We start from the raw sequence: 70,856 nt of genomic DNA, 5'->3' as shown, positions 1-70,856 counted from the left end.
TTATTCTTTTGCCAACTTCATGGGTGTGAATTGGCATCTTGTTGCAGCTTTAATTTATATTAACTTGTTTCTAGTGAGGTTGAGCATCTTTACCAGACACTGATGATTCCTGTTCCATAAATTATCTTGTCATATCTCTTGTCCACATCTCTACTCTCTGATACTTACTTGGTGAAGTTCTTTATATATTCTGATTTTCAAACTTAAATTTACTATATGCATTACAAATCTTTCTTCCAGTCTTCAAGATGTCTTATAATCAGTTGTGACTTTTAATACATAAAATTTTCACTTGGATGTAGTCTGATTTAAATTTCTTTCCTAATAACTTGTGCTTCTGGAGTGAGTTTTGCTTACAAAGTTCTGCCTTATTCCCAACTTCATCAAGATATTCTACCGCATTTTCTTATAAATCTTCTAAAGTTTCATTTCCTACATTTAGGTCTTTAAACATTTGGGATGGGTTTTAGGCTGTGGTAAAATAAGATTTCTTCAGTTTTCATGAGGTTAAGGGTTTAATTTCACCATCGCCATGACCAATTACTCCAGACCACTTTAAGAATAATTGTTTAAATTTTGTTTATTTATTTTTGGTTGCACTGGGTCTTTGTCACTGCGCAGACTCTTCTCTAGTTGTGGAGAACAAGGGCTACTCTCTAGCTGTGGTTCACAGGCTTCTCCTTGCCGTGGTTTCGCTTATTACGGAGCGCGAGCTCTAGAGCACACAGGTTTCAGTAATTGTGGCACTTTGGTTTCAGTTAGTTGCGCTCCTGGACTCTAGAGCACAGGCTCAGTAGTTGTGATGCACAGGCTTATTTGCCCAGCAGCAAGTGGGATCCTCCCCAAACAGGGATCGAACCTGTGTCTCATGCATTGGCAGTGGATTCTTAACCACTGAGCCACAAGAGAAGCCCCAGCACCATTTTTCATTTATTTGTTTCCAATTTTTGGCTGCACTGGGTCTTCATTGCTGGGACTTTCTCTGGTTGTGGCAAGTGGGTGCTACTCTTTGCTTCACTTGTGGAGCACAGGCTATACGAGCACAGGCTTCAGTACTCGTGGTGCCTGGGCTTAGTTGCTCGGCAGCATGTGCGATCTTCCTAGACCAGGAATCAAACCCATGTCTCCTACATCAGCAGGCAGATTCTTAACCATTGGACCACCAGGGACATCCCGGCAGCACCATTGATGAGCATAGCTGCCTGTCTTGTCACCAGTGAGCTGCGGCCGAGCTGTCCACAGCAAGTGTGTGAGTCTGCTCCTAGCTTCTCCATCTATTGGCCTATGTGTCCACCTTGGAGCCCGCATCACGCTGCTTTAATTACCGAAATTCTGTGTTAGGTCATTATATTCAGAAGTGCTAAGTCTCCTCCCAAACTTTTTCAAAGTTGTTACAGTTGTCACTAACCATTTGCTCTTTCGCAGACATTTTAGAATCAGCTTGTCAAGTTTCAAGAAAAACTATGACAGCATTTTGATTAGAATTCTGTTCAATTTATAGAAGAATTTGGAGAGAATTGACATCTTGGTAACATCCTTCAATCTTCCTACCATTAACATGTCATATTTCTTCTTTATAGCTTTCAATAAAATTTTATAATTTCTCCCAAGAAACGTCATGCACTTTTAAAGTAAGATTTATCCCTTGATACCTTATTACTTTCAGTGTCATTATAGCTAACACTTTTTAAAATGTCATTTTCTGTTTGTTACTTATACATAGAAAAATGTCAAACATTGTAGATTGCACTTATATATATGGCAACCTGGATGGAAATTCTTATTATAATTTATGGAGAGTTTGTTACTAATGAGTCTGTTTTTATAGACAGTCTTATCTGTGAAAAATGACAGTTTTATTTCTTCCTTCCTAATTTTTATAACATAACTCCTTGGGTTGAATAGAATCAGTGATGGCAGGCATCTTTGCTTATTTCTGATTTTAAAAAGAATGCTTCTAGTATTTCACCACTGAATGTGATGCAGGCTCTTCTTGGCAGATAATATTATCATATATTATTATCAGTTAAAGAAACTTCCTTGCTATTCTTAGTAATAACAGCTTTATCTTGATCATAAGTGTTTAGTTTTGAGTGCTTTTTTTTTTTCTTATGTATCTATGGAGATACTGCGAATAATATTAATACATTCCCTGATGTTCACTTGGGGCTTCCCTGGCGGCTCAGCAGTAAAGGATCTGCCTGCAGTGTAGAAGACATGGGTCCGATCCCTGGGGTAAGAAGATCCCTTGGAGAAGGAAATGGCAACCCACTCCAGTATTCTTGCCTGGGAAATCCTGTGGACAAAGGAGCCTTGCAGGCTACAGCCCATGGGGTTGCAAAAGAGTCAGACATAACATAACAACTAAACAAAAAAAAACAAATGTTCACTTACCAGTGAAATAGGGAAGTCAGGTTTATTCCTGCATAAACCTAATTTAGTCTATCTGGGAAATGCTGCTGACTATCCCCCAGTAGCCATTCTCCATTTCTTTTTAAGAACAGAGCTCCAAGATATGTAGCCAACCCCACGTATACCCAGCTGAAGTCCTCATCTCTCAGTGTCCCCGGCAACAAGATGTGGTCCTGTAATTACATTTGGAGGAAAAGGGTATGAATGGAGTGCAGTGTGTATTACCATCTCCTTGAAGGCTATGCCATGTGTCCTGTACATGTTTTTTTCCTCTCCACTGGACAGGAAGTATTGATAGAAATACTGCTGCAATCCTAGATGTGTGGGAGATGGTAGATTTGAACCATTCACATCTGGATGTGAGAGAGAAATATACCTCGTCTTCTTTAAGCCACTGTGTTTGGAGGTTTTTTTGGTTACAGCAGCTTAAACTGTACCCTAAGAAATGCAGTCATGATGATTGTCTTTTATATATTGCTGGCTTCAAACTGCCAGTATTGGTGGGGGACCCCAAGTTCATCAGTGAGATTTGCCAGTAATTTTCCTTTTTCACGTTGTCTTTTTTTTTTTTTTTGAGGGGAAGGTGTCAAAGTTATACTAGTTTCATGAAATGAGTTGGCAGTAATTATCTTTTTTTCCATTTGTAGAGAAGTTTGAGTAATGTTGTATTGTCTGTTCATTGAATATTTTGTAATATTTGTAAAGTCATCTGTGCCTAGTTTGGGATGATGTAGGAGGAGGGTGTGGTAGGTTTTAAACTACTAATTCAATTTCTTTAATAGATACAGAGCTATTTGAAATTTCAATTACTTCTGGAGTCAATTTTTGTCTATTTTTCTAGAAATAGTTAATACATTTTTCTATTTTGCTTAGGTTTTAAAATTCACTGATATAAAGCTATTCATAGTATTGCTTTGTATCTTTTTGATCTCTACTTATTAATTTTTGTTACATCCCTTCTTTTCATTCTACACTGATTATTTTTGTCTCCAAACTTTTTTCTTAATTGTTTCCCAAATTTGTTCATTTTATTAGTCTTTTCAAAGAACCAACTTTTGGCCTTGCATATCCTTTCTACTATACAATTTTTTCCACTTAATTTCTGGTCTTTGAGTTTATTCTATTGTTCTTATTTTTGTTCTCAGTTTTGAATGCTTAGGTCATGAGTTTTCAGCCTTGTTTTGTTCCTCATATAAGCTCTTGAGGCTATAAGCTTTTCTCAAATACTACTTTAGCTACAGCTTATAGCTTTTTAAAAATTGTGGCACAATTTTGATGTGTAATATTTTATTGTGTTTTAGTTCTAAGTATCTTAAGGTTTTCATTATTATTTTTTGACTGTGTCATTTGAAAATGTGTTAATTAATCTTCAAATGTTGGGGAAAGGGGTTTTTTGTTTTGTCTTCCTAATGTGGTATTGTGGTCAGAAAACATGAACTGTATTTCACGGATTCATTTAAATATGTTGAGACTTGCTTCATGTATGACTTAGTATGAGGTTTGTTTTTTCATAAATGTATAGGTTCTTCATACAAATGAATTTACTTACAAAACAGAAAGAGACACACAGGCTTAGAGAACGAACATATGATTGCCCAGTGGGGAGAGATAGTTAAGGAGTTTTGAATGCGTACTGCTGTATTTCAAATGGATAATAAACAAGGACCTACTGTATAGCACATGGAACTCAGCTCAATGTTATGTGGCAGCCTGGATGGGAGGGGAGTTTGAGGGGAAATGGATACATGTATGGCTATGGATATGTATGGCTGAGTCCCTTTGCTGTTCAACTGAAACTATCACAACATTGTTAATCGATTATATCCCAAAGCAAAATAAAAAGCTTAAAAATAAATGTGTAGATCTTCAGTGTTCCATGTGTGTCTCATGAGTCAAAGATGTTAACTATCTGCTTAAATCTTTTATATCATTACAGATTGCTTTAATTTGTCTCTTGATCTATCAGCTCCTGAGAAGGGTATTGATATGCTGACTCTCGCACTATAAAGGCGAATTTCTCAGTTCTTGTAATTCTGTCACTTTTTACTTTTGCTTTATAAATTTTGGGGCTGTATCCAAAATCACTACAGATGGTGACTGCAGCCATGAAATTAAAAGACGCTTACTCCTTGGAAGGAAAGTTATGACCAACCTAGATAGCATATTCAAAAGCAGAGACATTACTTTGCCAACAAAGGTTCATCTAGTCAGGGCTATGGTTTTTCCTGTGGTCATGTATGGATGTGAGAGTTGGACTGTGAAGAAGGCTGAGTGCCGAAGAATTGATGCTTTTGAACTGTGGTGTTGGAGAAGACTCTTGAGAGTCCCTTGGACTGCAAGGAGATCCAACCAGTCCATTCTGAAGGAGATCAGCCCTGGGATTTCTTTGGAAGGAATGATGCTAAAGCTGAAACTCCAGTCCTTTGGCCACCTCATGCGAAGAGTTGACTCATTGGAAAAGACTCTGATGCTGGGAGGGATTGGGGGCAGGAGGAGAAGGGGACGACAGAGGATGAGATGGCTGGATGGCATCACTGACTCGAAGGACGTGAGTCTGAGTGAACTCCGGGAGTTGGTGATGGACAGGGAGGCCTGGCGTGCTGCGATTCATGGGGTTGCAAAGAGTCGGACACGACTGAGTGACTGATCTGATCTGATCTGATCATCAAATGCATTCAACTTTAAAATTGTTAAATCTTCATAAAAATGTTAACCTTTTACTAGAATAGCAGCCAACATTTTCCAAGTCTTCCTTGTATTCTAATATCTGGCACTGATATGGAACTTAGTAAATTTTTAACAGAAATAAGAATTTTTAAGTTTAAAAAACAAAACAAAGCAATGGGATGAAGTTGCCCTGGGCGTCTCTGGCAGGCCCCCTAGAGGCAGCAGTAGGAACTGATTTGAGTGGAGCCTCCCTCTGCCCTGGTCAGCCCCAGGCTCAGCATCACAATCAAGAAATGTCAGAAAGGGGTGTCCAAGGAAGTCCCTGGCTGTCTAGTATATAAGATTCTGCACTTCCACTGCAGGGGGCATGGGTTCAAATCCTGGTCGAGGCACCAAGATCCCACACGCCACGCTGCTGCTGCTGCTAAGTCGCTTCAGTTGTGTCCGACTCTGTGCGACCCCACAGACAGCAGCCCACCAGGCTCCCCCGTCCCTGGGATTCTCCAGGCAAGAACACTGGAGTGGGCACGGTGTGGCCAAAAAAAATTTTTTAATTTAAAAATTAAAAAAAAGAAAAACGAAGAGGAGGGGTGACTAGCTCCAGGCAGTCCACATTGATGGAATCTGACCCCCCGCCTGGCATGGTCCTCCCAGAATGACTGGGCTCTGGAGTCAAATTTCTTGAGTTTTGGTTCAAACAGCCACTGAGGGCTGTTTGCTACCCTGGGCCCCAACCCAGCTGCCTCTGCCGATTGCTTCAGGCCACTTTCCACTTCCAGTCATCTCCCTCCTTCCTGCTAGAGGAGCCTAGAACAGGCTCAGCAGCCTCTAGGGGGCAAGTCCAGGGCACAGGGATTTTTGCTTGGGAGTTTCCCCACAAAGCCCTGGATGCAGAGCGCGGACCCCTTTCTTCATCAAGTACTCTCCTTCTGCCCCTGGATCAGGTTTTGTATCCCAGACACATCCAGGACCAAGCACAGCCAGGCCACTCTTGCTCCCCAGCCCTCAGACCCCAGAGCCCTCCCCACATACCCTGAGACCACCCTTCGATTGATGGATCACTGAGAACTGCCCCTCCAGTCCTGGTTCCCCGGCCAGGTCACCCTCCTCCTCCTCTCGTTCACACATCTGCTCCTGGGGTGCTGTCTTGACCTTTCTCTTACACCCCCTGGAGTCATCTCAGCCCTCTCTGGGTTCTATCACTGTCCCCAAAATACGACTAATGGATCTCGCTCCCCTGCCCACTGGAGGGGCTACCCCTACCCCCCACAGACGGCCCACTGGTCCCTGAAACTCCACAGCTTTCCGCATCTCCCATCCCATTACAACACAACTATCCTAAACTGGAGCCTAGACAGCATCATGGTTAAGCTTTTAAAATGTTTTGTAATTTTAATATTTTGACATTATCTCTGAATGAGTAATACATTCACATGGTCTAAAACTTAAAAGGCACACAAGAACTGACCATGACAAGTTACAAATAAGCCTATCTTCTAGCCCAGCCACTCAGTCTCCTCCTAGAAAACCACCTTAATTGCTAATTTCCTTTGTGTCCTTCCGGAAGTACCCCAACAGAAAAAGGTGTTCGTTATTTCCTTTATGTCAACCGCAAAGGGAGCACACGATGCCTGGTGTCTCACACGTAGCTGGTTTCCATTTATTATTTACCTTCGAGTTTGTTCCATATTTGCCGATAAAGAGCTTCCTCATTCACTTTTGCCGCTGAACAGAAGTCCATTGTTTCACATGCTGGAATTGATCTGATTACTTCCTACTGAAGGATGGCTTGCTTTTCCTCAGCGCTTTTCTCCTCCAGCTGTGCTGCCGTGTATTACAGCACACACACACCGTTTGGTCAGGTGTGAGTGTCTGAAGACTGCTGGGCGCTAGAACTGTCGTTTGTCTCAAATCCCCTCCTGGGCTGTGTCAGCTATCCTCCCACCAGCGGGGCATGAAAGCTCTTTTCTCCTCATTCTCATCAACAGTCTTCTAGGTGACTTTCTTACGTTTGATATTCCAAGAAGCCAAAAAAAGAGGAAGCAACGGCATCTTAATTTGCATTTCTTTTAACATGAGCGAGCGGGCATTTTTTCATAGTGTTGAAAGCCATCTGCATTTCCCTTTTCTGGGCACTGTGTTTTCATGCCCTTTGCCCATTTTCTTATTCTGGCTTGGTCTTTTTCATTGATTTTCATTTTAGGAAAATTAATTCTTTGTCACATGGGTTATAACCACATTTACCCAGATTGTCACCATGTTATTAATAGTGGCTTGAACCAAGCAGACTTCTTCAGAAGCATGTCATTCATCTCTCTGTCTTTTCTTGTCTGGCTTCTAGTTTCTTTGTAATTCTTAGAAAGGCCTCAGCCATCCTGAAATTGCATTTCTAGAGCCTTCTATGATTTCTCCTTGCTGTCATGATCTCGGTTTTATGTTTGGCTAGTTGACACATCTGATACTATCACACTGTACCATATAAGGTACCACTCCTACCTTATTCTTTCCAAATGGCTACCCCCCTTTTTTCTTTTTCTTTTTCTTTTTTTTGGCTGTGCTGGGTCTTCACTGTGGCATGCAGGCTTCTCTTTGCAGAACACAAGCTCCAGAGCACGCAGGCTCAATAGTTGTGGCTCACAGGCTTAGTTGTCCCAGCATGTGGGATCTTAGTTCCCCGACCAGGGATTGAACCCATGTCCCCTGCATTGGAAGGCAGATTCTTAACCACTGAACCACCAGGAAAGTCCTAGATGGCTGCCCCTTGACCAACTCCATCTACCCCAAGAGTGTACCTTCTCCTCGCTGCCTGAAGCGACCTTCATCTCATGCTACCTTCATACATGGGTTTAGCTAGCGTTGTACTGAGCAGCATTCCTGGGCTTTCCCTCCTCTCTGTCCAGCATCCAGGGCCTTGAGGGTTCTCCCTCCTGAATAGTTCCACCTCCTTCTCTCACAGTCCATCTCACAGCCTGGCTTAGAACTCACCATTTCTCTCCAGAGGTGTTCCGATGTGTCAGTATCAGTGCTGGGGGAGGTTTCCAACATGTCAGTGGGATCCTGTTTTCCCAGAGAAGGCCCACTCCCATCTGGTTAGGGCAGGAGGGTCTCGATGCTGGTCCCCACCCACCTTCACCCTCTATCACCACCAGGCCAGACCCCAGAGGCCCTCCACTGCCCACTCAGAGTGGTCTTGCACCTGCCATTCTTCCTCCCAGAAATCTGTGCTCCTCCTCCTGCCAGGCCAGATGTTACTTCTCCCCAAGACTCCGTATTGGGTGTACCACCCCCAGCTCCCACCACTCACCTCTCCACTCCTCAGCACAGCCCCTACCTTCACCCTGAGCAGATAGGAGCAGAGACCACCCCCATCCTCCAGTCAGCCTTCCTGTCAGCCTTCAGGCCCCACATGAACCACACAGGACAAACCAAGGCACAGAGACTCCTTGGCTCCAGCGGCCAGAGGCCAGGAGTCTTGGGGCAGCTTCTACTCCATCCACTCTCAGTGTGCCCTCCTTCCACACGGACCCCCAGCCATTTAACCCCGTCACTCTCACCTTTTCCCTTGTGTCCTTGCTACGGTCAGTTATCCAGCTCTACCTGCTCTCATGTGGGTGAGCTGGAGCCCTAACCCTAAGCAGGGAGAGGGAGGGAAGACCCCTTCAACAGGACCTGGCCTGAGGGGTGGGAGGACACTCCCGGACTACAGGTCACCTGTGCCACTCCAGGCTGACATGCGCTACTCAGTGCATACTCAACGACTTGTCCTGGGCACCAGGCCCTGGGGATCTGGCAGTGGAAAAGGCCAAGACTCTGCCCAGGAGAGCTCAGAGCCGGCAGGGACACGGACTATAAAGAATATAATAAATAGAATGAAATACAGGTGGTGAAAGTGCCCTGAAAAAATAACAAAGGAGGCTAGGGAGAAGAGAATGACACAGAAGGGCAGAGGCAGACTTAGTGTGACTAGAAACCAGGCTGAGTTCTCAAACATCGAAGGCTGAGCACTGCAGGAGGGACCTGCCAAGGGCAAAGGTGGGGAGGAGCTCGAAGTGTTCTCAGGCGCAGCAAAAAGGCCCGTGGAGCTTGAATGAAGTGCACTAGGCCAAGTGGCCAGCAGGCCTACAGGCGCCAGGCACCACTGTGCACTCAATCTGTGAACAGGGAAGCCATTGGAGCCACATCAATATGGCACCCTCTGGTGGCCATGTGAGGAATAGACCATTGTGGAACAAGGGCAGAAGCTGGGAGACCCTGTCATCACAGAAATGTCCAGGAGAGAGGGGACTGAGGCTAGGACCACCAAAGTGGTGGTGGAGGAGGTACAAAGTGGCTGGACCCAAAATATGCTGTGCAGTCTACAGACTGATGGAGTCAAGGATGGTGCCAGTTTCATTCTTAGCAACTTGGCAGGTAGCCGTGCCATTTAACCAGGAGAGGGTGATGGTGGGAGGAGAGGGTTTGCAGGATGGGAATTCAGGCTTCCGTTCTGGAAATTTCGGTTGAGAAGACTGTTGGACATGAGAGTGTCAAGTATGGAGTTGGATGATGTGTCTGGAGACAGGGAAGGAGCCAGACTAGAAATATAAGCATGGAAAATCTGTCTTACCATATACTTGTCACTGAGTATGAAATATCTTGGGAGGGGGAGAGATATTTGTCCCCTTTCCAGGCTTTTCCAGACCCACCCTCACCCAGCTTCGGCCTCCTGCCCTGGCCCCCTTCTCGTCCTCCCCTCCACACCCCAGACAGCAGCTCATTCTCAGATTGCTCTTCCTGCCCAAGTTACCCAAAGCACCCTTAATTTCTCCCTACTTTGTTCTTCCAATCACAAACTGGCTGCCTGCCTACCTCCCTACCCTCCACCCCCTACCTAGCCCATTCATGGGCTGTACACAGTGGTTGGAGAAAGCCCATTGGGGCAAACTCCAGCTTCAGTCTTGGCAAGGCACTGAGGTCTCAGCCATCCCCTTACTGAGCCCTTGAGGGCGCTCTTTCACACACGCCCCAGGCCCTCTGACCATCACCTATTCAGGAACCACAAACCTTCTCCTTCAGTAGACCTCAACTCCCATCTCACTCTAACCCAGCCAGAGATGGGTCCTCCTCCAACTTTCTTCTCCCCCGACTCACGGACCTGGAGTCAGCTGTGTGGTCACGCCCACCCCCTTCACTTGCTGGAGAGCCGTGAGCACATGGCCAGTGATGTGCGAGCCAAAAACACTCCTAAGTGTCTGGAAGGCTGAGGCCACTGGTCCAGGTTTCCCGTTCATCATCTGTCCCTCTCCTCTCCTCTAGGATGCTGCTCTGTTCTTTCTGCAACATCTTCAACTGCTTTTCCACATTCACCCCTTCCCATACCGAGCCGCCCATCTTACAGAGGAACAGTCCTGGGGCTTTGCCTGTGTTCCCCCAAGCTTCTACCCACCTATCCAAGCCATCTCTTGGCTTTACCTCTTAGGAAACCCCTCACCCACTGCAATCTGGTTTTTCTGTAGCACAACTGTAGCAGGATCAGACCCAGACGTCAATACACAAAGATGAGGGGTCCAGGGACTAGGCCTAGAAGGGCTGGAGACAAGGGACCCCAGTGGAGATTGGCCTGTATCTATGTATTAGGCCATGTTCTTCGAAGGTACCAATGGAGCTCCAAAACAGATTGCCCCTCACCACCCCTCCATTGAAAACACTCTCTTAAAGGTCATTTGGGACTTCCAGATTCCTAGACCCAAAGGCCACTTCTTGATCCTGAATCAGTCATATTTTCATGCAAGAACTAAAACCACCCTAGTTATCTTCAGTAGAGAGGGATTTAAGGTGGAGAACTGGGTGCTTTAAAAATCACAGGAAGTACTCTGTGAGTAGGTGGGCCTCCAGGAACGACTCCTAGAACACCGCAGAACTGACCAAGAGGAGCTGCAGCCAAGGCCACGAGCAGGACAGAAAAGCACAATGAGGGGAGGGTAAGAGAAGGCAAGTGAGCTCACCCAGGGCTCCATCACAGGCTCTGTTCTCCCAGCCTGTCTGCATCACTCGGCTGCACTCCCTGCGCTTTTAAGTATACTTGCTTTGCATTTGCTTGGCTTCCTTTGCCCGAGCTCCAGGTGTCTACAGACTCCACTCCGCTGCAGGTAACAGAAACCCAGCAGCAGGGGCTTGATCAGATCAGTCAGTCAGTCAGTTCAGTCGCTCAGTCGTGTCTGACTCTTTGCGGCCCCATGGACCGCAGCACGGGCCTCCCTGTCAATCACCAACTCCCGGAGTTTACTCAAACTCATGTCCATTGAGTCGGTGATGCCATCCAACCATCTCATCCTCTGTCATCCCCTTCTCCAGCCTTCAGTCTTTCCCAGCATCAGGGTCTTTTCAAATGTGTTAGTTCGATCAGGCAGGGGGACTTATAGCCTATTCAGCAAAACAGGAGGAGGCCGCCCAGGCCTGAAGCAACAGTCTTGTGATGCCTCGGCTCTGCCGGTGTCTTGATACCATCATCCTTGGCACTTGTCCTGCATCTCCGGCTTGTTGCTGTGTATCTGCCAGATGGTGGCCACACACTCACCCCCCTGCCCCAGCCTCACAGTCACAGTCCAAGCAGCAAGAAGGCGGAAGGGCAAAGGACCCCAAATTGCATTCTCTTAATAAGAATTTCCTTTTACTCAGGAAGGAGCACCCTTCCCTAGGGACTTCCTTATTGGTCATAAAGTGTCACATGGCCACCTTTAGCTGTAAGGGAGGCTCGGAAATAATAATTTAGCTTTCCAGACTTTGTCGCAGAGGAAGGAAAGGAGAAGATGGATTGGGAATAGTGTTGAGTGAGACAATTTTTAACGTTTGCCATAGCCAAAAAGGGAATTATTAATGGTTGTCCAGGCTTCAGGCAAGGATGGATCCAGAAGCTCATATCATGTTGTTCGTGGGGCCGTGCTCAGTTGTGCCTGACTCTTTTTGACCATTTGGACTGTAGCCTGTCAGTTTCCTCTCTCCTTGGGATTTTCCAGGCAAGAATACTGGAGTGAGCTTTTCTGCCTCCAGGGGATCCTCCTGACCCAGGGATTGAACCCACATCTTCTGTGTCTCCTGCATTGGCAGGTGGGTTCTTTACCACTGCATCACCTGGGAGCCCTTACAAGATGTCATCCAGACTCAGTCTCTCTTGCTCTGCATCTCCCACTCACCATCCTCTGCTTTGGCTTAATTCTCAGGCTCCTTCTGGTGGTACAGGAGGCTCCAGATCTGTATCATTTACCCAGCTAGAAATCACACCTGAAAGTTTTGTTTTCCTCCTTGTTCTGGCAGAAGTCCCAGGATTGAATCTCACTGGCCCTACTTCAGTCATGGGACTCCTGCTGAACCAGTCACCACAGCCAGGGGATGGAATATTATTAGCTGCACCTGGGTCATGCCTTCTCCACCTGCTTCCTGGAGCTATGGATGAGGTCAGCCTCATAAATCACCTGGACTGAAAGTAGAGGTGTGCTGGTCCCAAAAGAAAGCTAAGACCCTCTCTGGCTAAGGAAGAGCAGATGCCAGGTAAACACGAACAGCTGATGTCTCTAAGTCCTGCCCTCGCCTTCCTTGACCTCTCTCCTGCAGGCCTTCTGCCTGTCTAACCTCATTCTCATCTCTGGGGCCCTCATCCAGCTTGGAACCTTTAGCACAGTGCTCCACGGGGATCTGAGCTCAGTCCTGTTCTCACTCCAAAGCCACCGTGACCTCATGCAGTTCCGTGACCCTGTGGTCATCTACATGGTGATGATGCCCAGACACATACAGCAAGCTAGATCTCGCTGTGGAGTTCCAGATGTGTCAACCCACGATACTATGTCATGTATAAACACATATAATATACACGTACATTTGTAATATGTAAATACATACCACAAATACACATAACATAAAAATCACCATCTTAACCGTCTTGAAGTGTACAGTTTCGTGGTATTAAATGCACTCATAATGTGCATCCAGCAACCACCCATAGCTCTTTTCACCTTGTAAAACTGAAACTCTGTCCCCATTAAACAGTGACTCCCCACTCCCTCCCCCAACCCCTAGCAACTGCTGTCCTACTTTCTGTCTCTATGATCTTTACTACTCAAAGGACCTCATATAAGTGGAATCATATAGTATTTGTCCCTTTGGAACTTTCTTCACTTAGCATAATGTCCTCAAGTTCCGTGTTGCGTGGATGGAGCTTGCAGACATTCTTCATTTTGCAGAATTACTTCAAAAAATTCTTCATTTTGCAGAATTTCCTCTTCTTGAAGGCTGAATCATATTCCATCACATGTATAGACCACATTTTGCTTATCCATGCAACCATCAATGGCTACTTGGGTTGCTTCCACATTTCAGCTATTGTGAATAATGCTGCCACAAATGTGGGTACATTTGAGGCTCTGTTTTCAATCCTTTGGGGTCTATATGCAGAAGTGGAATTTCTGGATCAAATGGTAATTCCATTTTTAATTTCTTGAGGAACCACCCTGTCGTTTTCTACAGCAATTGTACCATTTTACGTTCCCACCAACAGTGCACAAGGGATCCAATTTCTCTACATCCTTACCATCCTTACCTTACTTGTTTCCAGTTTGTCTGCTTTTGTAAAACAATAGTCATCCTAATGGATATAAGATTGTATCTCACTGTAGTTCTACATTTCTCTGATGATCAGTGATGTTGAGCATCTTTTTATGTGTTTATTGACCATTTGTATATCTTCTTTGGAAAAAATGTGTGTTCAAGTCATTTGCCCATTTTTTAACTGGGCTGTATGTTTATCTGTTGTTGAGTTTTAGAAGTTCTGTATATATTCTGTATACTAATCCCTTATCCTAAAGGAAATCAACCCTGAATATTCATTGGAAGGACTGATGCCGAAGCTGAAGTTCCAATACTTTGGCCACCTGATGCAAAGAGACAGCTCATTGGAAAAGACCCTGATGCTGGAAAAGATTGAAGGCAGGAGGAGAAGGGGACAACAGAGGATAAAATGGTTGGATGGCATCACTGATTCAATGGACATGAGTTTGAGCAAACTCCAGGAGATGGTGAAGGACAGGGAAGCCTGGTGCGATGCAGTATATGGGGTCACAGAATCGGACTTGACTTAGCAACTGAACAACAATAATCCTTTATCAGATATGTGATTTGTAAATATTTTCTCCCATTCCCTGGGTTGCATTTTTACTCTGTTGATAGTGTGTTTTTGCACTCAGATCAGATCAGTCGCTCAGTCGTGTCCGACTCTTTGCGACCCCATAAATCGCAGCACGCCAGGCCTCCCTGTCCATCACCAATTCCCGGAGTTCACTCAGACTCACGTCCATTGAGTCAGTGATGCCATCCAGCCATCTCATCCTCTGTCGTCCCCTTCTCCTCCTGCCCCTAATCCGTCCCAGCATCAGAGTCTTTGCCAATGAGTCAACTCTTCGCATGAGGTGGCCAAAGGACTGGAGTTTCAGCTTTAGCATCATTCCTTCCAAAGAAATCCCAGGGCTGATCTCCTTCAGAATGGACTGGTTGGATCTCCTTGCAGTCCAAGGGACTCTCAAGAGTCTTCTCCAACACCACAGTTCCAAAGCATCAATTCTTTGGTGCTCAGCCTTCTTCACAGTCCAACTCTCACATCCATACATGACCACAGGAAAAACCATAGCCTTGACTAGATGAACCTTTGTTGGCAAAGTAATTTCTCTGCTTTTGAATATGCTATCTAGGTTGATGATAACTTTCCTTCCAAGGAGTAAGCGTCTTTTAATTTCATGGCTGCGGTCACCATCTGTAGTGATTTTGGAGCCCAGAAAAATAAAGTCTGACACTGGTTCCACTGTTTCCCCATCTATTTCCCATGAAGTGGTGGGACCGGATGCCATGATCTTCGTTTTCTGAATGTTGAGCTTTAAGCCAACTTTTTCACTCTCCACTTTCACTTTCATCAGAGGCTTTTTAGTTCCTCTTCACTTTCTGCCATAAGGGTGGTGTCATCTGCATATCTGAGGTTATTGATACTTCTCCCGACAATCTTGATTCCAGCTTGTGTTTCTTCCAGTCCAGCGTTTCTCATGATGTACTCTGCATGTAAGTTAAATAAATAGGGTGACAATATACAGCCTTGACGAACTCCTTTTCCTATTTGGAACCAGTCTGTTGTTCCATGTCCAGTTCTAACTGTTGCTTCCTGACCTGCATACAAATTTCTCAAGAGGCAGATCAGGTGGTCTGGTATTCCCATCTCTTGAAGAATTTTCCACAGTTTCTTGTGATCCACACAGTCAAAGGCTTTGGCATAGTCAATAAAGCAGAAATAGATGTTTTTCTGGAACTCTCTTGCTTTTTCTATGATCCAGCGGATGTTGGCAATTTGATCTCTGGTTCCTCTGCCTTTTCTAAAACCAGCTTGAGCATCAGGAAGTTCACGGTTCACATATTGCTTAAGCCTGGCTTGGAGACTTTTGAGCATTACTTTACTATCGTGTGAGATGAGTGCAATTGTGCGGTAGTTTGAACATTCTTTGGCATTGCCTTTCTTTGGGATTGGAATGAAAACTGACCTTTTCCAGTCCTGTGGCCACTGCTGAGTTTTCCAAATTTGCTGGCATATTGAGTGCAGCACTTTCACAGCATCATCTTTTAGGATTTGGAATAGCTCAACTGGAATTCCATCACCTCCACTAGCTTTGTTCGTAGTGATTCTTTCTAAGGCCCACTTGACTTCACATTCCAGGATGTCTGGCTCTAGGTCAGTGATCACACCATCGTGATTATCTGGGTCGTGAAGATCTTTTTTGTACAGTTCTTCTGTGTATTCTTGCCATCTCTTCTTAATATCTTCTGTTTCTGTTAGGTCCATACCATTTCTGTGCTTTATTGAGCTCATCTTTGCATGAAATGTTCCTTTGGTATCTCTGATTTCCTTCATGAACTCCAATTTATGTATGTTTTTCTTTTGTCACCTGTGCTTTTGATGTCTTATCCAAGAAATCATTGCCAAATCCAATGCCATGAAAATTCTGTTCTATGTTTTCTTTAAAGAAGTTTCTTGTTTTACGTCTTACATTTAGGCCTTTGATCCATTTTGAGTTAATGTTTGTAGATAGTATTAGGTAAGGGACCAGCTTCATTCTCTTGCATGTGGATATCCAGTTTTCCCAGCACCTGTTGTTGAAAATACTTTTCTCTATTGAACGGTCTTGGCCTCTTTGTTGAAAATCATTTCTGTCTGTCTACTTTTAATCTGTTTTATCAAGTCCTTTTTTTAAAAAAAAATATAACTGTCAGAACAACCTTTCTAAACTGTAAATTAGCGGTAGGCTTGGCTCCCATCTCTTCACATCTGGTTGTGTGATCCACGGGAGACTCAGCCTCACTCATCTATGAAACAAGATCACAATGGCTGTCTCAAAGGGATGTGGTGAGGAGCTCTGGAGACAAAAGACATGAACACCCTCTACGGTGTCTGGCACAAGAGAGATTTCCTACCAAGGGTGGTTCCTTCCTGATCTATTATCAGTCTGGTAAGATAAGAAATATATGCTGTGTTCTGGCATGCAAAACCTCCCACAGTCTAGTGACCATTTTTCTTTGAAAACTCATCTCCCCGGCCCCTACTAAAGCCACAAGCACAGATTCTTTCACCTAACAGCATGCGTTCCGACCCACAGATGCGCCTAGAGGTCAACTGCTCGGCCTCACCTCTGTGGTCCGCATATGCGGTTCCCATCACTCGATCCCCCTCCTTCTTCTGCCTTCTCTCCTCCAAGCCAGTTCACATAACCTCCCCTCTGGTCCCTTCACTGGTTATCCCCACCCAGAATCCATAATGACCTGCATACCTGTTCCAAGAACTCATCACATGCCCATAGAACCATCAGGGGATGGACTGCCCCATCTGACACTGTCCAGGGCACGGCTGGACCTCACTCTGTCTTGAGCAGAGGCAGTGACATGAAAAGACAGATATGGTCGTTGTGGGATCTCACATCCCTACCACTCACAGACCCTGGGACCCTGGACAATACACTTCACCCTGGGGACCTCAGTTTCTCCTCTGTAAAATGAGGATAATCATAACTATTTCACTGAACGTTTGTGAACATCGGAGATCAATGGATTGTTTAACGATGTATTCAAATATTACTGGAATGATTTTTAAATGTAAAACTCTATCAAATGGGACCTGTAGATGTTGAATGGACACCTAGGTCACCCAGGATGGGAAGCCAGGATGCAAATGCAGGCCATCTAAATGCAGAATGCAAGTTCTCAACCACCCTGGCAGATGGACAGGTGGTGAAGGGATGGAGGAAGGAATGGATGGTGGATGATGGACGGAGGCCGGGAGGGTGGGCCAGTCACTGGATGGAGTCAAGAGGCCGCCTGTGAGGCTTTTCCAGCTGAAGTCCAGCCTCCCCCCACTTACCCCCACTACCCCCCAAAAGGGGCTGGACTAGAGTGAGACACTTTGAGGCAGTCATCTCTGGTGCAGAGTCTAAAGGGAAGCCAAAGTCACTAATCAAGATAAATTAACCTTTAGGTGATAGCTTTGGAAATCAAGTGCCAAAAAGTCATGGTGAACAAAATATCAAAGTAATGTTAATTTTTTACTATTGAAATAAGGATCATATCTCACCCAGCAGTTGTATGACCTTGTCTGCCTCCCTTGGTCCTGGCCTTACCTACCACCCCAGCACCTCCTTACCCCTCACCCATCCCCCCCAAGACATCATTTCACTACCACCCCCATCCCCACCCTGAGCCAGCATGGAGAGTCAGGGAGGGAAGTGATGGAGAATGAAAGAGAAGGCAGGTTGGGGGTGCCGCTGCCACACTATTCCCAGCGCCCAGCCCGGACCCCCAACACAGACCCCTCAGAGGAGCTCCAGGCCAATGGCTTCTCTGAGTGGTATCCCTTCAGCCACCACAGGGTGGAGCCCGTGGGCCAGTTTTGGTCTCAGAGGAACCCGAGGAAGAGGGAAGGGAAGAGGGTGGTCAGAACATTCTGGGTCCCCCATGGCTGGGTGTTGGCTGCTTTTTGTGGATTCTTTCATGAAATTCCTCACACCTTCCCTCGAGGGAGGTGCTGACATGATCCTAGGCTTTAGAGAGAAGGAAAAAGAGGCCCAGGAAGGGAAAGTGGGCCACAGCTGGTGGGGATCTGGCCATGTCTGCCAGGCTCCAACCACTTACTGGGAGCCCAGAGCCCTTGAGCCTTGAAGAGTGCACTCTGGGTTGGTCTTGGGAGGGCAAACGGGCCCATTCTATAGAGTTGGAGACTGAGGCTGATGTGACTAAGGCCTTTAGCTCCTGTCACACAGCCAAGGGGGATAGAGGAAGCAGGGGAAGCTTGACTGCCTGGCATCATCCCATGCCTTCCACCCCCTGTCCAGAGTGACCCCCCGCTGTGAGGCCCCCTGTCCTGGCCTGCAGACCCAGGCCCAGAGAGAAAGTTCTAGCAAGTGGGGGTCAGAAGTCTTTGTCCGTCCCTACTCAGTGACGACTTTAGCCAATTCACATGCCCCATCGGTCCCAGGACCATCTCAGGGCCCTGTGGGCCTGGGGTCATGTGAAGAAACTAAACGGGGCCTCCTCACAGCACTCCCAACAGCCTGGTGACCCGAAGAGCAGGGTCTGAGGGGCAACCAAGGCAATCGGACAGGAGATAAAGAATAAAAAGCCCCGCCACCATTTTTTCCTCTATAACCATAAGGAGCCTTTGCGCAGAACATTCTGGGATTTCAGGATTGCAGGCCCATTGCCATCACAAACTGATCTATATCACCATCCCTGGACATGAGTCCTATGGCCCAGCCTGGCCTAGGGGCCTGGCTTCCTGATGACCAAAGGTTCTGGTTACCAGAGCTGCCATGATCATATGGGGATGACCAACCTCAGAGAGAAATAATGGCTCTCATTTCATCCCAGGGCCCCACTGGGAACATTACCATCTCTGAAACCACGGTTAGCAGATGGAGAAGAGTTGCTGGCTGGCCACCTGCCTTTTGGTTAGAAGGGACTTTACAGTTGTAAAAAGTAGAAGGTCGGGGATCAAAAAGTCCTGAGAACAGATTTGGTCAAACCCTGACATCCACCCCAGGCTTTTATTCATTCAACAAATTCTTAACATCACCATGTTCCTCAGGCTAATGAGTTAGAACCAGCCTCTTAGAGTTTATGATCCAGCAATGAAAACAAATATTACTGTCCTGAAGGCAAAAGGGAGCCAACTAAAGGTTCTTAGGCAGAAGAGTGACGTGACCAGATTTATGTCTTAGAAAAATCAGTCTGAGTACTATGAGGGCAAAGGGTCAGGGTAAGGGTGGGGCGAGGCTTGAGGCCAAAGGACCTACTCGGCCTGTCACAAGAGGGAGGACAATGGTGGCCCAAATAGGGAGGTGGCAGCGAGGAGGCAGGACTCCTGAATAGGGAGTCCATGGCTCTGAGAGTCATTCCAGACACCGGGCTCTAGGGAACATTGATTGTCCAGGCAGGGAGGAGGGAAGAGAAGGGGTCAAAATTGACACTTGGGATCCCACCTGAGTGACTGGGGATGGGGTGGGGGCAGGGAAGCAGTGCTGCCCTTTGCTGAGCTGGAAAACATGCAAGGAGCCAGTTTTGAGACCCACTGAGCTGAGAAAGCACCCAAATGGAGCTGTCAGGTGGGAAACTGGAAATGTAGGTCAGGGGTCAGAACAGAGCGGAATGTCGGTGTGGGGGTGCAGGCCTTGAACAATAAAGAAAAGGTTGCTAGCCTGCTACACACCACTGTGTCCATGTCTGCAGGACCCAATGTGTTGATTGGCATGAGGAAGAGTGGCAGCTGGTGTTTTCCAAAGAGGGCACCACCAATCTCCCATCCACATAGCTTCTCCCAGTGTGACCCTGTGACTGTGGTGGAGGTGATGCTGAAAGACTTGCAAGGCCGCTCATAAAAGGCTCTTCCATGGGCCACACCCCTCGGCTCCCAAAGCTACTGGCTACCCTGGAACTGCCGTGTTGGAGGGGCCGTGTGGAGAGGCCACAGAGAGCAAGAGAGAGATGCCAAGGAGTTCTAGATGTTCAAGCCCACAGACCTGTCACCAAACATGCAAGACAGAGAGTCGTCAGATATCCCAGGACCAGTCTTGGGCTGCCCCAGTTGATACCAACTGGGTTTGAGACCAGCTGTCCTCACTGAGCCCTGCCTACATTACAGATGTGTGAGCAAAATCAGTGTCATTTAGATCCACCAGGAAGTTTTGGAGTGATTTGTTACACAGCAGAGCAGATTGGCACTTCATAAATATGTATGGACAAACACTTCAGGACACGTGGAGAAAGAGAGCCTGCAGAGGAGACTGAGAGATGGTCAGGAGGTCAGAAGGAATCAGAGAGTGTGAGTGAGCGGCCCAAGGATACACAGCAGGCTGGTGGCCAAAACTTTAAGTTTGGTCTCGCCTGACCAAACCACTTGAGTAGTGGTTTTGCCTGAGATTTTTATTCCATCTTCTTCCCTTTCTTTCATGTTGAGAATCTATATCTCCCAGACTCCCATGTATACAAAAATCTAGGAATATGAAAGTAGAAAATCAGGTTCAGGAGAAAAGAAGAAGGCAAATATGGCAAATGATGCTAAAATTGAGCTTCAGATTTGCCTGAGTTTCCTGGCAGCTGGAGTAAAAAGGGAAACAGGGCAAGTTACTCAGTTCTCCTTACTGGAAAGGCGGAAACAGGCGAGTTCCCCGGTGAGTTGCATTTTCCTAACACCCTGCTAGAAGCAAGCTCTGTGTACTCTTGATGTAAGGACCACTGAGTGACATCATGCCTTCAACAGCAAACACAGAAGTGGTTTCCTTATTTCCTGTAATAACCACTTTGCTAAAGGCTGACCCCAGAGCTCTGAAGGCCGGAATATATGCTGACATCATTTCAGAGAGGAGGACAACGTCTCCCTTGCTGAGGTCTCAAGCACCTGAGCATATGTTGATTTTTTAAAATTTTTATTTATTTTTGGCTATGCTGGGTCTTCATTGCTGCTCGAGGGATTTCTCTAGCTGCAGCAAGCAGCGGCTCCTCTCCAGTTGTGGTGTGCGGGCTTCTCATTGAGGTGAATTCTCTTGCTGCAGAACACAGGCTCAGTAGATGTGGTGCACAGGCTTATTTTCCCCATGGCATGTGGGATCTTCCCAGACCAGTGATTGCAGAAAAGGGGACTGGGGGACCCTCGAGGACATGTGTAAACTGAACATTTTATTAAAGCTCTATAGTCAGACTTTTGAGCAAAAAATGAGACTGTGGTAAACCGAGGCTGACTCAAATTTACATACTGAAGTACTGGGTTTCCATCTTTTGAAGACTGACAGAAACTTATTTTGGAGGAGCGGCCTCCAAAATAAGTAGAACTGATATCCCAGGGAGATGACCCAACCTCAACCAGGGTAACCCATAAGTCAGAATCAAACTTCGGGCCTAATCCCTGCCTGCTGGTGGCAACCAGGGGGCGAGGTGGGGGTGAGGCATCTCTGAGCCAGTTTCCTAGTCTACAGAGCAGGGAGTTGAGGGGCCTGGGGGACTCCTCTGGCCGCCCCCTCAGCTGCCCTCCACTCTGGTACATCCTCTCCTCCTTCCTGGGACCCTCTCCAGTCACAAACACCCTGAGTCCCTAGCCTGGCTCAAGTAAAGTCACTCCCTTCTTTAAAGTGCCCTCCTCTGCCCACCAGCAGACCCTACTCTCACTCTTTCCTCTCCAACAACCCCGCACTGCCTCCACTTCCTCAGCTCCCCTGCCTGCTGCCCTTGCCTGGCCGCTTCCCACTCCAGCCACCCAGCCGTAATGCAATGGACACTCAGGGACCTTCGACTCTGCCCCCTGACTCTGCTGGGGACACCCTCATCTCAGGGTCTCTGACCACACCCAGGTTTCCTTCTGTCTCTCCAGCTGCTCCTCTTCCATCCCCATGGTGACCTCTCCCTCCAAGGCCCCACAGGCCAACACCTTGGTTCCTACTAACAGCCCCTCCCTGGCTGGGAGAGCCCACCAAATACCTAGATGCTGCAGATACCAGGGGCTCTGTTTACCAGGATGCCTGGCATTGCAGGTGCAAGCATGGGTCTGCCCTGGCCACAGGGGATGAACAGAGCCCTGGTGGGCACAGTCAAGTAAATATGAGATGCTTGGAGCTGCTGCAGCCATCTGGTGACCACAAGGGAGGGAGGACACGGGGATACAAGGCCTCTGGCTTGTCTCAGACCTCAGCCCCATCTCACCCCACGATGCAGCCACCCAGGCCCACTGGAGACCTTCTGCTTCTTTCCTGTCCCCGCTCCAGTGAGCTTGGGAGGAGGGTGGCACCTGGGTCACCTTCTGCATGTGCGTTATACACACAGTGCCCTTGGTTTGTGCACATGTGTGTTCTTGTGCCCAGCAGAAACTTCTGTCCCCAAACTGCTGCAGCCCAAAAGGAGAAATCAGAGAAAATTATGAAGGATTGGAAAGGGGAAGTGGGAGTCAGGGAACCACCAAGTGGAGGGCAGAGGCCTAGGAAGAGGAAGAGGTTCAGGGGAGGCAGAGAGCTCAGGCAAAACCAGATCCAGGCCTGGATTCATCCCAAGCCCCACTCTCCGTTTCACCTCAAGCCTCCAAGCCTTGGCTTGTGCTGTTTCTTCAATATCCTTCCTTCACCTTCTCTGAAGCACAGACTCTTGCTTGAACTTCCAGAGGATTCTTTCCTTCCTTGTACACATACCAAGACTCCAGACCAGCATCCCTGCTCTGGGAAGCCCTCACTGAGTGATGTGGCAGTGATTGGTCCAGGGATGGGCATGTGACCTAGGACTAGCCAATCAAAGTCATTCCCTGAAAATCTTTTCAGGTACGTCCTCTTTCTGAACTCAAAGATGACTTGATATGAACCTGGAGCTTTTGGTGGCCAGATCAGCTGCCCCATGGAAAAAACTCAGGAGACAGAAACAGCTAAGACAGACAGAGAATGAGGGAAAGACAGAGAGAGAACAAGGATATTTTGAATTTCTGGCCCAAAGCCAATAGCATCCCTGACTCTCCAGGAACTGAGTCAATATATTCCAGTTGAATCCAGACTGAGTTATGCTTACTTACAAACAAAAGATGCTTGAATTCTGCATTATCCTCACTCTTTTTAATGACTCACACTGACCCATCATCTGGGCACAAAATAATTTATTAAGCGTTTAGTCCCTGATTTGCATTTTGACTCATCCCCAATTCCCTGATTATCAGTGATACTGAGAGGAGCCTCTGTGAGCTCACTTACCCATTTCCACATATGTGCAGTTATCTCACTAGAGCCAATTTCTAGATGTGACCTTGAATATGAAAGTGTGCTTCACTGCCCATACACCTATCCATCCAACCCTGTCTTTGGCTGAGCCATGGACCCTCCCACAAGTCTAGGTTCCTCTGTCCCTCTGTCCTACAGGCTCCCAGGAAGTCTTGTGGTCAAACCCAGATGAGGAGTGACAGGTCTGGTGGAAATCAGGCTTGTTTGGTGAGCCCATGGACTTCGAGAGCCCTGCTTGCTGCTCAGGTCTCACAGGGCAGACCCCTGGCAGCCCCCAAATGCAGGACTGCCCCACCCACCAGACCAATGCTATCTCCAGCTACGAGTCATGAGAAAAATGAGAAATCAGAGAAAATTGTGCAGGGGAGGGACTTCGGAGATGATTCATCCCAGATACTCACCCTACCCACTGCATCCCACCTAGTCCAGCTGACTTAACCACGTGCCCCATGAAGGCCAAGATTTTTGTCATGTGCCAGTGACAAAAACAGCACAACACGTAGCAAGTCTTTGATAAACACCAACTGAATGAGTGGACAAATGGATGGATGGATGGATGGTTGGGTGGGTAGATGGGTGGGTGGGTGGATGGTGGATGGATAGATGGGTGGGTGGATGATTGGATGGATGGGTGGGTAGATGAATGGATGGATGGATGGATGGGTGGATGGATGGATGGGTGGATGGTTGGGTGGATGGATGGATGGATATATGGATGGATGGATGGAGAGTGGGTAGATGGGTGTGTAGGTGGGTGGATGGATGGGTGGGTGGGTAGTGCATCAGTGGGAGGATAGAACACTCTAACTGTGCAGCATAAAGGGTTTCAAGGGCGGGTTCTGCCCCTTCCTCAGTCTAAGTCCCCTCCCTCTTCAGGTCTCAGTTACCTTATGTGTAAAATGAGGTCATTGAATTAAACCACCTCTAAGCTCCTTCCAGGTCTCTTTCCCTGAGCCAACTGTGTTCAAATGAGGAATTCTGAGTGTTGTGGCAAACATAGGTGTTATCCACATAGTTTTGCTAAGATTTGATTCAAGTGCTTTTTGTCTCTCCCCTAAGGTGTGGACAGGCTGCTGAATTTCTTTCTAAATGTTCAAAATGATGCTCGCATAAATTCAGAGTGGCAGTGAAGTCAGCACAGGGCTTGAATCTGAGTTTTGCCTCTTCCTGGCTGCATGACCTTGGACAATTGACAACCTCTCTGAGCTCAGTTTCCCCCTGTATAAAACAGGAATTGTATCACACTTCAGTGAGTTGTAAAAAGGATTAAATGAGGTGATGTGCACTTGGCACATCGCCTGACAGGTAGTGAGCCCTCCAGAAATGGTTGTGGTGGTTGTCTGGGGATTGTTGTGTGTTGTCCCATAACCAACTATGAACCTTCACCTAGTGTACATGAAGGAAACAGAGACTTCTAACATCAGGTCAGAAAGAACTTCAGAACAGCCCTTTAAGGGGAGCCCTTCTCATCTTCACTCTTCTTCCTAACCTCATATTCAAGCATAACAGCTAGAGATCATGCAGCCACTTTGGACCATGAGGAAACCCCAAGGACAGAAGCAGTAAGTTAGAAGGAGCCTGCATCACTGATTACCAGGCTTCCATGAGGGTAGTCCTGTATTACCTACCTTGGGCTTCTTTCTTGTAAGAGATATATACCACTGCTGCTGCTGCTGCTAAGTTGCTTCAGTCGTGTCTGACTCTGTGAGACTCCAGAGAAGGCAGCCCACCAGGCTCCCCCATCCCTGGGATTCTCCAGGCAAGAACACTGGAGTGGGTTGCCACTTCCTTCTGCAATGCATGAAAGTGAAAAGTGAAAGTGAAGTCGCTCAGTCGTGTCTGACTCTTAGCAACCCCATGGACGGCAGCCTACCAGGCTCCTCCATCCATGGGATTTTCCAGGCAAGAGTACTGGAGTGGGGTGCCATTGCTATACCTCTAGTTTCTTTAAACCGTTGTTATTTGGGTTTTCTGTTTCATGTAAACAAACTTACTCTTATCTGTCCCCACTTTGCAGATGACTAAAAACAAGGCTCAAAACAAGGGAGAAGTTCACACAAGTGGCAGATGTTGAGTCAGGATTCGAGTCCATGTCTCCATAGCTCCCCTACTCTTGGCTCTACTAAACCCTTTGCCAGTCATAGTAAGAGTACCTGAGATGCAAGAGACATGGGTTCAATCCCTGTGTCAGGAAGATCCCCTGGAGTAGGAAATGGCACCCCACTCCAGTACTCTAGCCTGGGAAATGCCATGGACTGAGGAGCCTGAGAGTCAGACATGACTGAGCGACTGAGCACACACACTCCACCATTTCCCCTTTTGTAGCCATATGTTTGTTTTCTGTGTCTATGAGTCTTCTTCTGTTTTGTAAATGAGTCCATTTGTAGCGATTTTTTTAGATTCTACATATAAGTGATTGCATATGGCATTAGTCTTTCTCTAACTTACTCCATTTAGTATGATAATCTCTAGGTCCTTCCATGTTGCTATAAATGGCATTATTTCATCCTTTTTATGGCTGAGTAATATTCCTCTGTGTGTGTGTGTGTGTGTGTGTGTGTATCACATCTTCTTTATCCATTCATCTGTTGATGGACACTTGTGTTGTTTCGATGCATTAACTACTGTAATAATACAAGCAGGTCTTTTAAAGGATAACATTTTCAGCCCCATTGTTAACACTTTTCTGCGCAGAGAACGGTACCTTTCTCCCCATTTCTCTTTTTGAAGTGACCCAGGAAATTTTTTTTGTGCCTGAGGCCCAGATTTGTTGAGAAAGTTCTAGTTTACCATGAATATAAACTCAAAAAGTTTTCTAAGAGACAACCTTGAGTTAGGCAAGAACCAGTGGGCAAGGGGTTATGGCATGGGGGAAGCTTTGAAGAGTCCTGAGAGTTCTAGACCAGTAGTGAATAGGCCCAGCCACTGGTCCTGAGCTGGCCACTCACTCAAATTCCAACTTGGTCAAGCATCTCCCAGAAAGGAGCCCCAGCTTTCTCTTTTCTGCATGTCTCCATCCTCAACAGGCCACCCAGGGTAGCTGGGCCACAAGGTTTCTTAAAACCTTGCCTCGAAAATCATGTAACATCACTTTTGCCACATTCTAGTGGTTGAAGAAAGACATAGCCCAGCCTAGATTCAAGGGGAAGAGAAGCAGACACCACCTCCTAATGGGAAGAACGGCAGTGTCACAATGCAAAGGGGTGTGGAGACAGCAAATGGTGGAAATCTTAGCCAGCTTTCACGTCAACCAGGCCGTCTCAACTGTGTGCCCTTCACTCATCCATTCACTCATCCATGCATCCATTCATTGTATCCATGACCACCTACTAGGCTCCCAGCACTTCCCAGACATGGAATACAGAGGGGACCTTGTCGTCATGGGGCCTCAAGACTGATGGGGAAACAGATAAGCAAGCCAACATGTGCCACAAAGTTACAAGGAAGGAGTGTTTATAGATCTTTATTTACACTGTAATTTTTTCTGATAAAGGATTGAATCAGCCTGCCCAAAAAGGCACACACAATAAAATTATGCATTTTAACCCCTAAAGAAAACTGAAACCAAAGGGAGAAAGAAGATAGTGTTTACTGAATAGCCAAGCACCTCACACATATTCTCTCCCTCCATCTTTTTCACAAGCTGAGGAGAGGATTAGTATACCCCTTTTATAGTTAAGTAAACTGAGGTTCCCACCCAAGACCGGGTGGGTCATGGTGGAGAGGTCTGACAGAATGTGGTCCACTGGAGAAGGGAATGGCAAACCGCTTCAGTATTCTTGCCTTGAGAACCCCATGAACAGTATGAAAAGGCAAATTGATAGGATACTGAAAGAGGAACTCCCCAGGTCAGTAGGTGCCCAATATGCTACTGGAGATCAGTGGAGACGATGCATATGAATTTGAGTGAACTCCAGGAGTTGGTGATGGACAGGGAGGCTTGGCGTGCTGCGATTCATGGGGTCGCAAAGAGTTGGACACGACTGAGCAACTGAACTGAACTGAAACTGAGGTTCATGGCAGATAAATGACTCACTCAAGTTCACAAGGGTCCTGAACGGCAAGGCTGAGTCTCACCTCTGAGTCTGGCCTCAAAGTCTGTGTATGACAACAGAGCAGCTGTAAAAAAGCTTTGGATTTGGTGGAGCTTCCTAGTAGCCTGGGGGAAAAGGGAAACTGAACATATTGCCCAGTGGATTACTAGATGAGAAAAAACTAGGTATTTCATTGAGGGGAAGCAAAGCCCTGCTTAGCATTGAATTAGTTTTTCTTTGCTCAAGGAAGAGTTGGTGAAAGAGAGTTTACAGGGTGGAATTGATGGGGCTCAGCTTGGACCATCTAAGTTGGATGATCCTTTAAAAAATATATATATGTATGTATTTGGCTGTGCTAGATCTTAGTTGCTGCTCACAGAATCTTTGTTCTTCATTGGAGCATGCAGAATCTTTAGTTGCAGCATGTGGGATCTAGTTCCCTGGCCAGGGATTGAACCCGGGCCCCCTGCATTGGGACTGTGGAATCTTAGCCACTGGACCGCGAGGGAAACCCCCTGAATGGCCCCTAAGTTTATAGGCAGGGAGGTTCTGTCCTCCAGTAATCATCTTCGTCTGTGTGTGTGTGTGTGTTCCTCTGTGTCGCTGTCTTTCTCTTTTTACCCACCCTCTCATCCCTCTTTCTGTCTCCTTTGCCTCTATTCCTCCCTTGCCTACACTCGAAATGCAAAGAATCCCCACTACTCAAACTCTGCTGGTTTTAGGAAGTGCTGCTACGTCAAGAGCCTGCGCACTAGACCCCAGCAAGACAGGACTTCCTCCCCAGGCTGTGCTGGGCGGGGCGAACGGGAAGGGGCCTGGTGTGTCTGAGGTGACACATCCCTGCCTGAGCAGCCCGAGTGGCAGCGGGGTCAGCGGGCTGCAGGAGTGCAGGCCACTCTCCCCCGGGGGCTTCAGAATGGACTTGTGCCACCCAGGTAAGCACCTGGGCTGACCTGTCTGGGCCTCACTTTCCTGTTCTGTAGAATGGGGGTAATAGTGCCTGCCTCACAGGAAGCAGCATGTATAAATAGATATAACACAGGTGGGACATGCAGAAACAGGCGACAGACATTGATGAGCTCAGGCTAGGCACCAAGCTGTGTTGCAAGTACTGCGAGTCCAGCAAACCAAGCAGGCATGGCCCCTGCCCTAATGAGCTTACACTCCAGAGAAGGAGACAGACAGTAAATATATGAATATGCTATCAGATGGTAAGAAGCAGGATGAAGAACAGTAAAGTGAGATAAGGAAGATGGGAGAGGGTGGCCAAGAAGGCCTCAGGAGGAGGCACTGTTTGAGCCGAGACTTGTAGCAGAGAAAGGAGTGATCCATGTGGGTTTCTGGGGAAAGAACATTCCAGGCAAAGGAATCGTCAGTGCAAAGGCCCTGAGGTGGGATTGAGAAAGGTGGTTTGTGCTGAAGATGATGATGTTGGTGAGGATAACTGTCTGGGTGACATAATAACCCTGCAGCCCGTTTGGCCTCTGGTGGGTGACGATGGCCTTTGGGGAGGCTAAGGACACCAGCTTTGCCAGGGAAGGGACTGGCAGGGGATGAGCAGCAGGGGCTATGGCTGAGAGTCTGCCTGGTAAGCAGGCAAGGAGGCTGGGCAGCTGGGATGAGAGCAGGACCAGGCTGTGTTGTGTTGTGTATCTGTGATGCAGAAAGGACCGGGACTAAGCCTCTGTGCCCTGCATCTCAGAATGTTCCAGCATGGCCTGAAACTCCAGAAGACATAGGCTGCCTGGAGCTGTCCATTTCCCCAGGTCCAGGTGACATGAACCATGTTAGCAACAGAACCCTTTCTTCAAACAAAACCTAAGACAGAGCATTCTGACCCCACCCACTGGGACTCCCCTTGCCCCAAGGGTTCTGGGGAACACAGTTAGAGAATCACTGATCTGTTTCAACAGCCCTCATTTACTTGTGTGCTCAGTTGCTAAGTCGTGTCTGAGTCTTTTGTGACCCCATGGACTGTAGTCCGCCAGGCTCCTCTCTGTCAATGGGATTTTCCCAGGCAAGAATACTGGAGTGGGCTACCATTTCCTCCTCCAGGGAATCTTCCAACCCAGGGATTGAACCCATGTCTCCTAAGTCTCCTGCATTGGCAGGTGGGTTCTTTACCCCTGAGCCACCTGGGAAGCCCTCATTTACAAATGGAACAAAAGGAGGGACACAGTCTTGCTGAGGCAAGGTGACTCCACACCCCCTGGCTGCCTGTTCAGCATTCTCACCACAACCCCTGTGCTTCTCCTGGGGGCTTTTGGGGCCAGGTGGCAACTAGGGGGGCAAGAGGAGCCCCAGGAGGAGCACTGCCAGGCTCAAGGTCACTCAGCAAGGGTGACAGGAGACAGTGAAGTAATTCCCGTCCCCCAACTACCTGTCTTTGCACCATTATTCTTGGGGTCTTCAGATACAAAAATCTTTAGGATGGTTTGTCCCCACCATGCAAGGAGGTTGTCCTCAGGAGACTGAAGCTCACAGAAGTGAACTGGAGGACAGGATGGAATTGCCTAAAGTCAGGCAGCCAATAAGTGGCAGAATAGGGACAAGATCTGAGAGGAGCAAGAGCCCCAGTTTAGCCTGGGCTGTGGGGGAGGGGCAGGAGGGGCGGGGCCTCCCAGGGAGGCCAAGGGGTGAGTCTCTGCTTCAGGCTGGTCCCGGGAGGACAGGGATCCAGCGGAGTCACTGCATGCAGTCTCTTGGGAGATCTGAGGATTCCATTGATCAGTTCGCCTATTCATTCATTCATACAATAAGCAGTCCTCTGGTGTGCAGGTCCTGGGCTGTGCGATGCTGGAGACAGCAATGACCAGGCCACAAGCCCAGCCCTGAGGGAGCTGCTGGTCTGGGATGTGGGGCAGGGGAAGAAAAATCCTGCAGGACGGTGACCCAGGGCAGATGTGCAGAGGGGCACAGACCTGCAGCCTGGGAGGGAGACACTTTCCACCCAGGGCAAGGGAAATCTGGGATGACTTCCTGGAGGAAATGAAGGGAAGGAAGGCCATTTCTCTGCTACCCAAACTGGGTCTTTATTGGAGCTCCTTCACAACCTGGTGACTTTCCCTCTCTGAGCTCAGGTGTGTCATTTCTAAGTGGGCACCGTCATCCCAGCAAGACCTAGGAAAGCGACCTGATTCAGGTCCCACCTCTGCACCAACCTGCCAGTGGTCACGATGGGCCTCTTCCTTCTGTGGGTTTCAGTTTCCTCACTCGTACAATGGACGGGATGGTGGTGAAGGGGCTGCCTCCCTACCTCCAGCTGTGGGTGTCTGATACCCGCAGGTCCCCTCCCCCGGGTCTGCTGAAACGCTGAGCGGTCTGGGCAACAAAGCCCCGGTGTGACCAAAGGCAGCCGTGGGGCTGGTGCAGCAAGACTGCAGGTTAAAAATAGAGGCAGCTGGGCTGGGGGAGGAAGCCACACGATGCGATGGGCGCACAGGGCCTGGGGGGCTGGGGCGAATGTAGCTCTGCTGGCCGCCCCCCACCCCAGATCCCCTTGCTGGATTCTGAGGAGCCTCTGCCTTCAAGGCCCCTGGATCGCACCCCCTCCTGCCCTAGAAAGGGGAAGCGGGTCCAGCTGTCCTGGAAGTGGGGCTATGAGCAGATTTCTAAAAATATGCTGGGAAAGAGGAAGGACAAAGGGGAAGTAGAGAGGAGCTGGGGAGCTGGCTGGGGCGGCACCTGGGCACACTCAGCCGGCCTGGGCCTGGGGCGCGAGAGGCGGGGTGGGGGTGGGGGGGACAGCCCAGCTTGATGAGGGGGAGTCGTTGGCGAAGGCGGCCTTCCAGAGGTGTGGATTTACAGCCCAGTGAGGAGTAAACAGATCTCATGGCAGCGGCAGTTGTTACTAATGTTTTAATATTCTTGTATTTTTTATCATTATTATCACTATTTTTATTATTGTTAAAAATCCATCTCCCACGAGCCGCACCAGTGCCTGAAACTTCGTCATCACTTGAATTGGAATCAGCAGTGGCCCCTCTCAGGCCGTGCCCTTGTCACCCTCTCTGAACCTCAGGGCCCTCAGCTCTCAAATGGGGAGAAATCCCCAGTTTTAAGCAAACAGGTGAAGGGTCAGAAGGCCCCTGTCCACCACGTGAGGAGAGCAGCAGGTTCGGGGCGGTCAGCACTGTTTCGGGGTTGGAGGAGGGTTAGATGTACTTGGCCAGCTGCCAGCTGTTTGGGTCAGGACCTGACAGAAGGGGATGGTGGCCTGAGAGGGTTCAGGAACACACCTGCCAAACCATGAAAGGAGCTACATGAATAAAAAGGCAGGACTTCCTGGCGGTCCAGTAGTTAAGACTCGGCACTTCCAAAGCAGGGAGCACGGGTTCGATCCCTGGTTGGGGAACTGAGATCCCACTTTTTGGCCACGTGGCCAAAAAGTTTAAATCATTAAAATAAAATTGAGCCTTAAAAGAAAACATTTTTTAATAAATAACCTCTCACTACCCCCTTGTCATTCCACTCTCCCAGGTAGAAAAAATTAGCACTTTCCCCAGCTCTATGATGTTGGCCTCATTTTATTTTTTTACCCCAAAAGAGAAGGGGTCTCAGACTGTGGACATCACCCTGCACCTTGTCTTCACCCTCCTTGGTGGTCAGCAGTTCTGGGTAGAAGATCCACACATAGCGTCTTGTGGGGGTTTTGACGATCTGTACAGAGATGCCTGGCTGCAGAAGACGGGTGTCAGGATGGGTATCAAAGCTGTGGCCTCAGAGCCCCAGATGGGCCAGGGTGTGAGCCACAACTCTGCCACCTTCCAGCTGTGTCCCCTTGGGCACGTCACTTTATCTCTCTGAGACCCTGGTGCCTCATCTATAGAAAGATTTAGAAATACCCAACTCCAGAGTCGGGGTCAGGATCAAACAAGATAGTGGATGGCAAGAGCCTGGAGTGCCCAGGGCCTGCAACACAGTAGGTGTTCAACCAGCATGTCTTTCCTTTGCCAGCAGCTTGGCTTGTTTGTGGAGCAAGATCCCAGATTTGCTGCGGGGATAGAGGGTGTTGGTGGTGCACAGATGGAGCACAGGAGGGCCCCAGAGGAGATGGAGAGAATGAGTAGGAACTGCTAGGCAGGGAGGAGAAGGAAGGGCATTCCTGACCCAAGGAACAGAATGTGCAAAGGCCCGTGGAGGGAAAGAGCAGCCAGGAGGCCCTCAGGCCAAGGGCAGGGGTGGGTGCAGTGTGAGATGAGCATCGGCCGGGTAAAACTTGGGGTCTTCTTTGTAATATTGATTGTTTGGCTATGCCAGGTATTAGTTGCTGCATGAGGGATGTTCAGCTGCAGCATGCAAATGCTTCGTTGCAGCATGTGGGATCTAGTTCCCTGACCAGGGATCAAACCTGGGCCCCCTGAATTGGGAGTGCGGAGTCTTAGCCACTGGACAATGGGGACGTCATGGGAGACTGGATGGGAGGGACAGAGTGGAGGCAGGGAGGCTTCAGGAGGCTCTGGGTTATCTGGAGAAAGTAGCCCAGGGTCTGGGTGAGGATGGAGGCTGTGGAAACAGAAAGAAGATAAACAGGGCTTGGTGATAAAGGAGACACAAGGCTGAGAGTGAGGTGTGTGTCAAGGAGCTTCCTGGGGTTCTGGCCAGGGTATCTGAGGGGCCATTCCCACAGCTTCAGAACTCAGGAAGAAGGCCAGGTTGAGGCGACATTCTAGGAGTTCTGCTTTAGTTGCAGTGACAAACGAGCTGATGGTCAGGACACAAGAGGGGTGGAAGGGTCTGAAACTCAGGGCAAGGAGTTGGAGCTGAGGCTATGGGTGTGATTCCTTGGCCCAGGAAGAGAGGGAATAATAATGAGACCCCACAGGAAGAGAGGAGACGTCAGCCTGGGCCCCAGCCATGCGATATCCATGGCTCATCCTTGACCATCTACCTTGGGGAGCATCCACAGAAACATGGAATTCCTACCTGGCTTCTATCCGACAAGCAGCCAGTCAGGAATTTACTTGGCCTCCACCAGCAGGTGTACCCTGGGCAAGAAACGGGCCTTCAGGACAAACCCCTGCCAACAGGAAAACAATGAAAAGCAAACAAACACAAAAGTTTGATCTTTCACTCCAAAGTCAACTAGAAGTGACTGGGTTTTTCCACTGTGGAACTCAGCCTCCCTCCACTCCTGACAGAGGAGTTCCAGGTCCCAGTCTCTAGCACCGCCTCCCCTGCTATGGCCCCGCTCCAGACCCCGTGAAGATGGCCCCTCATTCTGTCCATCCCTGCATGTTTCCAAAGGCATGCAGAATCTACCTCTCCTGGGATGGAGGCTTAGGTGTGGGAAAACCAGGGTTCTGATGCCAGCACTGCCACTTCCTGGCTGTGTGACCCAGAGCAAGTCACTTCACCTCTCTGAGTCTCAGTGTCTTAAACTGAGAGAGATCCTTTTAGAGGTTAATGAGATGCTTACTTTGTCCCTTGGTATAAGTGCTACCTCCCCTCACCTCCACTTCACTCCCACTTGGAAACCAGGATCTCTAGACCTCATAGTTGCAGGGAGAGAAAGGAAAACTCCCAAGTGGGTCACTAGAAGGATGGTACCACTCCTGGTTCCTGAATCCCAGTAGATTACCTCCTGGGAACAAAGCACCATCTAATGGTCATTGATTTAAGGTGTGTAGTACATCTTCAAGGATGGTGCCCCATCCAAGCGGTTTAACACCTGCAACTGACAGCTCAGCTGCATCTTCAACAGGCTGCTCTGTCGCTCCGTTAGGCCAGCATCTTCCAGTGGTGAAATGTGTGAGAGCACCATTGAGTCCTTAGGCCGCATGCTCCTCCCACGCCTTCTTCAGTGTAAAGAGGGCGCCTTAGTCCAGTGGGATGTTTTGCTGTATTCTGGGTCAGCATATTGAGCCCTTGGATAGTGGTGCTGGCCCAGGCTTTGTGGGCAGGAAAAGCCACCATAAGCAGAATGAGGGATCCAATGTAATAGATTTGCTGCCAAGTTGCTGGCTGCTCTTGTCGAAAAACAGTGGGTCTCTGTTGCTGGCAAGTCTGATGTGGAATAGTGGCAGTAGCTTGGGGACCCTGGATGAGTGGGTCCCCACAGAGCCTCCAAAGAGGTCACATGGCTGCTTCATCATGTACCATGGTACCAGCATTGGGCTAGCCAGGCAGAGACTGGCTGATGTCAACTGGATGAGTCATTCTCTCTGCCTGGTGATTTAGTGACTCTCCTGTGGTGGCTGTTTCCTGGGGAACATCAGTGTGTTTACAAAAATATTCACACTCTGCACACTGCCATAGGGCCACCCACTTGCCTCTTCCCCAGGCCTTTTTGTTCTCAGTCTTCTTTCTTTCTGACCAGTCAAGGCACCTTCTTCTACTCATGAATACAGGTATATTCTCACTTCACACTGCTTCTCTTTCCACATGAAATAAATGCCTTTCCCAAAGCTCTGCCTACTGGAAGGACTTCTCGCCATTGTCCTTCTGGAACACCTTGAGCAGGGTTGTAGTTCAGTAGCTATTCAGTTTTACTTGTAACCAAACCCTGAGCCATCCATCCCAGAACAAAGTGCAGCATTTTTCTCCTTTGTCATCAGGTCACAAGGGACCCATCCGTGAAGACATACTATGAGCTGAAGGACCTGGTGTAACAGCAGTGGATGACATGGGGGTCTGGGTCATCTGTCCCTGGGGCTTCCTGGATCCTTCTGTCTCTAAGGATTGCTGTTGGGCTCACTTGACTTTATCACTTGGTGGGTCAGACAGACCCATCTTGGCTGCTTGATGAGGGGGTTATTACCATATATACTTGATACAGTGTTGCAGAAGCCTTACTTCTCTGGGCTTGGCCTCTCCTTCAGTCAATAGGGCTTGGGTCTAATAACTGGCTTGGTCCACAAACCAGGCAAGGGGCCTTGACTTTTTATACAGTGCCTGCCCAATGGGAGCAGTGTATCCTTGGGTGAGGCAGCTCCACTTGGGCTGAGGTAAGTTCTGAGGACGAACTCAGCTGTGAGTCCTCAGCAGGTTACACACGCCCACAGCAGCCACTGAGGGGGTGGGTGCCTTGGTCCTGCAAGGGAGAGCTAGGAGGCACAACGTGGCAGCCATCATATGTGTGCTGCGCCCTTACCATACGTCACATACTCACAGAGTGTTTGGCAAAAGTCAGCATTTTGAATCCTGACGACCACCCTCTAGGTTATGGTTCATGTTTCAGAGACAAGAACACTGTGCTAGTTGTTTCATGTTTGGCTGATGTAACAAAAAGGCTCAGAATAACAGAGAGTGAGACATCCTCAAAACTTACCCCTCATTGAAAAATGACTCTTCTCCATATGGATGCCTGGAGCCCCGATTCCTTCTAGCCCGATGCCCTGCCATCTCAATACCCAGCTGACATCTCAAAGTCCAAGATAGCTGCTCAGTCGACAGCAGGAGGACGTAGGGAAAGGGACCCCTTGATAGTCTCTCTGCTTTTATTTGGAAGAGATCATGTCTGTACTTGTAAAACCTTTAAGAAATGTGATCAGGCGCTTCCTGAAGCGAAGCCTTGAGAGTCGAGAGGATTTGGATGAGCAGACAAGAGAAGGCATCCTAGGGTGGAGGAGCTATAGAGGCCAAGCTGGGGAAGTAAGACTGTTAGGCCATTTGAGGGCAGGCTGCACTGGTGGGCTCTTGTTGAGAATGGTGGGGAACAAGGCTGGCTGGAGAGGCCTGGGAGACTGTGGAGGCCCCAGGACCAGGACGAGGACTTTCTCCTCTAAGGAATCAAGATTCCATGGCGATTTTGACCAGGAGAGTGTTATGGGACAGAAAGCACAGCAGGGTGAATAGCGGTGGGTCAGCTGACCCAAGTGGGGAAACGGTCACAGCGCCTCGCACAGGACACGGGCACACCCGCGTCTCCTTGCATTCATTTCCAGGTGAATTGTAGTCATCCCAACCCAAGTCCCACCCTGGCAGCAACTTGCCCCTTTGGAACCCTGGCCAGCCCACCTCACTTCTCTGAGCTTGAGTGAAATGTCCCCCCAAATCCAGTTTCCTCATCTTTATAGTAAGGACATCAGGACCACCCTACTAAAGGCTCATTACCTCGCCTCTCTTGAAGGTAGCTGTGGCCATGTGACAACAGGTGGCCAACGGGATGTCAGGGTAAATGATTGCCACTTCCTGGTCACAAAATATATGAATAGATGAGAGATACATGGTCCAATGAAGAAATAAAGTTACAGCGAAGGATGAATGCCTGTGGCAAGTATGGCACTGAGTACTTGCTATGTCAGCCTCTTTCTAGGTGCTGTATGTGTGTATGCTCAGTCATGTCCAATGTTTTGCGGCCCAATGGACTGTAGCCCACCAGATTCCTCTGCCTGTGGAATGTTCCAGGCAGGACTGGAGTGGGGTGTCATTTCCTCCTCCAAGGGATCTTCCCAACCTGGGAATCGAAACCTCATCTCCTGCATTGGCTGGTGGACTCTTTCCTTTTTTTTTTTTAAATGTATTTATTTTTTGGCTCTGCTGAGCCTTGGTTGCTGTGCAGGCTTTTCACTTGTGTGGTGAGCGGGGGCTGCTCTCTGGTGGTGGGGCTCAGGCTCCTCATTGCAGTGACGTCTCTTGTTGTGGAAGGGTACAGGCTCAATAGTTGTAACACACAGACCTAGTTGTTCCGTGGCATGTGAGATCTTCCCAGATCAAGGATTGAACGCATGTCTCCTGCAATGGCAAGTGGATTCTTTGCCACTAGCGCCACCTAGGAAGCCCCTTACTAGGTGCTGAGGATATAGCAATGAGCAAAATGATTGAAGCGCCTGTTCTCATGGGGTTGGGTGGAACGAGTAGAACACAAACGATGCAAGTAAACAGATGGCTGAGCGAGTCTGAGCGAGTCTGTACCCAGAGGGGCAAAAGAAACAAAAACCTGGTGGAAGGCGAGGGTGGGGCAAGAACTGCTTTAGACAGAGCAGTCAGGGAAGGCCTAGTGGAGAAGGTGGCATCTCAGCCATGGCCTGAGTGAAGAGGGCAAGCAAGTCATGGGTTTCTGGAGGGAGGTGAGCCCTGGGGAAATGAGAGATAGCCAGGTGGCTAAGGATGGAGCTGAGGGATGGAGGGGAGGGCTGGGAAAGAGCCAGGGAACCACCAATTCTTCTCTCTCCAGACCCAGGGGAGCTGAGCAGCGGGGAGGCGGAGGAGCTGCAGCAGATCAAATGGCACCGGCAGCAGCTTCTGGAGGATATCCAGGTGTGCTCACACTCAGGTCACAATACACATGCTTTTGTCCACACTCATGTTCATGCCCTCAAACCGCACCCACATATGAGCAAACACTCTTACTCGCTCCTGACCCAGCCAGGACCAACAGCAGGCCTAGATTCCAGCCCACTCGGAGCCTTGGCCTTGGCCCTTAGGAGTGGGAAGGACAGAATTCCCAAAGGGACTCCCCACTCCTGGCTCAGCTTCCAGGGCCTAGAGAGAGCCACGAGAGCAAGGCAGAGAAAGGGAGCAATTGATTAAGCACCTACTATGTGCAGAACCCCACCTTCATGGCCTCCATCTGGTCTCATCCCCACCCTGGGCCTCAGCTTCCACCCTCCTAACATGTAGACCATTTAGTCAAGACAACGCCAATATCTGCCTAGCACTTTGCCACCTCATCAGCTCTCAGACATTAGCTCATCAGATTCCCAGAAACCTTCTGAGACAGGCCCTGCTTCTGCTCCTGGAATGAGCCACGCAGCTCGGTCCTGCCCCTGGGCCTTTGCACTCACAGTTCCCTCTGCCTGAGACTCTCCAAGCCCTCCTTAGAGCTCCTCCTTCTCCTAGTTCATTCTTGGCTCAAATGTCTCTCCTCTTAGGGGCTACCCTGTCCACCCTGGCTGTAGTTGCTGGAACCCCACCCTCCACCCCACCACGCATATACCTAGGATTCCAGAGAAAGCCAAAGGCACAGGATCATTCCCTCAGCAAGTACCTACCACCTGACAGGCTCTTTCTAGACCACTGCTCTGACCATGTTCTGCATGGTCATTTCAATTGTCCCAAGATCCCAACCCCACTGGACTGTGAGCTCCATGTAAGGGGAGCCTGGGTCTGTTTCCCACCACTGCATCCCCAGCCCAATGGTCAGAGCATAGTAGGTGTTCAATTAATAATTTTACATGAACCCACCCCCCATTTTATTTGTGGAGAATTCACTCAGTGACTGGGCCAAAATCACATGGACAGGAGCTGACTGGGCTTAAAAGCTCTAGGTTCTACGCTTCCCCTAGGTCCCAGGACAAACCCCTAGGAACCACCCACCCCCTTCCAAGGTCTTGGTGGAGGAGAGGGAGGGCTGGGGTGCCTTCAGGGACTCTTGCCAGGTGCGCATGCTGCTGCCCTGCAGAGGGATGCTGGACAAGCTGCCACCCCTCCCCATCTACCCAGTGGTGGTTGTTGGCAGAGTTAGGGGGTCTCCTGGAGACATGTTGGACACATAATGTCACCTCTCTGGGCCTCAGTGTCCTCTTCTGTAAATTCCACTGGAATTGCAAAGTCCCCAAGAAGAGAGCCTAGGCTGTCTTGTACCATGGTGCACCCAGAGAATCTGGCTTGTAGTGGCCACAGAGCCTAGGGTGGGGCAAATGGATGGAAGGAGGGAAATCAGAGAGGAGTTGGGCCCTGATCACAGGGCAGGAACTTGTCCTTCTTGATGTGGAGGTAGTAGGGAGCCATGGACAGAGTTTGAGCAGAAGAAGGGCCAGCACCAAGCTGTGCTTCAGAAAAATGGCAGCTGGGTGGAGAAGGGCTTGTGGGGAAGGTTTGACTCAGGGCAGGACACCTTACAGCGGCAGAGGCAAGAGATGGGAAGACTGGAAATAGAGTGTGGACTGGGGACTTCCTCACCCTGAGACAGGAGCCCAGGGAGAATTAGATATAAACAGAGGCAGTAAGCTTGGTTTGGGATTTTGAAGATAAGAGACATCTGGAAAAGGGATCTTCCTGGGGAGGGACCCTTAGTGAGAGCTCAAGATAGAGGTCTGGGAGTCATGCCCAGGGTGGGAGTGGTTGTGTTGTGTGGAGAGGGCTGTGAAGCCCATTTTGTCCTGGCCTCCACCCCCTGACTCTCCCTCTTTGTAATGCCCCTGCCACTCCACAGAAGCTGAAGGATGAGATTGCAGATGTGTTTGCCCAAATCGACTGCTTCGAGACAGCAGAGGAGAGGTGAGGGGCCAGCTGGGGACCCAGGGAAACTGCCACAGTGGTTTCTCGAGGATTTCACGTGTCAGGAGTAAGAGTGAATGAGCCCAGGCCCTGGTGAAATCGGGGATCAGACCCCCAGAGGGGAGGCTTCGGGGTGAAATAGGAACACGGCAGCTCTGACAATCCATCCTCTGGTCTGGTCTGGTCCTTGCTTCCAGACTGCCCCCTCTCTTCAGTATCAACCCCCCTTCTCCTGCCTCCTCCACCCCAAGTCTCTCCCAGCCCACCTGACCCCACCCCTGACCAATCACTGGCCAGGAGTATCCTGGGAAAGGTCAGGGAGGAGGAAAACTCAGCCCCAAGGATGAGGACTAGGAAGCCAAAGGCCTTATGGGAACAAAAGCCACGCCTGTGGTTAGGCCAAAGCTGGTCCACCCCACCCCACTCATGGGTGTCATCCACTCCGCCCCTTCTGTGGGAAGATGCCCTCTGGCTCTGAAACCTGTGGTTGGTCCTCTCCCTTCTCTGGGCTGCAGTTCCCTACTTGTGCAATGAGAAGGTTGGTCCATACATAACCCCTAGGGCCCCAGGGCACTGACTCCTACGTTCGGTGTCTCAGAAGATCCCCACCCTGCCCCTGCCAGCCTCAGTTCTCTGATGCCTCTGATCTCCACCTTCCAAGCAGGACACACACACGCACACATGCACGCACACTGATGCGCGCACACACTGTTACACACACACACACACGTGCACAGCCCCCATGTCTCTAGATCCCCTGCTCCAGCCCCAACAAAGACAATAACATAATATTTACACAGCTCCTACCACCCGTTGTTTTCAATGCTTTAACCTCTCAACAATGCTTGGGGTGCCGGAGGTGGAGTCACCCCCCATTTTACAGAAGAGGAAACTGAGTCCCAGAGAGATGAAGTGACTCCCCCTGAGTGGAATTTGCACCAGGAGTCTGGCTCCAGAGCTTATGCTCTCCTCACCCTCCCCCACCCTACCCACCAGCCTCCTTGTTATGTTGCTTCCACTCCAAGCCCTTCTAAATCCTCTCCCCGGGAGCATCTCTGGGTCCCGAGGTCACAGCTTCAGAGCTGGTTAAAATGCTGGTGCTGAGCCCATTGGAAATTGGGTTTCCTGGCTCAGGAAGGGGTCCAGACCCTGCATTTCTCACATTCTCCCAGGTGACTCTGACCCCACGTGGAGGTCCTTAAGGAATACTGGCTCTAGCCAAGAAAAGCATCCTTGGGGATTGGAGGGGTGCCCTGGGGTCCAGGGGCGTCCAGGCTGATGTCTTTCCATCTACAGCCGCATGGCCCAGAGGGAGAAAGAGCTGTGCATCGGGCGCAAGAAATTCAACATGGACCCCATGAAGGTGAGCAGTGCGGGGGTTTGGGTTGGGGGGCCAAGGGAGCTGCATGCTGGGCACCTCCACAGTGTCTCCTTCTTCCCCTCAACCGACACGATTACCTACTTTCCAGAGGAGGAAACTGAGGCCCCGCTGGGCTCAGCATCTTGTCCAGTGCCCCATGCCATCAGGGCTGGGGGCTCCGCCTCCCCACAGCCAAGTAGCCCCGGGGCCTGAGGTGGGAGCCAGGAGGATGATGGGGGCTCTGTGATGTCTATGAACTTGGGGTCCCCTGACTCTAGGCCCCTGTCTCCCACTCTGTGAGTAGGACTTTGGTTGGTCGGGCCTTTGGACTATGGGGCTCAGTCTCTGGAAGTGTCTTTTAGTTGCTCAGCTTAGGTAGCCTGTCCTGAGATGCTGGCATAGAGCCCTGAATGCTCAGATCTCAGCTATGGTCTAACCCCCACCCCCACTGGCCTCAGAGGAACCCCAGCTCCCACCCCTCGCCCAGCTAAGTGGCAGCTGGGCTCCTTTCCTGCAGGAACCGAGACAGGAAGAAGCCACAGCTGACACACAGAAGTGGGGTCAGGGCAGCCACGGGGTCCCTGGAAATTTACTGCTCTGGTTTAGAAGGCTGCCTCTTCTGCATCACAGATCTGCATCACAGGGAGAGGACACAGAAATGGACCCCTGTTCCCATCCACATGGACCACACAGACCACACACACACACAGACACTCACATTCCTGCCTAAGTGCCCCTCAGGGAGGGGGCCTCTGAGGGGTCCCCTGGGCCATCTGCCTGTCACACAGAGCCTTCCACAGTCTATCCCCACTCTTCCAAGCAGCCTCTTCTCCAAAAGGAACAGGGATGCAAAGGCATCATCACAGAAAACCAGAGTCCAACCCCTCCAACTCCTAAAATTAGAATGACAGACTTTGAGTGCCTGGGTTGTGAGGTGAGATGTTTTGATATTGTCAAATCTGAAAAGTGGGGCAAGGCACACTCCCATTTTCACCCAGAAAGGGGAGGAAAGGCACTGCCGGCAAAAAGTGTCTACCTCTGAGCCGTAGCAATTTCCTCTCCTTTTGATTGAGCTGGGTTTTTTTCTAATTTTTATACAATGGCCATAGATTGCTCATGAGAAAAAAATGAAACACTACTTTTAAATAATACAAATATTAAGGGGACAAAAGGAATAGTTGAATCATTCAATCTTAAAATTATAAATTCATTGAATCATCAAAACATATGATCAGAGAGTGGCAGACTGAGGGGGACCTGGGGGAGCAGCTGGCATGAACCTGGTTCATAGCAGGAACCCATGTCTGTTTGCATACCTCTGCTGATGGGGAACTCATCACCTTACAAAGGCAACTTCAATTAAGGAGAGTCACAAATTCCCAGAACAAGCTGTGCCAATGCTAGAATTCTAGGCCCCAGGGCTCTGGCCACAGGTGCTCCCTCTCTCCCCCTTCCCAGGCCAGCTGCTGGGTGGGGGCTGCTTACAGGCTCTGTGTACCACCTCCAGGGCATCCAGTATCTCATTGAGCACAAGCTGCTGACCCCCGACGCCCAGGACATCGCCCAGTTCTTGTACAAGGGCGAGGGCCTCAACAAGACAGCCATCGGCACCTACTTGGGGGAGAGGTAAGGAGGGTGGGGCCTTAGGAAGGCAGGGAATGAGGATGTGCAGCTGTGCACAGGTATGTCTGAGGGGTGGGTTGTGTGTGCAGGTAACTAAGGAACGAAGCATTTAGGAAAATCGTAACTCCTGCGGCTTGAGCAGGTTAAGTCATCACTCTCCTTCCAGACCTTGAACCAAATCATGTCTGCCTTCATTCCTTCCTTCACTCATTTAGAAAACAAGTAGATATTTTTAATATCTACTGTGCTTCCTGCATAGCTCAGTTGGTAAAGCATCTGCCTGCAATGTGGGAGACCTGGGTTCAATTCCTGGGTCAGGAAGTTCCCCTGGAGAAGAAAACGGCAACTCACTCCAGTATTCTTGCCTGGAGAATCCCATGGATGGAGGAGCCTGGCGGGCTACAGTTCACGGGATCCCAAGAGTCGGACGCCACTTAAGGCTATCTTTACTAGGTTTACTAGGTGCACCAGGCAGTGCTCTAAGCCCTGGATTTATACCAGTGAACAAGACAAAACTCCTGGGCAGGGGAGTGGGGATAAATTGGGAGAATGGGATTAACAGATGCAATACCATACATAGCAGATTAACAACAAAGAATTACTATGTGGCACAGAGAACTATATTCAATATCTTGTAGTAAACTACAATGAAAAAGAATTGAAAATAAAGAATATATATATATATATATATACATACAAATCATTTTGCTGTACACCTGAAAATAACACAGTTATAAATCAACTATACTTCAACTAAAAAGAAAAAAAACTTCTGCCATCAGGGAAAGTACATTCTAATGGGGAAGACAGGTACCAAAATATGTAAACTAAGTTAGAAAAAATTAAAAGTTCTTTGGAATACAAACAAATCAAGAAAAGGAGATGAGAAAGTTCTGGGAACTGTGCTTCAAAGGCTGTGACTTTAAATAGTGTGGACGCAAAGGGTCTCACAGAGAGGGTGAAATTTAGAGGAGGTAAGCAGTGTGGCTCTAGGGGAACAGCATTTCGGGTCGAGGGAATAGCACATGAAAAGGCCCTGGGGCAGAAGCCTGCTGAAGGACCAATGAGCCAGTGAGACAGGGGCAGAGGGATGGAGCGTGGGAGGAAGTAGTCAGTGACAGACGGGGACCCCTGAGAGGGCCCTGGGCCGAGGGGTACTCTGAGGGGATCCCTCTGGCTGCTGGGGAAGGGCATAGACTGTAGGGGACAGGTGTGGAGCTGGGCCAGCAAGCCAACACCCCCTCTCCCAGGCACCTCAGAAAACACTCTCCTTCTCCTAAGCAAGCTGGGAATGCAGCTGGCAAGAAGGGCAGGGCTTTCTGATTTCAGATCTGAGAAGACAGAGGAAGTGGGGGTGGACATGGTTCTCTCCATTTTACAGATGAGAATACTGGGGCTTGGGGAGGTCTGGTGGTTTGTGAGGGGTCACCCAGACAGGAAGTGACTCAGGACAGGCCACTCCGAAGCCAGAGCCCCCCTCCTGACTGAGATCAGTGCTGGTAAGCCAGGAGAGTTGGTGGGGGTGGGGGGGTCTGCTGTGAGTGGGAGGACATGGGTGTGCAGATAGCGGTGGGAGGATGGTGATGCAGGTCAGACATGTGAGCAGACCAGAGGGTGGCTGGATTCAGAAGGAGGATGTCTCTCACCTCCTTGGCCTCCCCCACCTCAACCCCCTCTAGAAGGGGGTACAGATGCTCAAATGTGTCACCCCTCCCTTCTGTCTCCTCTCCAGAGACCCCATCAACCTGCAGGTCCTCCAGGCCTTTGTAGATTGCCATGAGTTTGCTAACCTCAACCTCGTCCAGGCCCTCAGGTGAGTGGTCCAGGAGGCAGGGGCCTGACTCCCAAGGGGCTGGAGGGGTGTTGGGGGCACCATCATCCACATGGCTAACAGCACAAACAAAGCATCAGGAGCAAGAATTAATTAATGAGGGAATTCCCTGGGGATCCAGTGGTTCAGACTTAGTTCTTTCACTGCTGAGGGCTTGAGTTCAATCCCTGGTCAGGGAACTAAGATCCTGCAAGCTGTGCAGTGCAGCCAAAAAATTGTTTTTAATAAATAAATAGAAGTAATTGATGACAGTATCCCCAAAGAGAGCTGAGGTTAGATGAGATAACAGGCATGGACTGCCTGTATCAGCACCTGGCTTGTTACTACTACTACTACGACTAATTATTATATTACATCATTATTATAATAATATTTAATCATTTTAATCACTATTACTATTATTATGACTGCTGTTCCCACTGCTTTTTAAATTAGTGCTTGTTTTATTTATTTAATTAATACAGCTTAGTGTGTACTACATTTATTATTACTTATTATTTTCTAATTAGGATATTATTTTTGCTACTCATTTTTACAATGATGGGAGGCATTAATATATATGGGTAAGGAGCACAAACTCTGGAGCTAGACTGCACAGTTCACATCCTATATCTGCTACTCACCCCTGGGGAAAGTCACAAAAAAAAAACAAAACAAAACAAAACAAAAAAACCTCTCTGTGCCTCAGTTTCTTTATCTGTAAAATGGGGTTAATAACAATACCAACCTCATAGGGTGGTGAAAACTAAGTAAGAAAGTGCTTAGAATTGATCCATAGTAAGGGCTTAGTAAGTCTTGCTGCTGCAGATGAAGTCTGGAAAATCATCTCCTGAGTAGGGGCATTTGATCTGGGTTTTGACAGATGATTAGGAGTTTGCAAGGGAGAGAAGGAAAAAGTCACCACTATCTAAGCAATGTGGCCTTCCCTCCAACTCTCATGCTTTTTAAAGGAGAGGGGTAGGTTGGGAGTCTCCAAAATTCATTCATTCATTTATTCATTTGTTCATTTTCTCACTCATTTAACAAGCCTTTACTAAGCAGGCCCTGGCTCAGTAAACACAGTCCCAGTGTTCAAGGCTCAGCGGGAGATGTGAGAGGAGCAGGCATGGCCCTTGACCTTGGTGAATCCAGTTGGAAGATGTGGATATCATTCAGTTCCAAAAAAAGGAAGCTCAGCCAACGAAAGACAACCTCCCTGGGGTCCCACAGATCCCAGGGCCCAGTGGCCAGGTGGAGAGAGGCCTTAGAATCTGAGAATCTGCATTGGTCCCCTCATGGGCTGGAGTGGACTGGGCCACAAATCTGGGCCACAGATGGACAGAGAAGAGTATCCACTAAGCTCCTGTATTCTAAAAGAAAAGGCATTTCTTGGCTCCCTCCTGCAGACTTGGTGCTCACAGCACAAATTCCACTGACCCTTCCCATGAGTCTAGATGTCAAGTGCAGAGTCTCCCATTTACAAGATAAAAAGACTAAGCATGAGAGAGGCAGAGCAGTTTATTGAAAGGGAGGAATGGGGGGCTCTCTTGCTCCCCTCCGAGAGCCCTCCACCTCCACTGCCCATGGCTCTGTTCCCTGCCCCCAGACAATTCCTGTGGAGCTTCCGGCTGCCAGGCGAGGCCCAGAAGATCGACCGCATGATGGAGACCTTCGCCTCCCGATACTGCCTCTGCAACCCCGGCGTCTTCCAGTCCACAGGTGCCTATGTGGGAGGGGACCCTGCCAGGTGCAAATCTACCTCCTGAGGCACCAGGTCTCTCCCAAGCACCCAGACCCTGGGAGCCAGATCCTGTCATCAACCCTCACTGAGCACCATATCCGTGCCACACCCTCTGCTGGGTGTGTGTCAGGCAGAGCTGCCTACATACACATCTCCCAAGGGCATGATCCTTGGGAGAGAAGGCAGGAAATAATGGCATGGGGTACTAAGGTATCAGTGTCTCATCTGGGGGTGGGGATGGGGGATTCAGCATGTCCAGGCTGGCTTCCCTGATAACCTGATTTCTGAATGGGGTTTTGAAGGATGAATAGGAGCTCTTCAAGAGGTCAAGGGGAGAAAGGGCCTTTGGGACTGGGGTTCTAGTTTGAGCAAAGGTACAGAAGCATGAAACAGACTGGGCAGGAAGCGTAGGGCCAGGGTGGATAAGACGGATATCAGCAAAAATCAGTCCTCCACACTTCCCAACAGGATGGGAAAGAAATGATGGCAGGCTTGTCCTGGCCTCTTCTCTGGATTTGAAGGTACCATAGCAATAACCAAGTCCAAGTACTAAGCACTCTCCATATGCTAAGTGCTTTACCTATGCAAGTCATGTAATCCTTACATCTACTCTATGAGATCAGCAGTATTCTCATGCTTCCAGATACAGACTCAGAGAAGTGAAAGGGGCTTCTCAGCAGTGCATCTATGGACAAGTCCTACAGAGCATTTGCCCACCTTGTGGTTATACATAAATTAGGGATTTGCTTGCTTATTATCTATCAGCCCCACAATTTTAAACAACCCACAAGGGTGGGGACCATACAGATTTTTTCACCAGTGAATCCCCATTCTGTAGCATTTATTAATTACTCAATAAATATTTTTAGGAAGGAAGGAATTTTAAAGCACCAGATTTGAATCACAGTTGAGCTATTTAATCTTGTGACCTGGGACATGTAACTTACTCTCCCTGTGCCTCAGTTTCCTAATCTGTAAAATGGGTGGGGGCAGTAACAGTGCCGGCCTCATGAGTGTTGTCAGGGGGTGTAAAGAGCTTGGCATAGGGCAAGCAACAGCAACATTAGAGCCAGTCATCAGGGGTAAAGTCGTTAATGAACATGAAGCTTTTTCAAAGTTAAACCTTCTAAAATATTGCAGGGGCTTCCCATGTGGCACTAGTGGTCAAGAACCTGCCTACCAATGCAGGTTAGACATAAGAGACGCAGATTCTATCTCTGGGTTGGGAAGATCCCCTGGAGGAGGGCATGGCAACCCACTCCAGTATTCTTGCCTGGAGAATCCCATAGACAGAGGAGTCTGGCGGCCTACAGTCCATGGGGTCACAAAGAGTCGGACACAACTAAAGCGACTTAACACACCTCATACTGCAGATGGGGAAGCTGAGGCTCTGGGAACTCAAGTACTTTTCAAGGTCAACCAGAGAGCTGGGGTCACAGCTGAACTTCCCTGGCTCTGGACTCAGGGCTTTAAAACATCACAGAGTAGCGATCATCTCCCTCCCAAATGCTCAGCCCAGCCTGGCTCCTGAGCACAAGCACGTGAAAGTCTGAATAATAGAACAGGAGCTTGGCTCTGGGAGCCCCACAATGCCAGCAAGATTACCAAGCAGCACGTGACCAAGCCCTGAACAAGGTAGCAAACAATAAGCATCCTCTGAGTTCCAAGGAGGCAGAGAACAGAGTGGGCAGGGGGCAGGAAGGGCTCAGCGGGGAGGAGGGCTGGAGCAGGAGACTAAAAGCAGGAGGGTTTAAATGGGTAGAAAAGGGGAGAAAAGGGCGTGCTAGGCAGGGGGCCCAGCAGGAGCAGAAGTGCCGGGTGTGAGGCACACAAGGGCTTGGGCAACTGACAGTTGAAGCTTGTTTGCAGCAGGGAGCTCCGGAAGAGTGGGAGGTGAGGCTAGGACTTGAATGCCAAGCCGGGAGGACAGGGTGGACCTTCAGGGCATTGAGACAGCCAACTCTCCGCCCTGAGGGGTTAGGGCGGAGAAGGGGGCGTGGCCAGGGCCAGGACTCTGACCGCTGTTGCGTCCCGCAGACACCTGCTACGTCCTGTCCTTCTCCATCATCATGCTCAACACCAGCCTCCACAACCCCAACGTCCGGGACAGGCCGCCCTTCGAGCGCTTTGTGTCCATGAACCGTGGCATCAACGGCGGCAGTGACCTGCCTGAGGAGCAGCTGCGGGTAAGAGGGCGTGGCCCCACCCAGCAGGTCTCCAGGCATCCAGGAGGAGCCTGCCTTTGGGCGGATGACCCAAGAGGGCCTCATCTAAGAGAGACCTCTCCAGGAGGGGGCCCTCCCAGGTCAATAACTGTCTTGAGATGTGCTAAGTTGCTTCAGCCGTGTCTGACTCTTTTGTGACACTATGGACTGTTGCCAGCCAGGCTCCTCTGTCCAGGGGGTGGACAGTCACAAAAGAGGTTGGTCCTGAAACGGGCTTTCGCAAGCAGTCCCATCTTAAGAAGGAGGTCCAAGACTGAACACCCAGGAGGTCTGCCCAGACCTCAGCCTTTGGGGAGCTCTAGACACCCATCATTGACACTTTCCTCGAAAGGGTGCCTCACACCACCTACTCTATTTCTTGGAATCCCAGAGTCTTAGACTCTCAGTGGGTCAGAGTAGAAAATTCCCAGTCTCTGCTCAAACCCCTCCCTCTTCCAGAGAGGAAGAAACAGGTCTTCCATAGGCTACACATCAGCTCGAGAGTTGAATGGAACCCAGGCTTCCTATCCCATCCTAAACAGCCCCCACCACTGCCACACTGCACCAGGCTCTGGCCTGGCATAGGGCACCCAGGGATGATTCAACCCAAGTTAAGGGTCTGGTGGGAAGATAAAATACATGTGAATTCCAGCCCTGCCTGATTCATGTTATGCTGACCATAGGAACCTAGCTATGGAGACCCAGCGGACAATACTATCACTCTCCCAGAGGCAGGGAAAGGGTGCCATCGTGGAAAACTTCACAGAGGAGGTGACTTTTGAACTGGCCTTGAAAGTTGAGTGGGAGTTTGCCCAGGGGAGAAGCAGGGAAAGGACATTCCAGAAAGAGGAAGTGGCCAGCACTTGACCTGGTAGGAAAGGGAGGGGCATCTGGGGTAGCCATCTGGATACATACAGACAGTGATGGGCACCAAGTCCAGGGCTTTGAACAACAGCCTCCAGAGTTTACCTGCTTCCTATGGGCAAAGTGGAGCTGAGAACTATCTTAGAAAGACAGGAGTGAGATTCAAAGCCTGGCTCAGCAAAAATGAACTGACAATTCATTTCTAGGATTAGTGGTGCCCAGAGCTCTATAGAGTTTCAGTTCCTTCTGGGTCAGAGTCTGGCAGGAGGGGAGGAGACAATGTGAACCCCACCCTGGCAGCTTAGCACCCTGTGTATGTCCCACAGCAGAAGTATGGTGGGGTTGGGGGAGAGCCTGGATCTGGAATGACTCTGGTGCTCTTCAGTGTTTGAAAACAGCCATGCCCTTAGCCCTTCACCCTCCTTGATCCCCAGAGAATATTTATTTTGGAGGGGGGCATGATATAAAATGAGGGCTTGAGAGTAGATTAGAGCTCAGGTCAAGTCCCATCTCCCCGTTGTTCACCTCCTGGATGACCTTGAGTAATGACTCACCCTCTCGGGGCCACCATTTCCTCAACCAGGAGAATGGGAATAATGACGCCTGCATCACAGAGCTGCTGTGAGTAGTAATTTTTAAAAACATAAAGGGCATAGCCCATGCCAGGTACATAGCACAAGCTCTAAATGGTAGCTTAGGTCGCTATTAAGAATCATTAATAATTATTTAAAATCCCCAGCCCTTAGTAAACTGCCTGAAATGTGAAAGGCCTTTGAAAACTCATCTCATTGTGGTACTTGGAGCAGGAAGCTGGGCACACCTGGTCTGGCAGGTAATGAGTTAACAGCCTGCCAGCACCAGTCCTGTTGGATCTCCCAGGTGCCACTTTATTGCTTCTGTCCCAGGAGAGCCTCCTTCAGCAGCTCCCTCCTTAGGCATTTTTCCCAATTCAAGTCTTTTGTTAATAACAATGCGCTGCATTTGTATAGAGCTTGTAACTTTCTTCTCATAGGGCTTTTGGGTCTATTATCTCAATTTAGCTTCAAACTCTGCCTGGGAGGTCTGGAAAGGGTTTATTATCCTCCTTGGCAGCCAAGAGGCAGGGAAAAGAACAGAGCATTGGAGTCACAGCCACATCCAAGTGCTAGCTCCTCCATTTTCTAGTTGTGTGACTTTAGGTAAGAGGCTTGACCTCTCTGAGCTCCCAGCTTATGGGATTAGTGTAGACATGTAAGGTATTTAGCACAGCACCTATGCCTCTGGGCTGGCTAATTAATCCAGAAGCTTTCAGGGCACAAAGTGAACCACACTGGCCTAGTCCTTGCTCTTCAAGGCTTTTACAGAAAGCTGCTGTGGACTGGGGGGTCTTCTTGCTTTCTTTTGGGGCTTCATCTTCCCCATGTGTAAAGCAAGGACTCAGCTTTAAGTATCTTTAAGTATCAGTTTGTGGCTTTGCAGAAGGATTCTCCAGGACATATAACATTTTTAAGTGACCTGATTTATGAAATTAAATTGACACAGACACATCACCTAAAGAGAGGTCACTCTGTGACCATGAGGGTACGCAGGTGGGAAAGGCTTTGGAGAGGTGCATGATGGGAGCAGGGGCTCAGGCAGGTTGAGCGAGTCTTGCCCTGGCCATCCTAATGGGGACAAGGCAGAGTGCCTAAAAGACTCAGGGCAAAGGCACAGGGTGTGGACTCAGAGGACAGGAGATCAAATCTCAGCTCCGCCTTTATGGCTGTGTGTCCTTGAGTGTGAGCCTCAGTTTCTCCATCTGCAAAGTGGGTTGATGACACTGACCTTACATTGTTCTCCTGAGAAGCAGACAAAGCACTTCAAGTGCCTGGTTCCACTCACCATGACACGGCTGCCCAGAGAGGGACCTGGGGTGGAGAAGGGAAAGAAGGAGAGGGGACAGAAGGAGAGCTCATCCACCCTCTGGTGCCACAGGTGGAGAAACCAAGGTCCAGCAAAGGAAACAGTCAGTTCGGGGCATCTTCTACTGTGGGTAGGGCCAGACCTCCTGGGTTCTTGTCCAAGCATCTCCATCAGAAATGACTGTATATTGGGCTCCTCAAGTTCTCCTGACAACCACAGGCATCAGGTACCATCCCCACCCCCACCCACCCCCACCCCCAGTTTACAGCAAAGGAAACTGAGCTCCAATAGAGGTAGCTGGCCAGTGGGGCTCAGTCTGTGAGGAGTCCAGGTTCAAACCCACGTCCATCTGAGCCCTTCCTTCTGCAGAGACCAGAAAGCAAGATTTGGGAATGCAGATTTTGACTTGTTTCCCAGCTTCCAATTTCTTCCTTGGCTGGAGGAATTCTCAACTCATGTCAATGAAAAGATGGGGGACTGATGTCAGCTTCAGGTTCGGCTAGATCCAGGTGCTTTGTTGAGGTCAGGGCTCAATCTGGTCTTTCCATCTCTAAGCGACCTCCTCTTCCAAGTTGGCTTCCCTCTTAAACAGGCTTCCCCACAAGTTCCCCAGAGAGGACCTGGACAACTCCAGGCTTCCATCTTGCTTAACAGTTTAGAGTCCCAGAATGAAGGCTTATTCGCTGGTATAGGTCACAAGTCCCTCTCTGAATCAGTCACTGTGACCAGTAGGATGAAATGTTCTAATTAGCCAGATGGGAGTCATTCACCGTCTCCTGGAGCCATGAGGGAGTGCTGAGTGGGCAGTGTCAAACCCCTGAGCAACCTGGACAGAAAGTAAGGGGGTGATTCTCCAGAGAACAGAGCAGGTGGGGAATGATGGACGCAAGGCCAGTACAACCACTGATGAGTGGCTGTTGTCTTTCTGAACATGTCTACCCAGCCAGGAGAAGACAGCCTGATTTGGTGGTGGCAGGTGCAAGGGTGTTTTCTTACAGGGGGTGGGGAGAGCCTGGTTTTACAAGATACAGGAAATGTGGGTGAACAGAGCTTCTTTCCTTGTGGGGGCAGAATGTGTAGGCTGTAGAAGGCCCTCAGAAGCTGCCAGGGGGCTCCCCGAGGGTGTCGTGAAGGATGAGGCCCTGTCTGTCCCCCTGCTTCCCGCCCTGGGCCTTCAGAATATTTGTATGGGCTGCCAGCTTTGCTGACAGAGAACAGGCCTTAGGGAACAGAACTCCTTCAACCAGCTGGCGCTACTAGGGAAAGCTCAGGGCCAGGCTGGGCCAGAACGGGAGGGGCAGCAGGGCTTCCTGGCTGCTCTAGGAATGCGGGGGCTCCAAAAAGGGAAGGTGGTCCCTGCCCTTCCCCACTCACCCCACCGCAGCCAGCTGAGTCCTCTCTGTCAAATCCAGGAAAACTTGCTACAGGCCAGCGCCCTCCTCCCCAACCCTTACCCTACCACCACCCCTAAGCTCCTGGATCAGAAAAGACGTTTAAAAACCAGCAAACACCATTTCTAAAACTTTGGGGACTCGAACAGTACTTATGAAATTTTTCATTTAACATTTCGAGGAAACCATCTGAACAGCAGCACTCGCAAACACAACAGAAGGAAATGATTTCATTATGTCGATGATGGCGACCAGCATTGTGCCTGGTTTTAATCAGCAGAATTAGACAATTTAGAATGTTTTTCCCAAACAGTTGGAAATCTGGGCAGGTTGTCTATAGAAGGCAGTGTCCCACAGCAGGGGGTTCAAAACACAGAGGGATGATCATTGCCAACATCTACAACTCTCCCACAGGGAATTCTCAGCCCTGGCTTGCATACCTCTGGTGACAGGGAACTCATTGTCCTACAAAGTTGCTTCTTCCATATTTCAGCAGCTCTAACAGCTAGAAAGTCCTTCACAGAGAACTGAAATCCGCTTTCTGGGAAATTCCCATCCCCGAGAAGAGATCTCTGGTCTCTGCCTAGGAGAGGGGCCTATAAGAGCCAAGATCAGCATCCCACCTTGAGGCACACAGAGTCAGTGATTTGCCCGAGGCCACATAGGCCAGACCCAGGCCTATGAATGTCACAGCGGGTCTTTCCCTCCCTTCTCTTGGGGCAGAACCTCTTCGACAGCATCAAAAGCGAGCCCTTCTCCATCCCCGAGGATGATGGCAATGACCTCACCCACACCTTCTTCAAACCTGACCGCGAGGGCTGGCTGCTCAAACTGGGTGAGATGCACACTCCTGCACTCTGGGGCACATGCACTGATGTGCCTGCAACATTCACGCAACACGGCTGATACACGCACCCATTTGACTTGAAGCCTCGGGTGGTGGAGTTGAGAGTCTCCTGAGCCCCAGGGCAGCAGTCTGCTTGCCCCAACCCTCCCTCCATCTGTCCTGGGGATGAGGGGACAGTGGGGGAGGGAACAATGAGCAGGAAGGGAGACAGAAAACTGACAGATTCATAGATAAGGCCTTCAACCACAGATCTTTCTTCCTGAAGTGATTCTGAGGAAACCCAGGCCCAGTGAGGCTAAGGGACCAGCCCAAGCCACATAGCCAGCCAGTGGCAGAATTCGGTGGGCAGATGGCTGGCTGTCCCTGAAAGGTGGGGGGCGGGAGTGCGAGAGGATGTGGCTTGGGGGCCTCTCCTCAACAGGACTAGGGGCAGGGAGGGCTCTGGGCCTGCAGAGGGGAGCTGTGGTGGGTGCCACAGCAGCAGCCGCTGCAAGTTCTAGCAGCGGAACTGTAGGACCCGGCCATCGGAGCCTGCCACCCCCACACACGCTGGGCACCTCTGGGCAGGAGCAGCCAGCCAGGCACAGAGGCTTTCCAAGCCAGAGGACAGATGCCGTATGTGAGAGCAGGGCCCTGGCCTGGGGGCCCATCCAGACCCTCCATCTCTCCAGGCCCACCTCCCAGTCCATCCACCTGCAGACTGCAGCCTCCTTTTCTTGCCCAGCTGACAGTTCTCAGCCCGAGGGCAGCTCTAAGTCACAGATCCCAGCTCCTCCATCCATCCTTGGCCTCAGTTTCCACAGCTGTGGAATGGTAACAGTCATCCCTGGGAGGATTAAACATGTGGGGAAATGACCATGCACTTGGGCTCTGGGGCTCAGACACTGGGGTTCAAATCCCAGCTCTGCTGCCAGACCTTGAGCTGATGATGTACCCTCTCTGCCCTGTGATCTCCTCATCTGTAAAACAGGGTTAATAATGGTCCCCTCCTCATAGGTAGTCATAGGGATTAATAAGTGAATGTTTCTTGAATCCTCTTGAATATTGCCTGGCAAATGAAAGATGCAAGGCTTAGCACAAGACCAGGCAGGGAGCCAGCCAAGGGATGAACAGAGTGGTGGGGGCAGGAGGAAAGTGCAGGAATGGCCAGCCTGCCCCTGGGGCCGGACCAGGGAGGAGCTCTGGTGCAGCCTGGAGGTGATGGAACCCCTCAGGTTTTAAGTGGGGGAGAGATAGATAAGGGGGAGGTGTGGGAAGCTAGGGGTTAGGGGGCTAGGATTGGAGGCCCTGCTCTTTCGTGGAGAGAAGTGCTGGAGCCCAGGGCAGAGGAGGGCTAACTGACTCCATCATTGGCTTTTGCAGGTGGCCGCGTGAAGACCTGGAAACGACGCTGGTTCATCCTGACGGACAGCTGCCTCTACTACTTCGAGTTCACCACTGTGAGCCTTACCCTACCCTGTCCCTCCCCTCAAATCCTTTCCAGATTCTCACTAAGCAGTCCATTGTAGAGCTGGGGCCTCTTTGAGATCATTTGGTCCTCCTCCACACCCATCTTACAGAGGGGGTAAACAACTACAAAGAGGGGAAGGGGCTGGGCCAAGGTGCAAGGCAGAGCTGGGGCTTAATGTCCAGCCTCCTAACTCCCAGCCAGGGCTCTTCCCATGCTGCTCCCTTGCCCTCTCCAGGGCTGGTCAGAGTCTGGGGAAGATGGGCACACTTCTCTTTGGGATCTGGGGTGCCGCTGAGTTCAGACAGAGGAGCCTGGCAGGCTATAGTCCACAGGATCACAAAGAGTTGAAGGTGACTTAGTGACTAAACAACAAAACTTCCAAGTTAACTCCCTGCCCTTGACTCGAGACTCCCTTTGCTGATCCTGATATTTCTTCTTATTCTTCTGCAGGACAAGGAGCCCCGGGGAATCATACCCCTTGAGAATCTCTCAGTGCAGAAGGTGGACGATCCCAAGAAGCCAGTAGGTGTCACCGAGGTGGCCTCAGGCCAGAGCAGCTGTAGGAATTTCCAAAACAGAGTGCAGGGAGAGGGTGGCTGGGCTGAGCTCTTCAGGAGGCGAGGCCATGCCAATGACACCTTCCAGTAGCTCAGGCTTGCCTCAGCCTCCCTCTTAGGGACGGGGATCCTGGCATCAAGAGGCATCAAGAGGGCCTGGCCACACTGTCTCTCAGGGCCTGGCCCCTGATACTGGCTCTGGGACCTTCAATAAGTCTCTGCTGCTTTCTGAGCCTCTATTTCCCCATCTGTCACCTGGGGATTTTAAGGGGAATCATGGATTTAGGTCAAGTCAGGCACATAGTAAGTTCTCAACATGAGAAGCTGCCTGTTCTCCTCTCACAGGAGGGCCTGGAAGTCAGGTGTGTCCTGCTGCTCTTCCAGATGCTGGTCTTGCCCAAGTGTCTAGGCCTCTCCAGCCTCTCCAAGCCTCCCCAAGAGCCCACACGGCTGCTCTTTCCTCCCACCCCTGCCCTGCCCTCACCTGGCCACTTCCCCACAGTTCTGCCTGGAGCTCTGCAACCCCAGCTGCCGGGGCCAGAAGATAAAGGCCTGCAAGACCGACGGCGATGGTAAAGTGGTGGAGGGCAAGCATGAGTCTTACCGGATCTCAGCCTCCAGCGCCGAGGAGCGGGACCAATGGATCGAAGCCATTCGGTAACAGATGGCTGGACTGGTGGGGAGGGGTCTCTTTTACCTTTCAGAAGCCCCTGCTCCTCTCAGGGTCCTGTTTCCTTGCCTGCAAAGAGGGCTAACTCCAGAACTTCCCTCCTGTTTCTGGCATGCAAATCCCTTCCACCATGTTCCGTGAGCATCCTCTCTGGGCCAGGCCCAGAACACGGAAGAGCAAGGCACAGAATTCATGGGAATGGTGGAGGATCATGGGAGATGTTACGAGTAAAGCTCTTTGCCCAGTGCCTGTTAGTATCAGGATCCTAAGTGGTCCTGGAAAGGCCTGGTGCAGGTGGGGAGGAGGACTTTCTAGGTGGAAGGAGCAATGCAGGCCAAAACAAAAGGGCAGGTCAGGCATAGGAATGCCTGGACATCTTCCTGGATAGCTGGTGCTGGGCAGCATGGGACCAGGCAATGCCGGGCAGTGCAGGGGTAGGGCTATGTAGAGACCAGGCAGCGTGAGGACTGAGCATTGGGAAATGAGGCTGCAAAGGATGGCAAGGCCTTGGTGGCCATGGCAGAGAGCTCAGGTTTCTTCTGAGTGTGCTGGAGAGCCACAGACAGGTGTGATGAGGGGAGAAAGTCCACTATGCAGGGGCTGGGGTTCGACAGTTGTGATGGGCAGTGGAGGGACAGGAGGAGGAAAGCCAGGTGAGGGGCAGGATAACACCTTGACTCTAAGTCCATGGGGAGATACCCGTGAGGGTGAGTCCTCTTAGACAGAGGGAGACACGGAAGTGGTCAATGGGCCGGGGACCAGGTATGTCCCAGAGACTTGTAGGGTCTTTTCCCTCCGATCTTGCAGCAGCCCTGTGCTGCCAGGCCAAACCCCCTCTCACCTTCATTTTACAGATGAGGACTGAGGTCCAGAGAGGGAAAGGACTTGCCCAGGGCTACACAGCCAGAGAGGGGCAGAACTAGGACTGGCAAGCAGGTCTGCTGGTTCCACCTGGGCTCTTGTCACCTCCTTGCAAGTCTGACGGGGCCTGGGGAGGCATCCAAAGATACGTGGGGGCAGAATTCCTGAGGCTCTCAGGCCTGCCTGTGGCACACCCTGGCTCGGTCCTTGTTGGGATCATCAGGTTTTACCCCTGCAGTGGGGCAGGCCAACCTCGCCCTGGGAGAAGCACACCCTTATTACAAGCCCTGGGAGATGGGATCCCCTTTGCCAGCCCATCCAACTCTGAAATCTTTTTACTACCCTCACTCCAGAGCCAGCATCACTCGTGTCCCCTTCTATGACCTGGTCTCTGCTCGGAAGAAGAAGATCGCCAGCAAGCAGTGAGCTTCCTTGGAGGTGGTGCCCGGTGTCCTGCGAGCCCCATGACCTGTGGTACCTGGAGACCCACTCCCACCCCAGGACCCGCACACATCCTCCTTCAACCCCCTTCACTTCGACTTGACAGCGAGGGGCAGGGGTGGGGGAGGCAGGGCTCAAGAGCCGGGGTGGGTGGGAACCACCAAGGTCTCAGAGCCCGATCATGAGGCTGCTGGCCCTGGGCATCCAGGAAAGGCCCTACCCCTGCCCCACGTCCACTACAGGAAGGGGTAAGGAAAGCGGCCACAGCCTGGCACCCTGCCCTCTCTCTGGGCCTCAGTTTCCTCTTTTGTTAGAAGTCTCCTTGCCCTCTGAAATGCCATCAGCCTTCAAAGCAAGAGGGGCCTGAGTGCTTCCTACCCTCCACCATGGTGACACCTCCGCTCCTGCTCAGGGGGTTCTCAGCCAGCCCCTCCCCATCTTCAGTGCGAGCTTGGCCCTCCCTGCCCAAGGGACACAGGAGACACATCTCAGATCCATGGACATGACCTCTGGGAGACCCAAGAGTACTGGACTAGGAGCCTGGACATCACAGTCTCAGTCCTAGCTTTGTCTCAACTTGCTGTGTGCCCTCGGCCGAGTCACACTCCTTCTCTGGTTCCTGGAAAACTGTGGTGCTTGGCTAGGAATGTCCCAGCCCTTCTGGTTCTGTGCACTTCACCCCTCAACCTGCCAGCAATGGCCCCTCTCAGACTGCTTTCTGTCCGTGGAAAGATAGGAATGTGCTGGGTCTCCTGAGGAGCTTCTGGCTGGAGATGTCTACACCTGTTTACTGAGCCGGAAGAGGCTCTGGACTGAAGACTGCTGGGAGGCGGAGAGCACAGTGGGCCCATCCTCAAGGATGTTCATTTTAGAGAAGGGACACGTGGGACTCCTCAAGCAAATGGCAGAGACATACAGACATACTCAAGCAGACATACTCAAGCAGAAATGGTGGTACAACCAAGAAGCCAAGAGAGCTTTGTGATCTGTGGTTACCAGGAGGGCTGCCTGGAGGCAGCAGCCATGCCATGAGTGATGTACACCCTTATAGCAGAGTCTCCGCCACAATTTCCCTGCTGGACCACTGCCCAGGGCCCCTGAGGTGATAAGCAGCTGCCCCAGCAGGGTCCTAGCATCCTGAGACTCTCTGGCATAGCACCATCAAGCATGAAGCTGGCTTCACTACCCACAGGCAGGCAGTTCTGTCTCCAGGGAGGCCCCAGCCTGGAGGAGCATTCCACAAACAGGTTTCTCCTCAGTAGCACAACTTACCCCGCCGCACAGGCCCTGGGGGAGTCCCTAAAGGGAAGTTCCCTTGCAGGAAAACAGGATATGGGGTTACCTTGGCTCTACTGTCAGCCTGCGTAGGTGAGCCGGACAAGGTGAATTCCCCCAGGGAGGGGAGGCAACCTCTCTTCCCCCACCTCACAACACACACACAACACAACACACACACTCTCTGTGGGGTCAGGACAGAGTAGCTGCCTTGCAAGTGGTGAAGCCACTGTCTCTGGAGGTGTGCAAGCACCTCGTAATGATACTGCACTGAGGAGGATCTGTTTGGATGTGACAGGAAGAAGATTTACAGGACATCTGAGGTCTTCCACAGGCCCCATGGCAGCATGGGAGCTGAGTGCCACATCTGCTGCCTTTTTTGGCCCTGAAGGGGCAGCCAGGGGTCATGAGCTCTGAGGTCCTCTCCTGCCACTGGCTGTGCAATCTTAGTCCACTCTCTTCCCCTCTCTGGTCCTCGGCTTCCTCCTGTCACTGAGAGGGTGGAATGGGGGATTTCTGGGCATGAGTGGCTGTTCTGGGAATCACTCAGAATAGAGAATAAAGCTCATGAGTCAACTCGTGGGTGGGGCTCTGTCCTCTGCATGACCACATCTGCCGTCCTTGAGGCCAATGTAGACCCTTCACCCTCATCCCTTTCCCAGCTGGAGACCAGGAGGGCCAGATGGGGAAGAGTGGGCACTCAGCAGACCCTGGACCCTCATCCTCTGGCCACTTGGGGCTGCCACCTGGACAGAAATCTCCAGGAGCTAAATTTTTGAAGCAAGAGTCTCTCTAAGCAGGGGCAAGAGTGCACTGGTTCTGCCAAGGCCAGGGGAAAGCAAAAGAACTTCCCAATAGGCCATGCTGTCTGAAGACAGAAAGGATGCTGCTCAGGAGCTAAGTAGTGAGTTCCCTGTCCGAGAAGGGATACAAGTACAGATTGGATCCATTGATCACTTGGGGAGTCACAGAGGGTCTTGAATTTGTTACTCTTCATTCATACTTCCCACAATCTTATGTTAAGTGCCTTGTTTCAAGCACTGGTAGAATAAGACAAAAGCCATGCCTGCATGGGGCCGACGTTCTGGTGGTCCTGAGTTCTAGGCAGCCCCTTCAGATGTATAGGGCACTGAGATGGCCCCCACACCTTAATCCAACCCCTTGTCTGAAATGCCACCATTGCGTCATTCTTTGAAGACCTTAAGGTGTTGAACTGATCAACTTTCATTCGGCCCAGGTTTTTGAAGCTCCTACTATGTGCCAGGCTCCACACACAGAACCAAGGATCCAAAGATGATCAAGGCAAAGCCCTTGCTCTCAAAAGGAACTCAAGTCTAGTGGGGAAAGACAGCCCATTTCAACTCATGCTGTTACATAGAGTGGAGCACATGGGCCGGTGGAAGGCTGAGCTGGGCAGCGAGGCAATCCAGGGGGCTTCTCGAAGGAGCCGTACTTGAGTGTTGGCAGCCAGATAGGAGAAAAGACACACACCTGATACTGCAGTGAGCTCACTTCAGGTCTGCCCCTCCCCATCACACACATCTTGACTGCGAATTCCTCACAGGCCAGATTGTCACTGCTCGGTGCCTGGCACACAGGATGCGCGATAATTCTTTGACTGAAGTCAACTGAAGACTCTGGGCCTCAGCATTAACTAGTGCAAGTATCTAGAGGCGCAGGGAACTGTGGGAACTGTGAAGCCGCTAGGAGAGGGCGTGACTAGAGAGGTGGGCGGGGCCACATCGCCATCTGGTCCCTTTCTGCCTTGCTGGCCCGGGACTCACCAGCTCTGGTGGCCTCTGCCCACCTTCCCATCCTTCTGCTACTCCTCGCTCTGGGCAGCAGGGGGCTCCCACCACTCGTGGATGAGAGGTTCCACGACGCAGGCAGACGGGAACTGAACTGGCTGCCCCTTGTAGGAATGAGGCCTCGGCCCAGAGTAGAGCCTTGACGTCCGCCTCCTGGAGAAGGATGCACCCGGTCAACTAGGACCTGTGGGATCCAGTAGCCCCAGACACCTGAGGGCACAGATGCCCATCGGCCTCCCCCCTCCCTTCATGTGGGGCACAGTCACCCCTGCTCAGCCAAGGAGTCGGGATACCCTGGCTCTCTGGCTTTCTGGTTGTGTGACCCTGAACTAGTAGCTTGCCCTCTCTAGATGTGATCTTCCTTCCTGAAGGGTTCAGACAGGTGAGTTTCCGGACATAAACCTTTAACGGGAACTTCCCTATAAGTGTCAGACGCGGGTACCAGGTGGCCCCTGCCCTGAGATGAAGTGAGACTGGTGTGTGTGGTGGGGTTGGGTGGCAAGTGAGAAGGTGCCACAAAAGCCCCTTACTTTAATAGGCCACAGGGGGGCAGTAATGAGGCCATCCGGGGTGTCGGGGCAGGGCGTGGGGGGGAGGGGGGATGGGTTCAAAGCCCAACTCTACCCTGTGTCTTAAGCAAGTTTCCTAGGCATTCTGAGCCTCAGATTGCCCATCTATAAAATGAAAATAATAGAGTATATGCAAAATACTTAGAACAATGTTGAGTACCTGCTGCTGCTGCTAAGTCGCTTTAGTCATGTCCGACTCTTTGCGACCCCATAGACGGTAGCCCACCAGGCTCCCCTGTCCCTGGGATTCTCCAGGCAAAAACACTGGAGTGGGTTGCCATTTCCTTCTCCAATGCATGAAAGTGAAAAGTGAAAGTGAAGTCTCTCAGTCGTGTCCGACTCTTAGCGACCCCATGGACTGCAGCCTACTAGGCTCCTCCATCCATGGGATTTTCCAGGCAAAAGTACTGGAGTGGGGTGCCATTGCCTTCTCCGGTTGAGTACCTACTCAGGGTTAAGTGCCATTATTATTATTATCACTTCAAGGCAAACTATATACATGCTTTGATGAAGATACAAAACAGGCTGGACCATTGGAGGAGGCAAGATTCATGTGGAGGTTGAGGGGGTTGTAGATCTGGGAAAGCTTCTTGGCAGAGGTGCCCATGACAGATAAAATAACTGGAGGCCTGGCTTTTCTAGCCAGGAGCAGCCAAAACAAGGATGCTTATTCTGGGACTCCCTTGAGTGTCCCAGAACAAGCCCCCAAAGCAAGAAGGTGAAAGGTTGAGTGGGGGCTGAGCTGTGTGCCCCAGGATGTAGTCCCTTGCATCTCAAAGGTTATTTTGTCCTTTGTCATGAAACTCTGACTGGGGATCCAATAACATGGCTGCTGAATGAGGCCATCACAGAAAGAGAGAGAACAAGCTTGGCACAGGATGGCCTGAGGTGGAGTAGGAGTGGGTAAGGAGGACCCCTGCCCAGTGCCTGGAAGCGTAGAGCTGGTCCTGGGGCCCTGCGCCCAGATGCCTGGGGCCAGGAAATGGGGAGGGGGCAGGCAGCCAGGAGTCGAGTGGCAGGTGTGAGAGACCTGGAGAAATTGATTTATTAGAGACTATGAAAAGAGCTAAATATGTTTGCCAGCTCAGCGATGACTCAGGCATTCCCCAGGGGTCCACAAAGTGTGAGCATCAAGGAATCAAAGTCAGGCCTCCTCCCACCCGGGCTCTGCCAGCCTGGAGCCTGTCCTTTGCAATGGAAGGATCACCCAGAGTGCCCTGAGAGCATTGTCCTCAGGAGGCAGCAGAGACCTCGCCCCTCCAGCCAGCATCCCCTGTATGCCCCCCTTACCAGCCAGACTTCTCCAGAATGGCTGAAGAATGAAGCTTCAGAGTGAGACATATCTGGGTCGAAGTCCTGGCCTGGTCCCAAATTGCTGCATGATCTTAGACAAGTGACTGACCCTCTCTGGTCCCACATTCACCAGGAAGGACAGATCCCCACCAAGTCAGGGCCCTTCCTCCATCTCCCTGTCTGGCAGTGTCATTCCTACCCAATTTGGCTTCTTCCAGACAGCTGTGAACACAGCCTCCTCTGCCTAAAATCTACCAACTTCCCTCCAGGAGACAAGCCAGATTCCACAGGGCCTCATTTCCAGAGAACTCGCTCTTCCGGTGCCGGGTTCCGGGCTGGTGCTCTGGGAGAAACAAGAATGAATCAGAGTCAGAGGCTGGAGGCAGGGCACACAAAAGAGGGAGGAATGGTCTCCTTGTGGAGCAAAGGGCTGGGGGGCTGCAGTAAGGGGGTGGAAAGGGGACCTGGGAAGACCAAAGGAAGAGGGGCTCTCGGGGGAAAAAAAGGGTCAGTTGAGGGGGCACTACAGGGACTGCTGGGGGAAAGGCGTGGATCCCCTGCACAGCAGTGAGCAAGGATCTGGCAGATAGGTGCAGTGAACTGTTCATCCAGCATGGAGGAGCCTGCACGTGGATCAGCAGAACTAGGGAGCCAAACAGAAGCGGGGACGAGACCAGCCAAGGAGCAGTTAGCACCAGGGGCTGGGGAGGGGGTCACGGCAAGAGACGGGGGAGCTAGAAGTTGTTTCCAGGTGGTCCCTCTGGCTGCTAGTAGGGATGGATTAAGGAGGTACATGAAGGCAGGGGCATGGGATGCTGGGGGAAATGACTAAGGGACAGCATGGAACCAAGACCATCTGACCTGAGACCTGTGCAGATTTTAGTCATCAAATTACCAACCAAAATGGGGCCCCTTCTGAGAGTGCTGGAATGCCAGATGAGAGTGGATGCTGGGACAACAGGAGCAAACGAGGACTGTCCCAGGTCCCCAAGACATATGATCACCCTGGATACTGAACATATCTACTAGGGACCAGCAAGGAAGTGGGGACATAGAAGGTGGACCTATGGGCTGGAAGGGACGTGACCCAGGGTTGCTTAATCATGGACAAGCAAAGGCAGCTATTTCATGAAGAGCAGATGGGGCTCTACCACCACCTAATTCCAGGGAACACTTCCCCCTTATGAGTCTTCCCAAGTCCTGTCCCAAAGGGGTGTCGTATGGAAGGATCATGAATGTAGCAAGCCTGCATTTGTATACCAGACACCCTCTGCAGAAATTTGCAGCCACTGTCGTACGAGAGTGGAGTCGTTCTTGCAAGACTGAGAATGGGGACTCTGAACAGAACTGCCACAGGTGCCAGGGGCTGCCCATCCCATCCTTCCCTGCCCAGCTGAAGACCCCCCTCCTGCAGAAAGTTGTCCCTGACTACTCCAGCCTTTACGGCTCCTTCAAGATTCCCAGAAGTTTCAGAACACAGGCCCCCTAGCCCCAGGACCTACTAAGGGGACTTAGTACCTACTTCTGTCTCAATCTTAAATATTCACAGTTGTGGCTTTTGGAGAGCTGGCTTCATGGTCTGGTTCTTCCAGGCTCAAGAGAGGGTATAAGATTTGATTCTGCTGCTGGACTCCAAGGCCCACAAGCCCCTTCTCCCCATCTCTCTACTTCTACACAGAGAGCCTCCAGCTTCATTCACAAATGCCTTGGCCTGTAAAACCATCCTTCTTCTTCATGAGGAAACTGAGGCTCACAGAGGTCAAAGGGCATGTGCTAAGGGGTCACCCACCATTGAGGCTCCATGAGAAAGACAGAGGCAGAAAGTACCAGTATTTATTGAGCATCCTTCATGTCATCTGATCTGGTAGCTCACAGGGTAGACAGGATTATTTCCATTTAACAGATCAGAATGTGGAAGCTCAGTGAGTCGGTGACTTGCCCAGAGTAACATGGCCAGGAAGCAGCATCTGATTGGCTTGTTTTTGTTGAGCTGTTGAGGCTGGGAGGACCCAGGAACCTGCAGGGAGCTTCCAGCAGAAGTAGAGGATTAACTCTGTGACCTTTACAGTCCCCTTGATTCTTTGAAACTAACACTTAACTTTCTTCTCTTCCTGCCTCCTCCAAAAGATCTTCATTTAATAAACAAGAGCCCAGAAAAGACCCAGCTTTGACCCAAGGAAATTATATTTTGAATAAAATGTCTCCTATGAAAAAGGAATAAAACATGCTCATTGGAGAAAATTGGGAAATGCAATGATCAAGAAGAAAAAAGCTTAGATCAAGAATTCTTCAACCTGATATAATAAACATTTCAGATTATTTCCAACACACTTATACACTTTATGTGTCACATCTCTGCAATGCTTCTACTGCACAGACAAGTTTGTAAAAGTCCTTAACACGACAGAAGCAATATTTCCCCAGTTGTATCAGTCAGCTCAGGCTAGGTTATGCTGTAATAACAAATAACCCCTAAATCTCAGCACCTTCACACATAAGACTTTATGCCTTGCTCACACTGTATGCTTAGTGGGGGTTGGACAGGGGCCTCTGTTTATCACAGTCACTCAGGGACCCAGACTGGGGCAGTGCCATCCTAACGCAGTCCATCCAGAGTACTGCCTGGACATTATATCACTTCTGCCTACATTTCACTGGCCAAAGCAAATCATATAGCCACCTAACTTCAAGGAGCCGGTGAGTTACCCTCTACCACCAGCCTACCAAGAAAGGAGAACAGAAATACTTGAATAGCAGCACTAATGCCCATTATAATTAGGATGACCAATTGTCCTCATTTGTCAGGACCAAGGGCTTTCCTGGAACGCAGGACTCTCAGAACCATAACTGAAAAGTCCAGGGCAAACCAGGACAAGCTGTTCACCCTCCCTGTACCGTGTTACATATTCTTTACAAACTCATTTCTCAATGACTGCACAACAGTCCATCTAGTAGATGAGTCATGGTTTTTATCCCTAATCCCCTATTGTTGGAGACTTAGATTGTTTCCAGTTTTACACATTTATAAATCCACTGTCTTAATAGCTTCATGAATAAAATCTTGTTCATATAGCTTCTCAGAAGTGCAATTACTGGCCATTTTTCAGGCTCAGAATACTCACTGTCCCTCCATATTTCAAAAGAGTTTGGAACAATATGACTTGCCTTCTACAGCAGAAGCAAGGTCCACTCCTGAACACTCACCCGGAACCCTGGGCAATCATTCTCCAATCTTTGCAGCAGAATCCCCTGGAGGGCTTGTTAAGGAGGGCTTGTTAAAACAAACTGCTGGGCCCCACCCCCAGGGTTTCTGATTCAGTAGTTCTGCTGCTGCTGCTGCTAAGTCGCTTCAGTTGTGCATTTCTAGCAAGTTCCCAGGTGATGATGGGGGTCTGAGACCACACTTTGGGAACCATTGCCCTAGTGGTTCAGTGTCCCTGCTGTGTAATCTGACAGGTGATGCTACTCAACTACACACCATCTGCGTAATTGGGAAGATCGCGTACCTGATCTCTCTCAGCTCAGTTTCCTCATCTGTGAATTGGAGCCATTGTGAGGATGAGCACAAGCAACATTTGGAGAGCTTTTAAAAGCATATCAGGGACTTCCGTGGTGGTCCAGTGGTCAAGACTACAAGCTCCCAATGCAGGAGGCATGGGTTTGATCCCTGGTTGGGGAACAAAGATCCTGCATGCCACTCCAAGAGGCAAAAAAAAAAAAAAAAAAGCTCTGTTAAAGACGGTTATAGTTTTCAGCAACAGATTGAATAACTTCATGTTTTAAAATATTTGTTAATTTGAATAGAATTGCAGTTATTAAAGTTTTCATGCCTTTTATGTCTTGAGTGGGAATGAATTTTTTTCCATGCAGTGATGTAGCATTTGTATTTCCTTTTGAATGTGAATTGTCAGCTCCTGTCCTTTGCCCACTTACCCTCAGGTTTCTCTGTCTTTCTTCATGGGCTGCCCTAGCTCATTATAGAGCAAAGATAACAGACGGACCCCATGGCTGGGCTTGTTTGCTACAAAAAATTCTCCAAGGCTGCTGCTTGCCTTTCGATGAGGTCATTTTTCTGGTCATTTTACAGAGTGGCCAAATCCAGTTGACTTTTCCGTTTTTATTTCCTCTATCACTTTTAAGCAGAAATTGTCTCCCTTCCCCTGAATGTGAAAAATATAAAGGAACTGGATTGTGAATGATGGAATTTGGTGCACACTGACAGTTGGGGATGGAGTGGGGAGTGAGAAGAGGGTGCCCTCCTGGCCCATCTCAAACCCTCTGGTTTATGCCTCTGGGCATATTCAGAAATCCAGGGCCTCTCAGCAACACCCACCACCGTGCACCCTCAGCTCTGCTCCAGACATAGCCATGTTGTCTGTCTGCCCAACGCCCCTGCCTAGAGAGGCACTGGACGGTTCAGGTTTGGATGGGGCCACTGAAAACTGTAAACTGGCCATAGGCCTTAGACAGCTTCTGGTTCAGATCTCTCAAGTGTTTGCCCTGTAAGCTTTGCCTAAGTCTCTATTTTCTCACCTTTAAAATGGGATTAATAATACCTGAAATTGATGGTAAATTTCAAATAGATCACCAGACATGGCGCGCTTAGCACACGGCTGGGTGCAAAGAAAGCGCTCAAGTAAATGGGACTCGTGCTGCCCAATTCTGTTTCCAGGGCAGGGGCATGAGCCCCACAGCCTTTCCTCTGTGTGGACTGAAAATACCCAACACTACGAGCCCCAAGTCCCCAGGTCTCCGCAGAAATGAACCTCAGTGCCTCGAAGCAATCGCACGCCCAGGCTTCCAAGCGCGACCCCAGACTCTCAGCCCATCAGCCCTGCCCGCGCCCCCGGGCTCCCGGGCTCGGATAGGTCAGGCTGGTGCCGAGAGAGCAGAGGCAGCTGCGCGCCCACCCCTATCTCCCCCGGGCGTCTGAGCGGGTCTCGGGCCCAGCCGCCCGCAGATGAGCCTCGCGCGCCTCCTGCTCCCGCGCCACCGCCACCAGGCGCGCTGCTGGGGCCTGATTTCCATAATAATCAGCCACAGATCTTCCGAAAAGGCCGGTAGCGGCAGCCGCCGCCCACCAGGGATGCTCCGGAGGGCGGGCGCCCCCCTCCCAAACACACCCCACCACCGCCTCCCCGCCCAGGAGGGAGCCTCATTTTTAAAAGCTTACAAGAAACTGTGCGCTCGGGAGGCAACTGCGAGACACCAGGAACGTCACTCTCTCCATTAAAGGGGGTGGGGGTGGGGGGGGCAGCAGAGAGGACGTCGAGCTAGTGTAGACCAGCCCCAGGGACAGGAGCAGAGGAGGGAAACTGGGGAGCCAAGGGCGGAGGCAAATCTTCACTGCGGCCTCACAGAGCCTCTGAGAGTGGGGTTTTCTGCTGCTGCTGCTGCTGCTAAGTCACTTCAGTCGTGTCCGACTCTGTGCGACCCATAGACGGCAGCCCACCAGGCTACCAGGCAAGAACATTGGAGTGGGTTGCCATTTCCTCCTCCAATGCATGAAAGTAAAAAGTCAAAGTGAAGTCGCTCAGTCGTGTCCAAGTCTTAGCGACCCCATGGACTGCAGCCTACCAGGCTCCTCTGTCCATGGGATTTTCCAGGCAAGAGTACTGGAGTGGGGTGCCATTGCCTTCTCTGGGGTTCTCTGCTAAGACCCACTTTACAGATGGGGAGACTGAGGCCTGGAGAGGTTTCAGGTCTTCCCCTTGATGAGTGGCTGAACAAGGACCCACTTCGCGGGTGGTGGATCCAGAGCTTGAGACCTACCATGCTGCCTCCTCCAGAGCAGGGTGTGTGTGTGCTTCCCAAGATGAGCCGACCTTGGAGACAGACTGCACAGAGCCCACAGGAGGAATGCCGAGGTCCTGCACTGCACCTGGAGCTGATCTGGTCTGGAAGTTCACCGGCTTGCCGAACTGAATCCGAAACTTAGCTCTATCACCTACCAAGCAGGGGTAAGCAAACTGCAGCCCACCAGCCAAATCCTATCCACCACCAGGAACCAAGCATGATATTTACATATTTTAATATTTTTAAAAATCAAAAGAAGAATAAGATTTCCTGACACATGAAAATTATATGAACTCCAAATTTCAATGTTCATATATACAGTGTTATTAGAACACAGCTATCCCCATTAATATTGGCCACTGAAATCACTGCTTTCCACTACCATGGCACAGTTGAATCGTTCTGATGGAGAGACATGGCCCATCAGGTCAAAAATATTTACAACCTCACCCTTTCCAGGAAAAGTTTGCCCATCCTTGTACTAATGGGACAAGTGATGAAGTCTCTGAGCCTCAGTTTCCTTGTCTGAACAAAAGAGAACAACATTAAATGAGGATTAAATGAAAAGACATCATTAAATGCAAGGCATCAGGCAATTAGTTCCTTTCTAGGCCCACCTTAGAAATACTGGTTTAGCCAAAAAGTTTGTACGTTCAGAATTTTCCATAACATGGAAAACCTGAACGAACTTTCTGGCCAACCCAATATCTTTCATTTTCTTCTAGCCCCTCCCATCCCAAATCTTGGATGAAGTGAAAGTTGCTCAGTTATGTCCGACTCTTTCCGACCCCATGAACTATACAGTCCATGGAATTCTCCAGACCAGAGTACTGGAGTGGGTAGCCTTTCCCTTCTCCAGGGATCTTCCCAACTCAGGGATCAAACCCAAGTCTCTCGCATTGCGGGCAGATTCTTTACTAGCTAAGCCACCAGGGAAGCCCAAGAATTCTGGAGTGAGTAGCCTATCCCTTCTCCAGAGGATCTTCCTGACTCAGGAATCGAACCAGGATCTCTTGCAGTGCAGGTGGATTCTTTACCTGCTGAGCTATCAGATCAATGCACCCTGAACTCAAAGTGTTCACCACCCACTGCCTAACCCTGCTTGCCCTCTTTCCATTCTTACCAACTGAGCTCCCAGCCCTCATCCAATCAGTGATCAAGCCTGACTGGCTTCCTCTTAGCTCCCAGCACAGTCCCTGGCTTGCAGTAGATGCTCAGCAAACACAGTCTAGATAAATGGATGGGCAGTCTTTCCCTCTTTTCCATTCCCTCTGTTCTGACCTCCATCATCTCCTGCCAGGTCTCCCTGACCCCTTCACACTCTCTCTGGTATCACACCTCCCCCTGGCTCCTCACTGCTCCCTCTATTCAAGCCATGCTCCCAGTGCAACATACAAGGGGCTGAGTTACCGGCCTTGTTCAGTCTTACCAAACATCTAAACTGCTAGTATTTCCCAGAACCCCAAAGGTTGGATCTAACCTCCAGGTAGTTACTCATGCTATTCCTTCTTGCCTGGATTCTTTTTCCTTACCTCCAGTCCAATGGGCCTGGCATCCTCTACTAGACCCTTCCCCAAGACTCAGTTCAGTCCCAAACTCCTCCTGGAAACTTTTCAGATCTTTCACCCACCTCCATGGTCTCAGTTTACAAAACTACTTGGGCACCAGTGGGATTTCAGTGCCATTATGAATATGCATGAACATAAATGCATTAATATGCATGCTCCTCGTGAGCCCTTGAGTCCCCTGAGGTCTGAGACTACAACTGGCATTTCTGTATCATCAGTCCTAGGAAAAGCATGGCCCAGAGAAAGTTCTTAGTAAAATTTTTAGTAAATGCAACAATGAAGGCAGGAAGGAATTAAGACATATGGGATCTTGCCCTTCCCTTGCTCAACAACTTTCAGTGGCTCCCCAGTTCTCCTCTATAAAGGCCAGGCACCCAGCCTAGTCTTTAAGTCTTCAAGCCTTATAGGCAGTGACTCTGATCACACACCCTGGTGAGGGGTGGGAAAGGGGGTGGGGTAAGCGGGCAGGAACAGAACTGGATCCCCCAGGTCTGTCTTCCCTAAACAGCCCCAGTCTCCAAGCATTTGCTTGTGCATTTCCTGCTCCCTGTACATCCTCTTGACTCACCCCCATTTGCGCCTATGGGAGCCCAGGCTTCAGGGACGCAGAGGCACCTAAAGTAGGGAAGCCAACTACCGTCACATTGCCCAGATCCCACAGCAAAAGACAGTGAGCAGGAGGCCTTGGGTCCAGGGTGAATCTTGCCTTTACTATGAGGCCATCGCTTCACCTCTTGCAATAAAATGGAGAATAACACTTGCCATGTAGGGTTGCTGGGAGGTTAGACATGTTGTGGTTTAAAGATTCTGGCACACAGTAGGTGTTCAATAAACAGCAGCTCTTCCAGGCCTGGTGGGAGCTTTTCTGCCAGAGAAAAGGCTGGGGGAGCAGACCTAGAGCTCCCCTCAGTCTGCAGACCCAACCTCTCTCTTCCCCTCTCTCCTTCACCCCCGACAGCGCCTGCAGCCAGCGACTGATGCTGCCGTGGACAGAATGACAATGAGGCCAAGGCCTAAGCAAGCCCATCTGGGAACTCAAGGCTCAAGGATGAAGACGAGGCAGGGACAGGCAGGGGTAGGAGAGGGGCAGCCAGTGGGGAAGAAGTTCTGGATGAAGGTGGGGCAGAGGCTGCATAGGAGAGGGCAGAGCAGAGCAGGGCAAGGCAGGGCAGGGGTTGCCAGAAGTACAGGATGGGGCTGGGATGAGGCAGGCCTCGAATAGGAACCAGAATGGCTGGAGCAGGGGTTGGGCTCACTGCAGAGAAGAGGCTGGAACAGG

General features: G+C 50.1%; 1 protein-coding gene and 1 long non-coding RNA gene across 2 annotated transcripts; one reads left to right on the top strand and one right to left on the bottom strand.

Annotated features, from left to right (window-relative positions):
* The first annotated feature begins 28,245 nt into the window (after positions 1-28,245).
* Positions 28,246-61,764, top strand: CYTH4 (cytohesin 4). Its single transcript, XM_055574035.1, has 13 exons — positions 28,246-28,341; positions 37,524-37,606; positions 39,504-39,568; positions 40,865-40,931; positions 42,436-42,554; positions 44,284-44,364; positions 45,968-46,080; positions 48,140-48,288; positions 53,166-53,277; positions 54,652-54,728; positions 55,190-55,261; positions 55,799-55,953; positions 57,181-61,764. Exons 1-13 carry the CDS (start codon positions 28,323-28,325, stop codon positions 57,251-57,253), a joined length of 1,185 nt encoding a protein of 394 aa, XP_055430010.1. The 5' UTR covers positions 28,246-28,322; the 3' UTR covers positions 57,254-61,764.
* A 171-nt stretch (positions 61,765-61,935) lies between these two features.
* On the bottom strand, positions 61,936-65,567 carry LOC129646999 (uncharacterized). Its single transcript, XR_008712235.1, has 3 exons — positions 65,418-65,567; positions 64,041-64,240; positions 61,936-62,556 (listed from the first exon to the last, which is right to left on the bottom strand). It is a non-coding gene; the product is annotated as an uncharacterized LOC129646999 (long non-coding RNA).
* Positions 65,568-70,856: the final 5,289 nt, after the last annotated feature.

This window comes from Bubalus kerabau, chromosome 1 (assembly GCF_029407905.1).
Source record: "Bubalus kerabau isolate K-KA32 ecotype Philippines breed swamp buffalo chromosome 1, PCC_UOA_SB_1v2, whole genome shotgun sequence".
NCBI lineage: Eukaryota > Metazoa > Chordata > Mammalia > Artiodactyla > Bovidae > Bubalus > Bubalus kerabau.
This window is presented reverse-complemented; position numbering and strand designations above follow the sequence as displayed.

Bases quoted from the DNA above. Each gene is read 5' to 3' on its own strand.
- CYTH4 (XM_055574035.1), top strand. The intron at 54,729-55,189 runs GTGAGCCTTACC...ATTCTTCTGCAG, and splicing joins ACTACTTCGAGTTCACCACT to GACAAGGAGCCCCGGGGAAT. The intron at 55,954-57,180 runs GTAACAGATGGC...CCCTCACTCCAG, and splicing joins CAATGGATCGAAGCCATTCG to AGCCAGCATCACTCGTGTCC.